The sequence below is a fragment of the Haliotis cracherodii genome, unplaced genomic scaffold, assembly GCF_022045235.1.
Source record: "Haliotis cracherodii isolate W230 unplaced genomic scaffold, xgHalCrac1.p SCAF_10, whole genome shotgun sequence".
Classification (NCBI taxonomy): Eukaryota; Metazoa; Mollusca; class Gastropoda; order Lepetellida; family Haliotidae; genus Haliotis; species Haliotis cracherodii.
This window is the reverse complement of record NW_027266265.1, coordinates 33825001-33884767: the sequence shown is the minus strand read 5'-3', so window position 1 is coordinate 33884767 and position 59767 is coordinate 33825001. Positions and strand designations below refer to the sequence as shown.

The 59767-nt window shown below is 40.9% G+C and overlaps 4 protein-coding genes and 1 long non-coding RNA gene across 6 annotated transcripts in view; 3 read left to right on the top strand and 2 right to left on the bottom strand.

Moving 5' to 3' along the window:
* Positions 1–3738, top strand: part of LOC139449561 (beta-1,3-glucan-binding protein-like) — an 8179-nt gene extending 4441 nt beyond the window's left edge. For both annotated transcript variants that reach the window (XM_071231024.1, XM_071231016.1), the window contains 4 exons: positions 96–207; positions 512–586; positions 1347–1473; positions 3390–3738. In XM_071231024.1, coding sequence (XP_071087125.1) covers positions 96–207; positions 512–586; positions 1347–1473; positions 3390–3596 — 521 coding nt within the window. In that variant the 3' untranslated portion in view covers positions 3597–3738. The remainder of the gene's footprint in view (positions 1–95; positions 208–511; positions 587–1346; positions 1474–3389) is intronic.
* A 2265-nt stretch (positions 3739–6003) lies between these two features.
* LOC139449551 (protein unc-93 homolog A-like) lies at positions 6004–11685 on the bottom strand. The gene is made up of 7 exons (XM_071231004.1): positions 11641–11685; positions 10228–10759; positions 9446–9618; positions 9089–9325; positions 8656–8791; positions 6979–7110; positions 6004–6257 (listed from the first exon to the last, which is right to left on the bottom strand). The coding sequence occupies exons 1-7, from the start codon at positions 11683–11685 to the stop codon at positions 6004–6006; spliced, it is 1509 nt and encodes a 502-aa protein (XP_071087105.1).
* Positions 11686–14942: 3257 nt separating this feature from the next.
* On the top strand, positions 14943–18231 carry LOC139453730 (uncharacterized). The gene is made up of 2 exons (XM_071235201.1): positions 14943–15234; positions 15640–18231. Exons 1-2 carry the CDS (start codon positions 14943–14945, stop codon positions 17028–17030), a joined length of 1683 nt encoding a protein of 560 aa, XP_071091302.1. The 3' UTR covers positions 17031–18231.
* Positions 18232–22925: 4694 nt separating this feature from the next.
* Positions 22926–34478, top strand: LOC139453729 (uncharacterized). The gene is made up of 4 exons (XM_071235200.1): positions 22926–23174; positions 23585–25188; positions 30958–31249; positions 31655–34478. Exons 1-4 carry the CDS (start codon positions 23027–23029, stop codon positions 33268–33270), a joined length of 3660 nt encoding a protein of 1219 aa, XP_071091301.1. The 5' UTR covers positions 22926–23026; the 3' UTR covers positions 33271–34478.
* A 14557-nt stretch (positions 34479–49035) lies between these two features.
* On the bottom strand, positions 49036–52363 carry LOC139449548 (uncharacterized). Its single transcript, XR_011652184.1, has 4 exons — positions 52127–52363; positions 51596–51654; positions 50376–50454; positions 49036–49637 (listed from the first exon to the last, which is right to left on the bottom strand). It is a non-coding gene; the product is annotated as an uncharacterized lncRNA (long non-coding RNA).
* Positions 52364–59767: the final 7404 nt, after the last annotated feature.

Genomic DNA, 59767 nt, shown 5'->3' with positions numbered 1-59767 from the left:
AGAAGATGCATCCAACAATATGACAATGTGCGTATTCCGACTTTTCATGTTGTGCCATTCGTGCACTGTAGCACTTTAATCGCATCTGTTGGCAGGTAACCTGAACATTAGAGATGACCACAATCAGGATAAGAGTGTAAACGTTGTCTCTTCAACACTGCACTGGGGAGCATCATCGTCGCAACATAAACACCATGGGGAATCAAGGTTGAGAATATGTTGAAACTTTCAGATTAAGCTGACCCATATATTCAGGAGGTTGTGAATACACCGACTGATGTAGGTAGCGCCCATTTCCTTACATGGTTCTTCATATAAAGTCTCTACTAACACAGAAATGCACCTGGCAGTGAAATGGGTATGATGTAACACTACAAGCATAATACATCCAGCCAAGCAGCTGTTCGAATTTGGCTCAGCTTGAGATATTTTTAAAAGTAAGGTTCCCTAAATTTATATACCCCGTTCAGGTTGTCTTTGATGAAATGATTTCTTTTAATGCTTGCTGAAGACCAAGCACGGTTGGGACAACATGGGCTGATGATTTTCATACCTACAAATTGGACTGGAACGCGGATCATATCAGGTAATGTCGCCGTTGAAGGTAACCATTTTGTTCACGTTCTTCGTTCAAACCTATATCAGACTACAGCTTGGTGGACAACAAAGTTTCTTTCTCGTGGTTGGATGGTTTTAGAATGATTTGAAGCCTTAATCTGTATATGTGCAGCATTTAAGAAAGTGTGTACCTTCTTTGTTTTTATTTGATTAGAGGTATTGTCGCACTCAATATTCCAGCTATATGACGGTGGCCTGTAAATAAGCGTGTGGACCAGACAATAGCGTGTTTGGTGTTATGAGCAACGATCCATGCCGCCTGGTTACGATGACACACAATCAACAAAGTCACCAAGCCGACCACTCAATCCTTACGACCGACATATGGTGGAATCTCCACGAGGCTATACCCACTTCTTTGAGGCATATAAAAGTTGGAGTATTTATATGGACGCACGATAACGGTGTTAGAACCTACAACGAAACGTCGCTCCTTATTGTTATAAAGAAGTTGTTCATCCATATATCTTATCCTCATTTAGGCTATACTACTTTATCAAATACATATTTTAGATGTCATCAATAGTTGCTCATTTGTGTTAAATTTGAGATACTTTCCATATAGATGATATTAATTGAAAGACGAATAAAATCATGATTTCAAAGAAAGTCTTCATGATGACACCAAAGAATGGTCAACCAGTATCTGATACACCTACGCACCTAACAACGAAGTAATAGCGGAGAAAGGTCTATGTCCGGACTTGACATAATATATTGTTTACCAGAATGGATGTCGACAACCAGCCTATCTTAGCGTGGGCAACACCGACTCAGGGCTACTGGGACTACAGCCATCTATCTGGCAACAATATCTGGGAACAAGGTGGCAAGGACGCACCTTTCGATAGCAAAGTGAGTTGGCCCCAAGGCAGCTTTAAGGACATCATTTCTCAATTATCCATGAAATACATACACCGCTATGCGTTGTATATGTACTGACATCTGTCTATTTTTAGACAAGTAATGAAATGAAAGGAGGGCGTATAAACACGGAAGACAAATGCAGGAATACCATTGCCTAATATTAAATAAAGACTCCATAGTCATAACTAATCTCTAACAAAAGCAGAGTCCGTTGTACCTTTCCAGATATACTGAACCAAATTAAAAACTTCACAATCCTAAACTTTTAAAATTTTGACCAGTTATCATTGTGGGCCCTTATTGTGTATTTAAACAGTAATGGCCACGTATTGTCTTCAAATAACACCCGTTTTTGTGCAGGTGAATCGATCAAAATCATGTGCACAGCACTATAATGGCAAAAGTCACGTGGCCATAACACCGCACGTGTTTTCGACCATACTTGTTATAAGTCATTAACAAAAAAAGAACAACACAAGAAAACAAAGGTCTTTACGGCCATTTGTCATGCCACGCCTTTCAAATGGCCAGGTCGACCATGTGTGACGTCACATGCAGAGGATCGTCAGATTGTCTTACGTCCCCTCCGTTACCGATTTTTGACGGCTGCATCAACCAGAAATGAACTGTTTAGGGGTAGACTGAGTGCGCAAACTGTTCGAAACCGTCTGAGAACTGCTCACCTTCAAGCACAACGGCCATACTGCGGGCCGATTCTGACTCAATTACACAGACGTCAACGTCAATTGTTGGCACAGCGACACTTACGATGGACTCAGAGGAATTGGAATCAAGTCGTCTTCAGTGATGAATCCCGATTTAATCCTCGATTTGCTGATGGTAGGGCGAGGGTGTGGAGGCGCCGTCATGAACGTTACGCCCAGTGTTGTGTACAGGAAGTTGACAGATTTCGAGGCGGAAGTGGCATGGTGTGGGGTGCTTTCTGTGGCAATGCACGTTCCAGGCTTCTTGTCATCCGTGACACCTCAACGCTGCTGCTTACTGCGACCAGGTACTGGCACCAGAACTTCTGCTCTTTCATGGAAGCACATGGACCCGGTTTGATCTTCCAACACGACAATGCCAGACCCCACACAGCAATTTTGACAAGGAATTTCCTTCAGATTGCGGGAGTCAACGTCATGGACTGGCCGTCAAGGTCTCCCGACCTCAATCCCATTGAACACGTCTGGGATGCTCTTTGGCAGAAGTCTGCGCACTCTCCAGAACCAACCACAGAATTTGCAAGATCTTGGCACCATGTTGCAGCAACAATGGCGTCGTCTTCCCAATCATGTGTTCACAAGCATCACAAGGTCCATGCGCAGGCGTTGTGTGGCAGTTGTCAAAGCACATGGTGGCCATACACGCTATTGAACTTGTGTGCCATCAGATTCTCGTGCTTTGGATTTAAACAGTTGATGTTATTACCGAATACCGTAGGTGCTTGGAACAAATTATGGTTACCATCGTTAATTGAAATCCTTCTTTGGACATTAGTGATTAAAAATTACCTTCTCTGATACATTTGTCCGATGTATATCATATATTGGATTACTTTTAAAAATATAAAGTTTTTAATTTGACTCAGTGTATATCATAATCATGTATTTAATGTGAACCACTATCAATAAGTGACGATGCCAGATGTACGCATAAAGATGGGCGAATCCTGCCCCTGTTGTCTGATTGTTTATTCTCATTACGGCCTACAGGAGAAATATATTTTTACGTTTCCTAACAGCACCATTTCAGTTCGTCGTCCATGGATACATAGATGCATTGTACTTGTCAGGCAAGTTTACTTTGAGAGAAAACTAGTTTTGAAACTGAGGTCATACATGGGAAAATCCGTAGATTGGTGCCACGTCATCAAGGTGATTACTGATTTGATTTCTATTAAGATGGGGCTTATCCTGAACATTGCTGTGGGTGCTACCAATGGCTACTTCCCTGATTCCTGGCACAACCTTCCCCATGGCAAGCCCTGGAAGAACACCTCACCTACAGCCATGATGGACTTCTGGAAGAACAGGCACCAGTGGCAGTCGACTTGGCATGGTGATGACGTCGCGATGAAGGTCAAGTCCGTCAAGATGATACAGTATTAGTAGCGGAAGATAACTAAAAAGCAAGTTGGCATACTGTGTACATCCGAGCAATTGATTTACGCATGTGTACACACTAGTTTGTAACTCCATAAACGCATATACAGAGTAAAGTCAATTCTTATAAATAAATTCATAACAAAAATAGGCTCATAGTCTTTAAGATGCATAAAAGCTTGAGACAACAATACGAAATCACACCGTCCATTCAGCCAATCCAGAAGAAGTAGTCTATTCGTGGGCGTAGCCTATTTATTCAGTTCATTGGAACATGCTTGGCTAGCCACGTAATCCATTTGCAATTTATTTATTAACAATTAAAACAAGTTAATGTGACAATATGTTCAACAAAGATATCTACACTGACAAGATGTTTTGTTTTATTACATATGGAATAAGGGGGCACGGGTGGCCCAGTTGTCTAAGCCGCCGCAATTCGGCATCCAGAGCTGCGTCACTTGGGCGACCTAAGATCGTGGGTTCGAATTCCGGCTCGTCCATAGTATTTTTCTAGGTTCGTCAGCACCATGCCCGTGCTCGTGGGTTTAGACAAAGTAGTAAACGTCAGAGACCTGCATCATTCCGGGCTTTCCTCCCACATGAAGCTGACACGCCTTGATATGACTTGAATACTGTTCAAAGCGGCGTTAAAACCAACTCACTCACTCATATAGAATAACAAACGCCAAGGGCAGTAAATCCTGCATAGTGAAGACGTCGGTACATAAAAGTCGGAAAAGATAGTACCGCAATGTAAGACTAAAAAACATACATCAATGTAATTTAGAAATAGAAATACATAATAAACTGAAGTACAAAAGAAAGTACACACCCCACTATTCTGACAGTAAAAGAAGACAGGGCAAACTTTATTGTGATTGTAATGTTTAATTGTTGAGTCATTTTCAAACATGTTTAGAATGGATTTAAAGATTTGTGGCCACATAATAAATTTCAGTTGACAATAACGTCCATAGGCGGTCACTCATCAAAAATCACACTTGTAGAAATGATGACAGTCCCAGGTATGAAGGCCATTTGAGTGGTCTCAGTACCTCGTATGACCCCCATTTGAGTTAATGCAAGCCTTCTCATGGAAAAGGTCAACCGTCGGATGACGTCATTAGGGATCCGCTGCCACTCTTCTCGCAGAGCCTGTTCCAGCTGTGGTATGGTGGTTGGTGGCTGTGCACGTCGTCGCAACTGTCTACCGAGATGGTCCCACAGGTGTTCAATGGGTGACAAGTCCGGAGAGCGTGACGGCGAAGGCAAAAGCTGAATGTTCTGACGGTTCAGGAAGTCCATAGTGAGTCTAGCGGTGTGTGGTCGGGCGCTATCTTGCTGAAAAAGAAACCCCTGCCTTTGCCTCTGCATGAAGGGGATCACCACCGGCTGTAACACTTGGTCCCTGTACCTCTGGGCTGTCAGGGTCTGGTGGAGAATGACCAAATCCGTCTTCTGTTCGCCGCAAATGCCTCCCCAAACCATAACGCTGCCTCCGCCAAAAGGATGAACTTGTTGGACACATGCTCCAGCCAGTCGCTCGCCTCTACGTCGGTAGACTCTCACTCTACCGTCAGCATGGTAGAGGTTGAATCGACTTTCATCGGTAAAGAGGACTCGTGACCAGTCACGACGTTGCCAGCGTCTGACTCTTCTTGCCCAGCGAAGACGGCTGATACGGTGTTGAGCGGTCAAGGTCATCCCACGGAATGGTCGATAAGCCCGGATACCGGCAGCTCGTAGTCGTCTCATGACTGTGTTCCTGCTGATGTGGTGACCTAACGCTGTCGATGCTGTTGATGCCATGGTGAGGAACCTGTTGCGCAGGTGTAATGTGCGTATGTACCGGTCTTCTGCAGGGGTCGTCACTCTCGGTCTTCCTCTTCTTGGGCGGTCGGATGTCTGGCCAGTCTGGTTGACACGACGAAGGAGTCTGATAATGGTTTGCCTGGTGCAGCCAAGGGTCCTTGCGATGTGACTGTTCGACGCCCCCACTTGGGACATTCCCACGGCTCTCTCTCGCTCCGCTGCTGTTAAACGTGGCATTTGTCTTGTGTTTTTTTCGTTCAATGTGTAATGAACGATAGAATCCACTGCCTTTTATACTGTTTCTACGCACATTGCACGTGCAAATGGAGAAAATTGCCATTTTCACAATGTGTGCTTTTGTTGCCTATCATAATGTCAAGGTTACGTTTCTGCGATATGCTCTCAATGGTTTTGTTCATTACATTACGATAGCGCCAAAAATGTAACAACTTTTTCAACCATATGCGTAATATATGATATTTTAGGGGTGTGTACTTTCTTTTGTACTTCAGTTTATATATTGCTATATGATATTGATTGAATACGATTATTGTTGGCAATATATTTTCCAGTTGACTTGAGTGTCTGAGGTATGGCTTCACGCCGTTGTTACAGTAATATCATTACGGGTATCACCAAGCATCTTGCTGTTGTTTTCACGACGATGCAATACTTCCACAGTGGCGTATCCAAACATGCCAGTGATTAGTATTGCAAGGGAGATGTGCAGCTTTGTGCTGGTACACAGATAATCATTGTATGCATATTGTATGATAAACCCAACAGATTCCCATAGTCGGTAGTTCGCAAACCCAGATTCCATGTTGTCTTTGAACAGGAGCCCATACAGAGCTGTAATAGAATAAAAAAAGGATTTGAATGATAAGACATGAACCTTCATCTACCCATGGAACGTATATGCAGACACCCGTACTGGTAATCATTAGAATGTTACTTCAAATAGCATTTCCCTGTTTTTCGGAAATGGAGGTATTAACTGCCGGACAAAAGAAAGTACATAAAACTTGAAAATTGGATTTGAACAAATTATTACAAATGGCTGGTATATATTGAACCGCCTCAAATTGACCATGCCAATAATTCCTTCACCCTGTTCGGTGTTTCGGACCAATTTGCTTGGTCAGCTTGGTGAGAGAGTGAGTTAGTATGGTTTTACTCCGCTTTTAGCAATATTCCAGCAATATCACGGCGGGGGATACCAGAAATGGGCTTCACACATTTTACCCATGTCGGGAATAGAACCCGGGTCTTCGGCGTGACGAGCGCACACTTACCAAATAGGCTACCCGACCGCCCCATTAACGATTAGGACATGATTCTTGTGACAACAATCACATATAGTCACAACACATCACCCTCGAATAAACATAACTTGTTTGTTTTATTGTTAGCCACCATCAGCAATGGATGTATTGTCTTTCTTTTGCACAGCAGTTAATAATTATTTTCACAGCATGTTGAATATTTACCTAAACGTCCGATCATTACACAATAATGCCCTCTATTACTTTTCAAAGAAAAAGGGAAGTTACTGGATTTTCGGTTTACCTACCATTGATCTGTGTCTGGACGACGGCGTCTCCCATCCCCCAGAAACCCGCGATGACGTAGAAGACATACAAGCTGTTACTGTCGGGGTCCCAAAGAAGGAATACGATTTGACACGATCCGTGAAGCACGAAAGCTGAAACATTTGTATGAGATTATAATTTGAAGTCCTTTCAGTGAGATGGTTATCATTTTCAATGATTAATGTCTATGTTTTTATGTAGATTATTGAAAACAAATGTGGATAGTGAATAATTGATGAACTTGTTTCGATTCAGTTATGAAAGGCCAAATGAACTGCATATAGAAATAAACAATACCTAATTTCATTTTTTACTTCAGTGTGAAAGAGTTTGAGGTAAGAAAAATTATTTTCATTGCAGTGAGCATAACACCTTACATTTCACACCAGTGAACATAACACCTTGACGGAACTATTACCTTACATGAGTTGCCTCCCCGAAAAGTAATTCCCTTTATCGTAATTGTCTCTCCTGTACACAAACTATTGACTTCATATTTACGTTAGTTCCACACTGACAAAATAATGACAGTATCGCTTCTTGTCGTTTGTAATTCTCATGAATAGGTTTTGTCTTATAAACTGGGAATTTCTCTTTTAACTCGTTAATCAAGAGTGTTCGTTTTTCAAAGCGCCATTGCTGTTACTTGACCAGCGTGTATTCTTTCGCTGACAACGATTTAATAGATTTCAAGAATATGTTTTGTTGAAGTTAATTGTGTATATAATCATATCCAAATGTATGGTAAAGAATTTTCTTGACATCAAAAGTTTGTGTTACTTTTATTTATTTTTGTTAAGAGTTTGCTAACCCGGAACTACTTTTAATTGTGCAAGGAGTGGTGAAGGTAGGGGGAATTTACGCTTCAAGGTTTTACGTTTTTATTGAAATAATTCCGTTTTCCTGTGGACAACTACACAAACAGTATACAGTATATAGGATGGAATAGGATATTCCATGTGTCACGTGAAATTTAATGTTTCCCGCGTCTCGTTGCTACGCAAATCGTGAAAATACGTCCTTTCCTCCGTCACTCTATGAGAGAGACATGCCATTTTACATTTCGACGCATTGAACATCCTCTATAATACAAATACAAAACTTCCACGTTGACACCATTTGTTCGCGATGTCCTACTCTACCCGTAGCACCCGCCACTCACATAATTTGCATAAAAAGAAGGATTATATGTGTTTTTCAGCTTCTTTACCAGCTGACCAAATTTATACAGTTTAGATATATTCGACGAATTTATGAAAGGCATTGTGAACTGCAAGTATTGTAATATGTATTATTATGTATTTCATAAAAAAAATAAAAGCGGAAAAAACATTTCCACATCCATAAGAAATCTCTACAAAAAGCAGAAAGCCCTGCAGGGTTCCGACCGTATCATGAGTCTCTATCAAATAGTAATGATACCAGGAGAAAAAGTTGCGCGTATCCTGCCCACCGGTGCCACACGACATTTAATGCCTCCTAAGAAGTGGGATATGTATAAATGGGCTTCTTGAGGAACTGACTAATTTGAAAAGACCACCAAGCGTGACTACGCAGAACATACATTTCGGCTAATTAATACAATTTGAAACCAAAGTGTACTGCTTAATATGTTAGAAATCTTATCTCAATATACATATACATGTAGATACATTTACCTAACACAAAGAAGGGTATGTGTCCAACACTCTTGACCAGCTGACCAAACAGAAACGAGCAGAAAGCATCAACAACTCCGTAACAGATCATGATGTAACCGACGTAGTGGATGCCGAGGGTACACGTGATGAAGGACTGAAATTATGGACAAAAGCGTCGTAATTGATTATGATTATGCATGCAATCAAGCCACGTGTAATGCCAAGTCCCCTGATAAGGTATACATGCATTGGAATTGGCTATGGAGTTGACCTCTACATGTATTATCTGTATGTTCCCCTTCATGACGTCTATTGTCAATAGTATAAGGTACTTCCGGTGGGCCATTTACGGACAGATCCTTTAACATGTTGTTAATTCTGTGTGAATAACGTTTCGCAGAAGAATACGTTACGTAGGATATTACTGGTAACATCTCTAATCTCCGCTCACTCTGGTGAAGTCTCCCCCGATCAAGGCTTGCTCTATTCCACTGTACACGGTGAGGGGTACAAGGAGTATCTGGTATCTGGAGGTGATGAGGTGTTTGATGCTGGCCATCAACACCCGGGGGGATACCCGCTTGGTCTGCTGGTCCTCCTTGACCAACTTCATACGATCGAGGAACAGGATGATGATGAACATCCCCGAGACAGCGCAGGTCACGAACACGCCACACAATATGTAGATCTGGAAGCACAAAGACAGTTATGTTTGTAATTGGGGATGAGCGCTGCATCATAGCTGTATTTGCTACCAGCTGCAGCTTTGAGATGGTATTGAGCGTCAGTTATTAATCAGTAATCAAACCTTAGTGTCTACAGGACGTTCGAGGTTTGTGTTGTTCGAGGCTGCAATCTGACTAGGACAGAACCGTGCTCCACATATGCGCTGTTCAGGAACAGAGGTGTCTGAAGTGTTACTCGCTGTACTACTTGATGACGAAAATATGCTGAAGATGATGATGTTTCCCCATATTTGATCTACAAAAGAAACAACAATCATCGGATTTTGTATTGATAAACATGAATAAATATAAAACGCCAACGTCAGAGAATAATCTGTCCCGATTCCATGGAACATAAAAGGCAAAATGGTGGTGAAAAGCATATTAATGGATCCCTGAAAATCAATGATAACACCAGATTTTCGTGAAAATGGTAACATGCCCCGCTCTGCTGGTGGCACAAAGGGTGGCATGGTCAACAGGCAACAGTGGCACCTTAGATGACTAGTTTACACGTGTTCCCTTTCTGTGGTAGATCATCGAATTTACAAATTATAACCTATACAAATGTCATCTTGTAAAATTAGCGAAAATTGAAGAAAATGTCTATTTACCTGCTTTACACAAATAGTCCAGTCAAAATAGCCAGGCAACCACCACAAATTGCAACAGAAATTATTTCAACTGATTTACACTCAGAATCTAACCCATTTATTTAAAAAAGTGTTCAGTACCAATGGTAAAGAAGGGTCGACTTCATCTCTTAAACATCTCATGAACAGCTCCTTTAACTCTCGTGACAAAATACTACTCTATACCATGTGAATTGACAATTTTAGATATTCAAATGTCAAATGTTACTTACACGATTGAAAGAACATGAAGAAGACTCCAAAGAACCGGTTAATGATGGCGTCCTCAGACTGTCCAGTCATTCTGGCATACCAGACCCCCAGGGTGGTCAAATAGGTACACTTGGCTGACCAAAGAGGGCCAGCACCTAGCCCAATCAGAATCGACGCAGGAACCATCGTGGCCCATACAGGATAGAAATTGGCTACCATGTACGCGATGTATCCCGTGATTGAAAGAACTATCGACCATTTACAACCAATGTGGGCAATAAGGAATGACGGTACAAATAAACACGAGATAATCATTGCTGCATATATAACAGCAAGGCTTCCACTTCCGACTCCACTTTCCATATTGAGACTGGACTGTAGATTGGCCATGCTTCCATAGGAGATGAATAGCACAACAAAGGCTATGCTGACCACCAGTACATTTTTGATGATTTGGCGTTTGGTAAACTGGGGTTCGCCATCCTTTTCCGGAATAGGAGGCCCTGGTTCATCAGTACGGTATTTGTGGATGTCAGATTCTTCTTGCTGAACCTGTGGAGATTATAGAGTCCGTTGTCAAAACGAATGAGCGATTGTAGGCAAATAAATTCGAATGTTTACTATGTGATACACACAGTGGATGCCATGTGATCCGGACGGTACTGTGTCCCAGTGAGGTAGAACATTTTCGTATTTACGAAGTACATGTATTGTGTAGGTTGAGATTGACTCAAACACCGCTTCTTCCTTTTTGTTAGGCTGTTTTTTATTAATATACACCTGATGAGGAGCAAGTTGTACCCCTGAAACGTCGTGACAAAGAATACAAGAAGTTGCCATCCATAAAAAGTGTCATGTATTCATGTTTTTCCATCAACTAAATGCCTTTCAAAGACTTGAAATGCATTAGCTATTGGCAAATCATATTACATTGATAGGTTACCCGACCGCCCCTCCCTTTGAAAGAGAGACGAAATGGGGTTTTAAATGCACTTTAATACAAAGCGAAGTGGAAGGGGGGCGTGTGTGTGTGTGTGTGTGTGTGTGTGTGTGTGTGTGTGTCTGTCTGTTTGTCTGTTTGTCTGTCTGTCTGTTTGTCTGTCTGTCTGTTTGTCTGTCTGTGTCTGAGATACCATGCCGCTGTTCCATCTTTTTTTATCGTTATTTGTATGACGCGTCCGAAGATCGAACCACCAACCTTCCGCTCTCGGGTAAGACACTCTATCCACTAGACAACTGAAGGGGTCTCGAGATCATAGATCACTAAGATACCAATTATTCCTTTGTAAACCTCAAATGAAACAATTCGACAAAACGAAGGCATGACATATTCACACATTCTTATTTTGCAAAGGGTATCTGGTGATTAAGCAGTACATTACTCACTAAACAGTTCTAACACCGCTCTCTTTCTAAGAATTATAACTACTTACAAGAGTGTACAATTCAATCTGCTTGACGTTATCTTCAGCGTTCATGATTACACTCGACTCAGTCTCAGTAGGGAGACTTGTGAAATACGGAAACCAAGATTCCTAACGTATATACCTGACCTATTAAAGCGTTCCTGAACCTTGCCCCCGTTAAAGCTTATGACCATGTGAGAAAGTAAATTGTGTTCAAGCCGTATCAGCAATATTACAGCAATTCGCGGCTACCCACATATGAAGGCATACTGCTCATCATCCGTAACACAGCGCTACATTATGAAGGTTGTTCAAATACATTTGTCAGGTCTAGTGTTTTAGGAAATGTCAAATGCTTTTCTGCATTATAATTAACCTGTGTTTATATGTCATATAAACTAATGAATGTGTCCACTGCGAAACTTCACCAGGCCATTCGGGGACCATATGCTTCCACACGCACAGACAGTGTATGCATATGGAGGAGCACATTCGTTCAAGCTCAATAAAAACGACAACCACAGTCAGGGGTAGGCAAATAAGTGGAGCAACGATCCGACATCTAATCATCCAGGCGTCACACTGGTACCCTCAAACCTCATTCTTGTAGCCTCTTACAGGCATGGATTGTTGGAGACATGTACGAACGCACCCACGTACATACACACAAGGTTCAGAGCGTATATACGAAGCATGTATAGTACACCCTTGACAGTGTGCATGTATTAATTACAATACGTCCCATGCTTACAGGGTGCATCTGAAACAAAAACATAACTTGGCAGCATATTTCAAAGTGACCAGGAGTTCTCTGTTGACGAAAACGAACAAAATTAGCCACCACGCTGTCATCAAGTATCTCCAACTGAAAGTGCTGACTGCGGGCATGTTGACAACAGTACTTTAGGGGATGTTTTCTGCTGTAGAGGACTAAAATATCAGGATCAGGAGGACACCTTCTGCACCGGTGGGATCCAGGCACTCCGGCATCTTTGGCAGAAGGCAGAAGGATTATGTTGAAACATTACTCGCACCCAAGTCTATCAACATTAAATGTCCTCTGTATATGTATCTTCTAAGTGTAACTATTACTAAGTAGCTGTATTTAACTGTACATTGTAACAGTTAACAGTGACAAGTGTCACTAGCTACAATAATGTAATTGTGATCCCTGGGTATTCCAGAACAGAACTGGTCCCCAGCAACCCATGCTTGTCGTAAGTGGCAACTAAATAGATGTGGTGGTCAGGCTCGGTGGTTTGGTTGATTGCGTGTAATTGTAGCCCGATGGCGTGGATCGTTGCTCATAATATCCATCACTGGTTTATCTGGAATAGACTGCATTTTTAAAGGCCACCGTAGTATTGTTTTTTTCGGCGTTCAGTAACAATGAGAATATTTAAAGACATCAAGTTATTGCTAGTGCTGACAACTACGTACGCTTCACTATATATAGCGCTACTTGCACATATGTGTCACCGTCTCTCATACCCTGTCAATCAATCTCACAAACAGCTGATAAGTGTTATATGATTTAATTTTAGCTTTCTTGGTCATGGGGCATTATTCCATGCTGCGACATAATTGGGCGTAATCATATTATTGATGTAGATAATGTCCGCACAATTTAATTTGCTCACCTAATATTACACTTATTTACTTTTTGTAAAATCAGTTGAAATTGCATTTGTAGAGTCAGTCTTTAAATGAAGCGTATGTAACTCCTATGTATTGTAGACAATACTTCATTTACACGCAGTGTTTGCGAAAGGACATATAAAGACAGTTACATGTTAATACTCTTTGTAAACAACGTGATAAGAAGCCTGCACGTCCAACCGACCTCAACTGATTACATGATCGTCTCATGATCATGTCACATGACACATGCAAGGACATTGGACAAGGTGTGAGACGCCCCAAGAGAGTTGGATTCACGCTGCAAATATCGGTTGTATCTATTCCAGGTGAGTGACAATGTATCTTTGCAGACAATTTCACAAATCGTACACCTTGCAAAGCCCGAATAATACAATGTTAAACTAACTATTTCGCAAAACGTACATATAATGTGCCGAGCTTTCACGCTGATATGGAGGAAATACAAACACAATGTACTTAATCTGTTATAATTACCCAACCAGCAGGATTTTCTGATCAAGCACAATAATACAACATTTATGAAATCATTCAGCATCTGGAACAGTCATAGACAAATTAACCTTCATTCTGGGTGTAAATGTTCTAAAAAATGGACTGTTTATTGATTGAAAGTGTAAGGCAAGGTTTATTCTCTATCTTTGTGTGTACTAATGTGTTGGCTTTCCGCATAAATGTCCACACAACAATATAGTCACTAACCTTTCCATATTCATTGCCTTTTTATCAACGGCAAACAAGGGCCTTTAAAGCAGTTAGTTCATGATTATACGTATTAGTAATAGTAGTAGTAGTAGTAGCAGTTGTAGTAGTAGTAGTAGTAGCAGTTGTAGTAGTAGTAGTAGTAGCAGTTGTAGTAGTAGCAGCAGTTGTAGTAGTAGTAGTAGTAGTAGCAGCAGTTATAGTAGTAGTAGAAGTAGTAGTAGTAGTAGTAGTAGTAGTAGTAGTAGTAGTAGTAGTAGTGGTAGTAGTAGTAGTAGTAGTAGTAGTAGTAGTAGTGGAAGTAGTAGTAGTAGTAACTGTGGTGCTGGGGTGGTACTTGTGGTAGTAGTGATATAAAGGTGAAATAATGCTGATACTAGCAATACTGATGCACTTTACGCATACGTTATATGGGATATATGATACTATGGTTCATATAAAAAGAACGGGGAAGAATGAAATAACATAACAAAGTGTTATAGAGGTAAACTTATTAGTGGCTTTGTGAAGTTATGATTGAGAGTTACCTCCCTTTCACCAACAAAGCTGAGTTGTTTTCGTATCAGTCGGGATGTTTGTACCCATCGGAAGAAAATGCGTGCAGCGTCCAATAACAAACAAGCGAGAATATAGCTACACATTGTAAAGACACATTACAGTTCTCTGAGACTGCAGGTTGCCGTCTGTGCAAACATAAAAAATTAAACAAATACAATGAATTGATAGATTGGGTAGCAGCGCATAATTATGAGCTGACCATAACATTGGGCGTTTCAACCATATAATATATTTTGATTCACAATCTTTTGAATATGAAACGTAAAGTGGTTACATGAATTTTAGTTTGAGTAAAACAATAGTGTATTAAAAAAACATGTGTTTGTGTTATAGATTTGATGAAGGGTCAATTTCCTTAATTCCACACTGGCTTTGTGTTTGGAGATGTGACATTTCCTCACTTGCTTCAGATGGCCGCAGCAAAGAAACTGACGGACAACCATCTAACCTGTGTCATCTGTACAGAGGTGTTCACAGACCCTGCCACACTTCAGTGCAGTCACACATTATGTAAGTCGTGTCTACTGAAATACACCAAAACACAGCCTAAAGCAATTCAAGCTAGGTCTATTCCATGTCCCTCCTGCCGACAACTGACGAAGGTGACCAACCCTGGCAGTCCAGTAGAGGAGTGGGTCAGTCAGCTGAAACCAAGTCACGTGATACAGGGGCTGATGGACGACTTTGGTCCAGAGACAGAAGGTGATCATGATTTGTTACATTGCATGTTACACGGTCGCATAACTCAAGATAAATGTAATGGGTTTATGCTACGTGTGCCCTTTCTTGGAACATACACATATTTAAGCTCGTCAATTGCCTTCAGTAACATTAAATAATCGAAAAGACATGAATGAAATCAGAACATAACCTTGTATTAGATGCACAAATACATGTAGCATAACATCTACCAGGCGTCTAACGCGCAGATAGATGATCATGTCAATCACTGGATTGTGTGGTCCAGACAGCCGTCATAAAGATGGAATATTGCTGAGTGTGGCTTTCAACAAACAGATAAGATCAATCTCATTCTTGCGCAAAATATAAAGCAAAGATATAACACTAATTTCATTACCGCCTAACAAATATATTGGTCCTTTTCAGCCGTCAAGACTAAAGAATACACTGTCTGCAAGAACCAACAAAGACAAACTCCGGCAACATCATGTCACGACGTTGACGCCATTGAGAACATGACCCCGCAAGTCAAGAAACAGCTAACCAAACAGAACCAGGAACTAAATGTCAGAATTGGAAATATTGAACATGGTTTATCTGTCAGGAGAAAGCATGTTGACGACTTCAGAAACACGGTAGAAGAAGTAAAAAATCAAATCAGAAGTACACGAGCGAAGGTGATGGAGATTATTGTGAAGAAAGAAAAACAACTTTTAGACGATGTTGATCAGTCTTCTACCACGCAATTACAACAAATTCAAGCAGATATAAAATCCCAGGAGATTGAGCTACAGAAGTACCAGCAGCAGTATGAGTTCACAGCCAATGCTGTGACGTCCAACTGTGAAATGGACATGTATGCCGTTTATGAGTCGGTGGATGAGGCGTCTCCAGACAACAGAGACACGAACAACACACCAGGAAGGGTTGTATTCACACACGACATGGACAAGCTAAGTAAAGCTGTTCATGAACTACAGCTGGGGGAGGTTAAACTCGTCCACGACGTGTGTGATCGTAAATCTACCCCTACTCTGCATCAAGTTATTGACTGTAAGACAGAGGATGACACGAGATATTCCTTTCTCCATGACGTGTCAGTGTTAACTGTTGATGGTGTGCACGTTGTTGTGGTTACAGATTTTGGAAACAAGAGACTTAACACATATTACACACACGCCATGCATAGTCCTAAACACATACAGTTTTCTAACGAGCCTTGGCAAATAACACAGTTAGCAAACTGTCGGGTAGCTGTTAGTGTTCCAGACAGTAATGAAATAGTTATTGTGAAGGTTTACCCAGAGCCTGAATTACTGTCAACTATCAGAACAAGCAACACATACTACGGTCAAGCCTATCTGAGTCCTTCACGTTTGGTGGTTGGTGGAATAAGGGGGACTGACATACTGGACATGACAGGGAAGGTGCTGAAATCTATCAAGACTGGTCTGGTATCTAGTCCCGACTTTATTCATGTCACCAGCAATCGAAACCTGATAGTCAGTGAAGGAACAGTACGATCCCTTGTATCTGTGACCAGTGAAGGAGAAGATGTTTTCACCTACACTCCCACAGCGGACAGAGCTCTGAAATATCCTCGGGGTATCACATCAACCAGCACAGGCGACATCCTGCTTGTAGACAGAAACTCCCACAAAGTGATTCAGCTGACAGGGTCGGGGCAGTTTGTTAGAGATGTTCTCACAGCACAGGATGGTATTGATACCCCTCGCGGAATATGTCTTGACAGAGACGGCCTGTTGTACGTAACCTGTGGCAGCTGTGTAAAAATATTCAAATTTCAAAGATATTGATTTTCAGTGAGTCACTTTATTCCAGTGATATCACGGCGGGGGGCACCAGAAAATAGCTCCACACTATTTACCCATGTGAGAATCGAACCCGGCTCTTCAGAGTGACAAGCTTACACTCTAACCACTGGGCTACCCCCTTGACTTCGAAGTGTTTTATTATTTTTGTGAGTTGTTTTCGGATAGTCCTTACCAGAAGTATACTGTGCTATACTGACGTTTGATATCTGTTGTTGTGTAGTGGTGGATGCTATGGTTTTAATATATTTGATATGCAAGATACTATTAATGTCAAACTGTGAGATATGTCCTGATGTCGCTTCTGGAGGGGTAATGTGTGCCCGTAGTTTGTGCCTATCTCAAAAAGAAATCAACCGCGTCTCTAGCGGTAGAGCGTCATCCCAGAGAGCGTAAGGTTAAGGATTCGATGCCCGGCCGCGCCATACCAAGAGACGCTAAAAGAAGGTACTTGTTGTTACCCTGCCTGACGCTCGGAATTAAGGGCTAAAACAAACACTGGTCGACTCGGAGTCAGTATATTGTGTCTGAGTAGGTTAATCCTGTTAAACTGTGATATATCAGATGGCTAGCACATTAAAATCGGCATTAGTCCGGACAAGTACAATCAACCATACACACACTCTAACACTAACACGCGTGCAAGCACGTCGCTATGTAGGTGCAATTACCTTGAACGCGACGTCAAACCCCTTTTCACCACACCTCACCTCACCTCATATGCATGTACTTACTTAATAAACTTATTTCTTAATATACAGACCAACGGGCATCCTTAAATCCGATGAGCACACAAAACATTCCATTTGTAATGTCATGTCTGGCATGTGTGTGTCTAAAGATACGCTCGTGTAATTAGGTGCAACTGTGTGTGCGTGAGGGTGTGGATGTAAGTGTGGCTTTGTGTTTGGATCCTAAATGTTTTAAGACAAAACCACGCAAAACCTTTCTCCGGTTTAAGATTTAAAAATGAAGGGTTAGACATGTTTAGTATGTGATTAATATCTGAGCACAGATACAGGGCCTTCATGGGGACAATCCCTCCGTGATCGAGTGCATCACGATTGTGACGAACCACCATTCGCAGCTCAGGTTTCAATCACAACAGTCACATTATATTTATGTACGACATGTAGATGCCTCTGGTTCATATAGTGTTATGTCTGAGACTGTCAGTCTACCTACACGTCCTGTCAAATAAAATAATACGGCATTAGAAATGGTTTTCGTGTTTATTGAACTGGGGTCTTAATTGCCACAGGTGAAGTGATTATCTGCCAACAAGATTCATGCAGTAACCGTACATGCCGCCTCCAGTGCTTCGGCAAACCATCGCGCCACAACAGTGTCTGCCATTGTTGCCTCCAGGGTATCCACCCCCGGGGTAACCAGGGTAACTGCCTCCTGGGTAACCAGGGTAACTGCCTCCGGGGTAACCGCCGTTCATTATTCTAGATATACATGAGCTTCCCAGTGGAGCGCACTTAAAAATAAAGATTTGTTTTCAGGTATTTTGCCATCATGAATATAAGACACAATTTATCGACATTTATAAATGTAAATATTATTTAAGTTGAAAAGCTTCCTATGTCCGTGAAAACATGAATTGTGCTTCCCAAAACTTCATTTATGTCATACAATGTGCTGGATGCAGAGACGAATGCATTGGACAGATAGAGTACAATGACGTCATGTTCTATTTAGAGTTCACTGCGAGGTCAAAATAGCGTAAAGGTATAAATGTACACTTGAAAATCACACACATAATATATATCTCATAGTGTCGTCAGGAATACGGGGAGCACGGGTAACCCAGTAGAATTAAGCGCCGTATTTCACTTTGCATATGATCGTGGTTCGAATCCTGTTCGTACCGATTATGTTTCAAGGTTTGTCAGCTCGTGGGTTTCACCAAATGTGTCAACATCTGAGACGTGCATAACTTCGGGTTGTTCCCCTACACTGAGCTGACACGTAGTGATATGACTGACTGCTCAAAGCGGCGTTTATCCCTACTCACTCAGTCACTCGCTCACGAAATACTACAGATATAATAGCATTATATTTATGCCGCCATGTCATTATCTCTTACCCCCATCTGAGCAGATGCCCCAGCCAGCAAAGCCACGAGGACAAGAACAGTCAGAGTCATCATGGCTGTGGAGAGAAAAACAATGATAAACGGAGGAATAAAATAACGTAATAAAAACCGTTTATATTATTGATTAATATAGAGTGATTCTTTAATGTTTACCGCACACTCAGAAGTAGTTCAGCAATATTCCAGCTACGGCGGCCTGTAAATATAAAAGTCTGGGCCATACAAACTGGTGGTTGATTTTGTGAGCAACGTTCCACGCCTTCAGGGTATGATGACACGCATTCAAGCCAGAGAGCCTGAGTAAGTAAGTGAGTTATGTTTTAACATGGTATTTTATGAATGAAGAGAGGGAAGAATACTTACCGTTACGATATTGTAGTTTACCGTTCTAGATAATGCCCAGGTACTCTTTTATACAAAGCGATATCTTGCCTCCATGTCAACCTATGAGATAATGTCAATGTTCCTGACATTAATATATCACTTGTTGACAGTAGGAAGATGCTATCTACTGCGATTCCTCTCAGATTCATGCCAGATGGTGTCGACCAATCATCGTATCTGACCTATGGTCACAAATGTATAACTCGAAACTGGCATGGAATGAAGCGAATGTTGTCAACGTGTAACAATAACAGTACGTGAAAATCGTGAAAACAAATGTAAAATTGACAGTGTGATAATTTGAAATTTGTAAATTACGTACATATATCATTTACACCATTTCCAGCAATCACACATGCCTATATTCACGGGGGAATTGTCCCGCTTACTCTCTCCCAGTGTGAGGACTCAAGGTAGTGAGTGGATGCTGTTCAATGCCGCAGTCACCAATATTCCAGCGCCATCACGACAGCCGGTAAATAACTGAGTCAGGGGTAGGTAAATAAGTGGAGCAACGATCCGACATCTAATCATCCAGGCGTCACACTGGTACCCTCAAACCTTATTCTTGTCGCCTCTTATAGGCATGGATTGATGGAGACATGTACGAACCCACCCACGTACATACACACAAGGTTCAGAGCATATAAACGAAGCATGTATAGTACACCCTTGACAGTGTGCATGTATTAATTACAATACGTCCCATGTTAACAAGGTGCATCTGAAACAAATACATAACTTGGCAGCATATTTCAAAGTGACCAGGAGTTCTCTGTTGACGAAAACGTACAAAATTAGCCACCACGCTGTCATCAAGTATCTCCAACTGAAAGTGCTGACTGCGGGCATGTTGACAACTTTAGGGGATGTTTTCGGCTGCAGAGGACAGGATCAGGAGGACACCTTCTGCATCGGTGGAATCCAGGAACTCCGGCATCTTTGGCAGAAGGCAGAAGGATTATGTTGAAACATTACTAGCAACCAAGCCCATCAACATTAAATGTCCTCTGTATATGTATCTTGTAAGTGTAACTATTACTAAGTAGCTGTATTTAACTGTACATTGTAACAGTTAACAATGACAAGTGTGACAATAATGTTATTGTGTCCCCTGGGTATTCCAGAAAAGAAATGGTCCCCAGCAACCCATGCTTGTCGTAAGTGCCAACTAAATAGATCTGGTGGTCAGGCTCGGTGGTTTGGTTGATTGCGTGTAATTGTAGCCCAATGGCGCGGATCGTTGCTCATAATATCCATCACTGGTTTATCTGGAATAGACTGCATTTTTAAAGGCCACCGTGTTATTGATTTTTTGCTGCGTTCAGAAACAATGAGAATACTTAAAGACATCAAGTTATTGCTAGTGCTGACACCTAGGTACGCTTCACTATATATAGCGCTACTTGCACATATGTATCACCGTCTCTCATACCCTGTCAATCAATCTCACAAACAGCTGATAAGTGTTATATGATTTAATTTTAGCTTTCTTGGTTATGTGGCATTATTGCATGCTGCGACATAATTGGGCGTAATATTATTGATGTAGATAACGTCCGCACAATTTAATCTGCTCACCTGATATTACACTTATTTACTTTTTGTAAAATCAGTTGAAATTGCAACTGTAGAGTCAGTCTTTAAATGAAGCGTATGTAACTCCTATGTATTGTAGACAATGCTTTATTTACACGCAGTATGCTTTATTTACACGCGAAAGGACATATAATGAGTGAGTGAGTGAGTATAGTTTTACGCCACTTTTAGCAATATTCCAGCAATATCACGGCGGGGGACACCAGAAATGGGCTTCACACATTGTACCCATGTCGGGAATCGAACCCGGGTCTTCGGCGTGACGAGCCAACGCTTTAATCACAAGACTACCCGACCGCCCCCCGAAAGGACATATAAAGACAGTTATATATTAATACACTTTGTAAACAACGTGATAAGAACCGACCGACCTCAACTGATTACGTGATCGTCTCATGATCACATCACATGACACACGCAAGGACATTGGACAGGGTGCGAGACGCCTCCAGAGAGTTTCATGCTGCAAATATCGGTTGTATCTATTCCAGGTGAGTGACAACGTATCTTTGGAAACAATTTCACAAATCGTACACCTTGCAAAGCCCGAATAATACAATGTTAAACTAACTATTTTGCAAAACGTACATATAATGTGCCGAGCTTTCACGCTGATATGGAGGAAACACTAACACAGTGCACTTAATCTGTGATAGCTACCATGACAGCAGGTTTTGCTGATCCAGCACAATAATACAACATTGATGAAATCATTCAGCATCTGGAGCAGTCATAGACACATTAACCTACAATCTGGGTGGATAAGGTATCTGTTTGGTTTGTTCGTGACTCCGAAGTCACACTGACCTGGCATAACGAAAGTATGGACCGTTTATTGATTGAACGTGTAAGGCCGGGATTGCTCTCTATCTTTATGTGTACTAAAGTGCTAGCTTGTCACATTTATGTTCGCATAATATTGTCACTAACCTTTCCCTTTTGTTGCCTTTTACTTAACTACCAACACGTGCTGCTTTTGCATGGTTATACGTAGTAGCTAGTAGTAGTGGTGGTGGTTGCAGTGGTGGTAGTGATATAAAGGTGAAATAATACTGATACCATCACTTCCTACATCGCATGAGATTGAATATACGCATACAGTATATGAGATATATGATGCTATGGTTCATAAGAATCGAACTAGGAAAATAAAAATAACATAACCTAATGCCATAGAAGTAAACCAGTTTGGGGCATTGTGCATGAGAGTTACCTCCCTTTCACCAACACAGCCAAGCGACTAACGGGTTCTGTGTCTATCGGGGATACTTGTTAATACCCATAGGAAGAAAGTGAGTGCGGCGTTCAATAACAAACAGGCGAGCATATAGCAACAAATTACAAAGAAATATTACAATACTCTGAGACTGCCAGTGCAGAAGTTCATACAGTCCCTATGTTCATCAAGAATATTGTGTCCTTTTGCTTCCATTTGCCTGTCAGATTAAGTTATTATGATCAGTAAAAGTTCTGCGGTAAAATAAAGACTTATAATTGAGTGATAGCTTTGGTGGTAGGGTAGCACATGGTGTTGATCATAACATTGGGCGTTTAAAATCAAAATCTATCAAAATCTATTTTGATTCAAAATCTTTTGACTCAAACGTAAAGTTGTCCCAAGAATTTTATTTTAAGTAAAACAAAAATTGTATTTAAAAAATGTGTTTGTGTAATAGATTAGATAAAGGGTAATTTTCATTAATTCCACACTGGCTTTGTGTTTGGAGATGTGACATTTTCTCACTTGCTTCAGATGGCTTCTGCAAAGAAATTGACGGACAACCATCTGACCTGTGTCATCTGTACAGAGGTGTTCACAGACCCTGCCACACTTCAGTGTTGTCACACATTCTGTAAGACCTGTCTTCTGAAATACACCAAAACACAGCCAGGAGCAATGCAAGACAAATGCATCCCGTGTCCCTCCTGCAGACAACTGACGAAGGTGACCAACCCTGCTAGACCAGTAGAGGAGTGGGTCAGTCAGCTGAAACCAAGTCACGTGATACAGGGGCTGATGGACGACTTTGGTCCAGAGACAGAAGGTGATTATGATTTGTTACATTGCATGTTACACGGTCGCATAACTCAAGATAAATGTAATGGGTTTATGCTACGTGTGCAATTTCTTGGAACATACACATATTTAAGCTCGTCAACTTTTTTCAGTAACATTAAATAATCGAAAAGAAATGAATGAAATCAGAACATAACCTTGTATTAGATGCACAAATACATGTAGCATAACATCTACCAGGCGTCTAACGCGTAGATCGATGCTCATGTCAATCACTGGATTGTCTGGTCCAGACCGCCGTCATAAAAATGGAATATTGCTGAGTGTGGCGTTCAACAAACTGATAAAATCAACCTCATTCTTGCGTAAAATATGTTATATATATATATATAACACTGATTTCCTTACCGCCTAACAAATATACTGATTCCTTTTCAGCCCCTGAGACTAAAGAATGCAGTGTCTGCAAGAACCAACAAAGACAGACTCCTGCAACATCATGGTGCTTCTCTTGTGTTTCAGCCTTCTGTAATGGGTGCCTGACTATGCATGGAGCGATGCCGTTTTCACGTGACCATGAAGTAGTCGTTTTATCTGAGTCCACCAAATGCAAAATGATACCAAAACGTCCATTCATGTGCAAACTACACGTCAGCAAACAGATCGAGCTCTTCTGTAAAGACTGCAAGGTTGCAATATGTACGATATGCTGTAGTATAAATCACAGGAAATGTCACGACGTTGACACCATTGAGAACATGACCCCGCAAGTCAAGAAACAGCTAACCAAACAGAATCAGGAACTAAAGGTCAGAATTGGAAATATTGAACATGATATATCTGTCAGGAGAAAGCATGTTGACGACCTCAAAAACACGGTAGAAGAAGTTAAAAGTCAAATCAGAAGTACACGAGCGAATGTAGTAGAGATTATTGTGAAGAAAGAAAAACATCTTTTAGACGATGTTGATCAGTCTTCTACCACGCAATTACAACAAATTCAAGCAGATATAAAATCCCAGGAGATTGAGCTACAGAGATACCTGCAGCAGTATGAGTTCACAGCCAATGCTGTGACGTCAAACTGTGAGATGGACATGTATGCTGTCTATGAGTTGGTGGATGAGGTGTCTCGAGACAACAGAGACAGAGACACACAAGGAAGGGTTGTATTAACACAAGACATGGACAAGCTAAGTAAAGCTGTTCATGAACTACTGCTGGGGGAGGTTAAACTCGTCCACGACGTGTGTGACCGTGAACCTACCCCTGCTCTGCATCAAGTTATTGACTGTAAGACAGAGGATGACCCGAGATATTCCGTTCTTTTTGACGTGTCAGTGTTAACTGTCGATGGTGTACACGTTGTTGTGGTTACAGATATTGGAGAGAAAAGACTTAACACATATTACACACACGCCATGCATAGTCCTAAATACATACAGTTTTCTAACGGACCTTGGCAAATAACACAGTTAGCAAACTGTCGGGTAGCTGTTAGTGTTCCAGACAGTAAGGAAATAGTTATTGTGAAGGTTTACCCAGAGCCTGAATTACTGTCAACTATCAAAACAAGCATCAAATACTACGGTCTAGCCTACCTGAGTCCTTCATTGTTAGTGGCTGGTTCAATATGGACGACTGACATACTGGACATGACAGGGAAGGTGCTGAAATCTATCAAGACTGGCCTGGTTTCTGGTCCCGACTTTATTCATGTCACCAGCAATCGAAACCTGATAGTCAGTGAAGGATCAGTACGATCCCTTGTATCTGTGACCAGTGAAGGAGAAGCTGTTTTCACCTACACCCCCACTGGGGACAGAGCTCTGAACTATCCTCAAGGTATCACCACAACCACCACAGGAGACATCCTGCTTGTAGACGGAGACTCCAACAAAGTGATTCAGCTGACAGAGTCGGGTCAGTTTGTCAGAGATGTTCTCACAGCACAGGATGGTGTTGATAACCCTCGCGGAATATGTCTGGACAGAGACGGCCTGTTGTACGTAATCTGTGGGAACTGTGTAAAAATATTCACATTTCAAATATATTGATTTTGACTGAATGAGTGAATATGGTTTTATGCCGCCTTGAGCAATATTCCAGCGATATCACAGCGGGGGACACCAGAAGATAGCTCCACACTATTAACCCATGTGAGAATCGAACCCAGGTCTTCGGAGTTACAAGCTTACACCCAAACAACTGGGCTACCCCCCAGACCTTGAAGTGTTTTATTATTTTTGTGAGTTGTTTTGGGATGATCCTTATCAGAAGAATACTGTGTTATAATGAATTTTGATATTTGTTTTTGTGTAGTGATGGATGTTATGGTGTTAATATGTTTGAAATTTAATATAGTATTAATGGAAAACTGTGAGATATGTCCTGATGTCGCTTCTGGAGGGGTAGTGTGTCCCAGTAGTTTGTGCCTATCTCAATAAGATGCACCACGACCCCTTCTCTAGCGATAGAGCGTCTTCCGGGGAGCGGAAGGTTCAGGATTCGATCCCCGGCCGCTCGATACCAAAAGACGTTAAAAGATGGTACTTGTTGTTACCCTGCCTGACGCTGGGAATCAAGGGCTAAAACAAACACTGGTCGACTCGGAGTCAGTATACTGTGTCTGAGTAGGTTAATCGTGTTTAACTCTGATATCTCAGTGGGACAGCACATTAAAATCGGCATGAGTCCGGACAAGTACAATCATCCACACACACACTCTAACACTAACACGCGTGCAAGCACGTCGCTATGTAGGTGCAATTACCTTGAACGCGACGTCAAACCCCTTTTCACCACACCTCACCTCACCTCATATGCATGTACTTACTTAATAAACTTATTTCTTAATATACAAACCAACGGGCATCCTTAAATCCGATGAGCACACAAAACATTCCATTTGTAATGTCATGTCTGGCATGTGTGTGTCTAAAGATACGCTCGTGTAATTAGGTGCAACTGTGTGTACGTGGAAGTGTGGCTTTGTGTTTGGATCCTTAATGTTTTAAGACAAAACCACGCAAAACCTTTCTCCGGTTTAAGATTTAAAAATGAAGGGTTAGACATGTTTAGTATGTGATTAATATCTGAGCACAGATACAGGGCCTTCATGGGGACAACCTTCCGTGATCGAGTGCATCACGATTGTGACGAACCACCATCCGCAGCTCAGGTTTCAATCAAAACAGTCACATTCTATTTATGTACGACATGTAGATGCCTCTGGTTCATATAGTGTTATGTCTGAAATTGTCAGTCTACCTACACGTCCTGTCTAATAAAATAATACGGCATTAGAAATGGTTTTCGTGTTTATTGAACTTAATTGCCACAGGTGAAGTGATTATCTGCCAACAAGATTCATGCAGTAACCGTACATGCCGCCTCCAGTGCTTCGGCAAACCATCGCGCCACAACAGTGTCTGCCATTGTTGCCTCCAGGGTATCCACCCCCGAGGTAACCAGGGTAACTGCCTCCTGGGTAACCAGGGTAACTGCCTCCGGGGTAACCGCCGTTCATTATTCTAGATATACATGAGCTTCCCAGTGGAGCGCACTTAAAAATAAAGATTTGTTTTCAGGTATTTTGCCATCATGAATATAAGACACAATTTATCGACATTTATAAATGTAAATGTTATTCACGTTGAAAAGCTTCCTATGTCCGTGAAAACATGAACTGTGCTTCCCAAAACTTCATTTATGGCATACAATGTGCTGGATGCAGAGACGAAGGCATTGGACAGATAGAGTACCATGCGATCGAGACGTCACAATGACGTCATGTTCTATTTAGAGTGCACTGCGAGGTCAAAATAGCGTAAAGGTATAAATGTACACTTGAAAATCACACACATAATATATATCTCATAGTGTTGTCAGGAATACGGGGAGCACGGGTGACCCAGTAGAATTAAGCGCCGTATTTCACTTTGCATATGATCGTGGTTCGAATCCTGTTCGTGCCGATTATGTTTCAAGGTTTGTCAGCTCGTGGGTTTCACCAAATTTGTCAACATCTGAGACGTGCATAACTTCGGGTTGTTCCCCTACACTGAGCTGACACGTAGTGATATGACTGACTGCTGACAGCGGCGTTTATCCCTACTCACTCAGTAACTCGCTCACGAAATACTACAGATATAATAGCATTATATTTATGCCGCCATGTCATTATCTCTTACCCCCATCTGAGCAGATGCCCCAGCCAGCAAAGCCACGAGGACAAGAACAGTCAGAGTCATCATGGCTGTGGAGAGAAAAACAATGATAAACGGAGGAATAAAATAACGTAATAAAAACCGTTTATATTATTGATTAATATAGAGTGATTCTTTAATGTTTACCGCACACTCAGAAGTAGTTCAGCAATATTCCAGCTACGGCGGCCTGTAAATATAAAAGTCTGGGCCATACAAATCGGTGGTTGATTTTGTGAGCAACGTTCCACGCCTTCAGGGTATGATGACACGCATTCAAGCCAGAGAGCCTGAGTAAGTAAGTGAGTTATGTTTTAACATGGTATTTTATGTATGAAGAGAGGGAAGAATACTTACCGTTACGATATTGTAGTTTACCGTTCTAGATAATGCCCATGTGCTGGCCCAGGTACTCTTTTATACAAAGCGATATCTGGCCTCCGTGTCAACCTATGAGATAATGTCAATGTTCCTGACATTAATATATCACTTGTTGACAGTAGGAAGATGCTATCTACTGCGATTCCTCTCAGATTCATGCCAGATGGTGTCGACCAATCATCGTATCTGACCTATGGTCACATATGTATAACTCGAAACTGGCATGGAATGAAGCGAATGTTGTCAACGTGTAACAATAACAATACGTGAAAATCGTGAAAACAAATGTAAAATTGACAGTGAGATAATTTGAAATTTGTAAATGTACATGACATTTACGTACATATATCATTTACACCATTTCCAGCAATCACACATGCCTATATTCACGGCGGAATTGTCCCGCTTACTCTCTCCCAGTGTGAGGACTCAAGGTAGTGAGTGGATGCTGTTCAATGCCGCAGTCACCAATATTCCAGCTCCATCACGACAGCCGGTAAATAACTGAGTCAGGGGAAGGCAAATAAGTAGAGCAACAATCCGACATCTAATCATCCAGGCGTCACACTGGTACCCTCAAACCTCATTCTTGTCGCCTCTTACAGGCATGGATTGATGGAGACATGTACGAACCCACCCACGTGCATACACACAAGGTTCAGAGCGTATATACGAAGCATGTATAGTGCACCCTTGACAGTGTGCATGTATTAATTACAATACGTCCCATGTTTACAGGGTGCATCTGAAACAAATACATAACTTGGCAGCATATCTCAAAGTGACCAGGAGTTCTCTGTTGACGAAAACGTACAAAATTAGCCACCACGCTGTCATCAAGTATCTCCAACTGAAAGCGCTGACTGCGGGCATGTTGACAACTTTAGGGGATGTCTTCTGCTGCAGAGGACAGGAACTCCGGCATCTTTGGCAGAAGGCAGAAGGATTATGTTGAAACATTACTAGCAACCAAGCCCATCAACATTAAATGTCCTCTGTATATGTATCTTGTAAGTGTAACTATTACTAAGTAGCTGTATTTAACTGTACATTGTAACAGTTAACAATGACAAGTGTCACTAGCTACAATAATGTTATTGTGATCCCTGGGTATTCCAGAACAGAACTGGTCCCCAGCAACCCATGCTTGTCGTAAGTGCCAACTAAATAGATCTGGTGGTCAGGCTCGGTGGTTTGGTTGATTGCGTGTAATTGTAGCCCGATGGCGTGGATCGTTGCTCATAATATCCATCACTGGTTTATCTGGAATAGACTGCATTTTTAAAGGCCACCGTATTATTGATTTTTTGCTGCGTTCAGAAACAATGAGAATACTAAGTCTTAAAGACATCAAGTTATTGCTAGTGCTGACAACTACGTACGCTTCACTATATATAGCGCTACTTGCACGTATGTGTCACCGTCTCTCATACCCTGTCAATCAATCTCACAAACAGCTGATAAGTGTTATACGTTTAAAGTTTAGCTTTCTTGGTTATGTGGCATCATTCCATGCTACGACATAATTGGGCGTGATATTATTGATGTAGATAATGTCCGCACAATTTAATCTGCTCACCTGATATTACACTTATTTACTTTTTGTAAAATCAGTTGAAATTGCAACTGTAGAGTCAGTCTTTAAATGAAGCGTATGTAACTCCTATGTATTGTAGACAATGCTTCATTAACAAGCAGTATTTGTGAAAGGACATATACAGACAGTTACATGTTAATACACTTTGTAAACAACATGATAAGGAGCCAGCAAGTTCAACCAACCTCAACTGATCACGTGATCGACTCACGTCACATGACACACGCAACGACATTCCATAGGGTGCGAGACGCCCTCAGGTAGTTAGATTCACGCTACAAATATCGGCTGTGTCCATTCCAGGTGAGTGACAATGTTTTTTTGCATACAGTTTCACAAAGAACAAAATCGTACACCTTGCAAAGTCGGAATAATACAAAGTTAAACTAACTATTTCGCAAAACGTACATATAATGTGCCGAGCTTTCGATTTGATATGGAGGAAACACTAACACAGTGTACTTAATCTGTGATAGTTACCACGCCAGCAGGTTTAGCTGATCCAGCACAATAATACAGCATTTTTGGAAATCATTCAGCATCTGGAGCAGTCATAGACACATTAACCTACAATCTGGGTGGATAAGGCATCTGTTTGGTTTGTTCGTGACTCCAAGGTCACACTGACCCGGCATAACGAAAGTAAGGACTGTTTATTGATTGAACGTGTAAGGCAGGGATTGTTCTCTATCTTTGTGTGTCCTAAAGTGCTAGCTTTTCACATTTATATCCACATTATATTGCCACTAACCTTTCCCTTTTTTTGCCTTTTAATTAACTGCAAACACATGCTACTTTTGCAGTTACGTCATGGTTATACGTAGTAGCTAGTAGTAGTGGTGGTGGTTGCAGTGGTGGTAGTGATATAAAGGTGAAATAATACTGATACTATCACTTTCTACATCGCATGAGATTGAATATACGCATACACTATATGAGATTCAGATGCTATGGTTCATAAGAATCGAACTAGGAAAATAAAAATAACATAACCCAGTGTCAGAAGTAAACCAATTTGGGACATTGTGCATGAGAGTTACCTCCCTTTCACCAACACAGCTAAGCGACTAGCGGGTTCTGTGTCAGTCGGGGATACTTGTCAATACCCATAGAAAGAAAGTGAGTGCGGTGTTCAATAACAAACAGGCGGGCATATAGCAACAAATTACAAAGAAATATTACAATACTCTGAGACTGCAAGTGCAGAAGCCTAGGTATCAGCCATACTTATATATCTTTCTCATGCAGGAATGTGCTAAACATTACATTCATACAGTCCCTATGTTCATCAAGAATATTGTGTCCCTTTGCTTCCATTTGCCTGTCATTTGCTTCCATGTTCTTCTGGAAAATAAAGAAATATAATGGAGTGATAGCTTTGGTGGTAGGGTAGCACATGGTGTTGATCATAAAATTGGGCGTTTAAAATCAAAATCTATCAAAATCTATTTTGATTCAAAATCTTTTGAATCAAACGTAAAGTTGTCACAAGAATTTTATTTTAAGTAATACAAAAAATTTATTTTAAAAAATGACTTTGTGTAATAGATTAGATAAAGGGTAATTTTCATTAATTCCACACTGGCTTTGTGTTTGGAGATGTGACATTTTCTCACTTGCTTCAGATGGCGACCGCAAAAAAATTGACGGACAACCATCTAACCTGTGTCATCTGTACAGAGGTGTTTACAGACCCTGCCACACTTCAGTGTAATCACACATTCTGTAAGACCTGTCTTCTGAAATACACCAAAACACAGCCTGAAGCAATACAAGACAAGACCATCCCATGTCCCTCCTGTAGACAGCTGACGAAGGTGACCACCCCTGACAGTCCAGTAGAGGAGTGGGTCAGTCAGCTGAAACTAAGTCACGTGATACAGGGGCTGATGGACGACTTTGGTCCAGAGACAGAAGGTGATTATGATTTGTTACATTGCATGTTACACGGTCGCATAACTCAAGATAAATGAAATGGGTTTATGCTACGTGTGCAATTTCTTGGAACATACACATATTTAAGCTCGTCAATTGTTTTCAGTAACATTAAATAATCGAAAAGACATGAATGAAATCAGAACATAACCTTGTATTAGATCCACAAACAATGTAGCATAATATCTACCAGGCGTCTAACGCACAGATCGATGCTCATGTCAATCACTGGATTGTCTGGTCCAGACAGCCGCCATAAAGATGGAATATTGCTGAGTGTGGCGTTCAACAAACATATAAGATCAATCTCATTCTTTCGCAAAACTTGAAGTAAAAATATAACACTGATTTAATTACCGCCTAAAACCCATACTGATTCCTTTTCAGCCCCCGAAACTAAAGAATGCAGTGTCTGCAAGAACCAACAAAGACAGACTCCAGCAACATCATGGTGCTTCTGTTGTGATTCAGCCTTCTGTGGTGGGTGCCTGAGTTTACATGGAGCGATGCCGTTATCACGTGACCATAAAGTAGTCGTTTTATCTGAGTCCACCAAATGCAAAATAATACCAAAACGGCCATTCATGTGTAAACTACACGTCAGCAAACAGATCGAGCTCTTCTGTAAAGACTGCAAGGTTGCAATATGTACGATATGCTGTAGTATAAATCACAGGAAATGTCACGACGTTGACACCATTGAGAACATGACCCCGCAAGTCAAGAAACAGCTAACCAAACAGAATCAGGAACTAAATGTCAGAATTGGAAATATTGAACATGGTATATCTGTCAGGAGAAAGCATGTTGACGACTTCAGAAACACGGTAGAAGAAGTTAAAAATCAAATCAGAAGTACACGAGCGAAGGTGATGGAGATTATTGTGAAGAAAGAAAAACAACTTTTAGACGATGTTGATCAGTCTTCTACCACGCAATTACAACAAATTCAAGCAGATATAAAATCCCAGGAGATTGAACTACAGAAGTACCAGCAGCAGTATGAGTTCACAGCCAATGCTGTGACGTCCAACTGTGTGATGGACATGTATGCTGTCTATGAGTCGGTGGATGAGGCGTCTCCAGACAACAGAGACACGGACAACACACCAGGAAGGATTGTATTAACACACGACATAGACAAGCTAAGTAAAGCTGTTCATGAACTACTGCTGGGGGAGGTTAAACTCGTCCACGACGTGTGTGATCGTGAATCCATCCCTGCTCTGCATCAAGTTATTGACTTTAAGACAGAGGATGAGACGAGAAGTCCCCTTCTCAATGACGTGTCAGTGTTGACTGTCGATGGTGTACACGTTGTTGTGGTTACAGATTTAGGAAAGAAGAGACTTAACACATATTACACACACGCCATGCATAGTCCTAAATACATACAGCTTTCTAACGAGCCTTGGCAAATAACACAGTTAACAAACTGTCGGGTAGCTGTCAGTGTTCCAGTCAGTAAGAAAATAGTTATTGTGAGGGTTTACCCAGAGCCTGTATTACTGTCAACTATCAAAACAAGCAACAAATACTACGGTCTAGCCTATCTGAGCCCTTCATTGTTGGTGGCTGGTGGAAAAAGGAGGACTGACATACTGGACATGGAAGAAAAGGTGCTCAAATCTATCAAGACTGGCCTGGTATCTAGTCCCGACTATATTCATGTCACCAGCAATCGAAACCTGTTAGTCAGTGTAGTACAATCCCTTGTATGTGTAACCAGTGATGGAGAAGCTGTTTTCACCTACTCCCCCACAGGGGACAGAGCTCTGAACTATCCTCAAGGTATCACAACAACCAGCACAGGAGACATCCTGCTTGCAGACGGATTGTCCAACAAGGTGATTCAGCTGACAGAGTCGGGTCAGTTTGTCAGAGATGTTCTCACAGCACAGGATGGTATTGATAACCCTCGAGGAATATGTCTGGACAGAGACGGCCTGTTGTACGTATCCTGTGGGAACTGTGTAAAAATATTCAAATTTTTAATATATTGATTTTGACTGAGTCACTTAATGAGTGAGTAAGGTTTTATGCCGCCTTGAGTAATATTCCAGCGATATCACGTCGGGGGACACCAGAAAATAGCTCCACACTATTAACCCATGTGAGAATCGAACCCAGGTCTTCGGAGTGACAAGCTTACACTCAAACCACTGGGCTACCCCCTTGACTTTGAAGTGTTTTATCATTTTTGGGATAGTCCTTATCAGAAGAATACTGTGTTATAATGAATTTTGATATTTGTTTTTGTGTAGTGATGGATGCTATGGTGTTAATATATTTGAAATGTAATATAGTATAAATGAAAAACTGTGAGATATGTCCTGATGTCGCTTCTGGAGGGTGTAATGTGTCCCAGTAGTTTGGGCCTATCTCAATAAGATGCACCACAACCCCTTCTTCCGGAGAGCGTAAGGTTCAGGATTCGATCCCCGGCCGCTCGATACCAAAAGACGTTAAAATATGGTACTTGTTGTTACCCTGCCTGATGCTGGGAATTAAGGGCTAAAGCAAAGACTGGTCGAATTGGAGTCAGTATACTGTGTCTGAGTGATTTAATCGAGATAAAATGTGGTATCTCACAGGGCTAGCACATTAAAATCGGCATTAGTCCGGACAAGTACAATCAACCACACACACACTAGCACTAACACTAATTCGCGTCTATGCACGTCGCTATGTAAGTGCAATTACCTTGAACGCGACGTCAAACCCCTTTTCACCACACCTCACCTCATCTCATGTAGACAGTTACTTATTTCTTAATACACAGACCAACGGACATCCTTAAATACGATGAGCACACAAAACATTCCATTTGTAATGTCATATCTGGCATGTGTGTGTCTAAAGATATGCGCGTGCGCTTAGGTGCAACTGTGTGTGCGCTGGGGTGTGGTTGTGGATGTGGCTCCGTGTTTGGATCCTAAATGTTTTAAGACAAAAACTCGCAAAGCCCTTTTTCGGTTTAAGATTTAAAAATGAAGGGTTAGACATGTTTAGTATGTGATTAATATCTGAGCACAGATACAGGGCCTTCATTGGGGCAATCCCTCCGTGATCGAGTGCATCACGGCAGTGACGAACCACCATTCGCAGCTCAGGTTTCAATCACAACAGTCACATTCTATTTATTCACAACATGTAGATGCCACTGGTTCATCATATAGTGTTATGTCTGAAATTGTCAGTCTACCTACACGTCCTGTCTAATAAAATAATACGACATTAGAAATGGTTTTCGTGTTTATTGAACTGGGGTCTTAATTGCCACAGGTGAAGTGATTATCTGCCAACAAGATTCATGCAGTAACCGTACATGCTGCCTCCAGTGCTTCGGCAAACCATCGCGCCACAACAGTGTCTGCCATTGTTTCCTCCAGGGTATCCACCCCCGGGGTAACCAGGGTAACTGCCTCCGGGGTAACCGCCGTTCATTACCCTAGATATACATGAGCTTCCAAGTGGAGCGCACTTAAAAAAAAAGATTTGTTTTCAGGTATTTTGCCATCATGAATATAAGACACAATTTGTCGACATTTACAAATGTAAATTAATATTATTCACGTTGGAAAGCTTCCTATGTCCGTGAAAACATGAATTGTGCTTCCCAAAACTTCATTAATGGCATACAATGTGCTGGACGCAGAGAAGAATGCATTGGACAGACAGGGTATCATAAGATCGAGAGGTGACCCAGTCGCATTAAGCACCGTATTTCACTGTGCATATGATCGTGGTTCGAATCCTGTTTGTCAGCTCGTGGGTTTCACCAAATGTGTCAACATCTGAGACGTGCATAACTTCGGGTTTTTCCCCCACACTGAGCTGACACGTAGTGATATGACTGACTGCTGACAGCGGCGTTTATCCCTACTCACTCAATCACTCAATCACGAAATACTCCAGATATAATAGTATTATATTTATGCCGCCATGTCATTATCTCTTACCCCCATCTGAGCAGATGCCCCAATCAGCAAAGCCACGAGGACAAGAACAGTCAGTGTCATCATGGCTGTGGAGAGAAAAACAATGATAAACGGAGGAATAAAATAACATAATGCAAACTGTTTATATTACTGACTAATATAGAGTGATGTCTGTTTCTTTAATATTTACTGCACACTCAGAAGTATTTCAGCAATATTCCAGCTACGGCGGCCTGTGAATATAAAAGTCTCGACCATACAAACCAATGGTTGATGGTATGAGCAACGTTCCACGCCTTCAGGGTATGATGACACGCATTCAAGCCAGAGAGCCTGAGTAAGTAAGTGAGTTATGTTTTAACATGGTATTTTATGTATGAAGAGAGGGAAGAATACTTACCGTTACGATATTGTAGTTTACCGTTCTAGATAATGCCGATATGCTGGCCCAGGAACTCTTTTATACGAAGCGCTGTCTGGCCTCCGTGTCAACCTATGAGATAATGTCAATGTTTCTGACATTATATATCACTTGTTGACAGTAGGAAGATGCTATCTACTGCGATTCTTCTCAGATTCATGCCAGATGGTGTCGACCAATCATCTTATCTGACCTATGGTCACATATGCATAACTTGAAACTGACATGGAATGAAACGAATGTCATCAACCTGTAACAATAACAATACGTGAAAAATCGTGAAAAGAATGTAAAATTGACAGTGTGATAATATGAAATTTGTACATGTTCATGACTTGTATGTATTTGAGGTTGTGACATATTTACGTAAATGTATCACTTAGCATTAATTCACAGCGGAAATGAAGGTAGTGAGTGAAGGTAGTGAGTGAATGTTATTCAACGCCGCAGTCACCAATATTCCAGATCGATGCTCATGATATCAATCACTGGATTGTCTGGTCCAGACTCGATTACTTACAGATCGCCGTCATATAGCTGGAATATTGGAGTGCGGCGTTAAACAACTAACCAACCAACTAGTTCTACCACGACAGCCGGTAAATAACTGAGTCAGGCGTAGGCAAACAAATGGATGATATCATGAGCAACGAACCGACATACAATCATCCAGGGGGCACACTGGTGCCCTCAAACCTGATTCTTGTCGCCTCTTACAGGCATGGACGCACGCACGTACATACATACACACAAGGTTCTGAGCGTATACACGAAGCATGTATAGCACACCTATAGCATAATCGGGGCGAACCGGGATTCGAATCCACAATCATAGGTTTCTGGCGTGCCCAAGGGACGCAACTCTGCACAGCGAATTGCGGCGCCTTTGACGACTAGGCCACCCGTGCGCCCCCCCCCCCCCCCCCCCCCCCCCCCCCATGCTTTCAGGCTACATCTGAAACAAATACATAACTAGACAGCATATCTCTGCGGGCATCAAAGTGACCAGGAATTCTCTGTTGATGAAAATGTACAAAACTAGCTACCACGCTGTCATCAAGTATCTCCAACTGAAAGTGCTGACTGCGGGCATGTTGACAACTTCAGGGGATGTTTTCTACTGCAGGGGACTAACAGTCAAGATGAGGAGGACACCTTCTGTACCAGTTGGATCCTCCGGCATCTTTGGCAGAAGGGTTATGTTGAAAAATATTGTAGCAAACAAGTCCATCAAAACACACTGTCATAAGTCCTGCTCAGAATTTTTTCAGCCACCCCCGTACTATCGTATCACACTCACACACAAACACTGACACAGAAAGTATATGAAGTACATGTACTCTTAAAATACTCGTTTGCTCTGATGGTTAGTGGTGAAGGATCGCTCGGTGCAGATTATTTGAAGCGACACGAGTACTGTGGCTGGAATAAATCATATCTCGCCACAGGGGGCATGCGACTTGTCAACACAATATACTGAAGGATCTCAACGTCAAACCTAACCACCAACAACTAGTCTCGTACCCAGACACAACACCGACCCATCCACCCCTGTCCGTACTCAAACTCAACCACCACCACTCTCACAAAATTGACCCCAGACCCAAACCCCAAACCCCAGACCCCAAACCCCAGACCCGTGACCCAACTGACGAAGACTCGTTCCAACACATAAAAACACCCCCGCTCCCACAACACAGCCCCATCCACACCAATACCCGTACCCAAACCCAACCACAACTACTCCCACAACACTAACCCCGCAGCCCGCACCCAGCAACCCGCAACCCGCACCCCACAACTCACAACACACAACACCAGACCCAAGACCCAAGACCCGAAAACCCCAAACCCCAGACGCCTGACCCCAGATCCCATCCCCAACCACACCAGAAACGTACCCACACACAACCACCAACACTCCAAGAACACCGACCCCACTTCCAACAACCCCAGAATCGAACCCACACACCATCACCACTCCCACAACACCGATCCCGCTTCCAACAACCCCAGAATCGAACCCACACGCCATCACCACTCCCACAACACCGACCCCGCTTCCAACAACCCCAGAATCGAACCCACACACCATCACCACTCCCACAACACCGACCCAGACCCAACAACCCCAGAATCGAACCCACACACCATCACCACTCCCACAACACCGACCCAGACCCAACAACCCCAGAATCGAACCCATACACCATCACCACTCCCACAACACCGACCCCGCTTCCAACAACCCCAGAATCGAACCCACACACCATCACCACTCCCACAACACCGACCCAGACCCAACAACCCCAGAATCGAACCCACACACCATCACCACTCCCACAACACCGACCCAGACCCAACAACCCCAGAATCGAACCCACACACCATCACCACTCCCACAACACCGACCCCGCTTCCAACAACCCCAGAATCGAACCCACACGCCATCACCACTCCCACAACACCGACTCTAGACCTCAAACCAAACAACCACCACTTCCACAACACCGATCCTGCCCCAACCACCGAAGATGCGTTTCTTGTTAGTTTCTTGTTCAAAGCCGCATTCAGCAATATTCCAGTAAAAGACCATGGTCAGTCACTCTGTAAATAATCTAACCTAGGCCATACAATCAAATGATTGACATCATGAGCATCGATCTATACGGAATTTTGATACGAGGACATGGATGAACCGAGTCACAGAGCCTAACCACCCGATCCCGTTATAGTCGACAAGCAAGGGTTGCTGAAGATCAATTCCCACCCGGATCTTCACGGGCCTCGTAGCCAGACCCAAACAACACCGCGCCCAACAACACATATGCAAAACGTTTTCGTTTATAAAAGGATATTTCACATATTTGCATACTGTCTTAAAATACTGTGTATATACAGAACGAGAACGAAATCAACAAAAGAAATACAACACATAAAGCGTTCGAATTATGTCTGCTGTGCTCTAAAAAATATTTCATCATTTCAGTACAATTGTTTATCACATAGGCTGCGGGGCACGACACGTTAGGATGCACATTTATATAAAATAAATCAAAGATATTTCAATATCCACGTTGTCAGGGGTTCTTAAACCAAAGTGGGTATAACAATAAACAGAGGAGGTTGTTTGCATTAACGCTGTGATGTTTGTACAGCATGCGATGGCGTCACGTCATTCTCGAAATCAAGTATTCATGGTTTTAGAAAATGCTTGGCTTTCATATATTTTATTCACATGTGATAGGAATATCACAGGTGATATGAGTACTGTTGTAAACGTACATAGAATTCTCTTCTCGTGTCTATCGCCTATTCACTCCGTACACTAACAGCTTTTGTGAATTAATTTGGTTCATGAATATGTATTATATTTTAAAGAACCTCTCGATATCCCCCACAGTACCCGCGCGTCAGAAATAATGGATATTTTGTTTGTTGTTATTTACACAGCCGTGTTTGTGTGTTTTTACCAAAGTGGTGTGCACGACTCGAATCACTTTAGTCACCTTAGTTTGTTAGTTTGTTATCCTGGTTTGTTAGCTATATGACGGCGGTTTGTAAATAATCGAGTCTGGACCAGACTATCCAGTGATTTATATCATAAGCATCGATCCACGCAATTGGGATCGATGACATGTATCAACAAGTCAGCGAGCCTGACCGCCTGGTCCCGTTAGTCGCCTCTTACGACAAGTATAGTTGCCTCTTACAATCATGGGTTGCTGAAAACCTATTCTTAGCCGGATCTTCCCGACTTTTAGACACATTAAGCTCACCTGCTACCACATGACTGAAATACTATTTTTTAAAAGCATAAAATCGCACTCCATCCCTGAAAAATATACGAATGTACCAGTGTATCTAGAAGTGTAATTTCATTCAGCCTAAATATCTTGCTAATTTACGTTCATGAAAATAAACACAAATACCCTGGCACATTGTAAACATATCTGGTCAGTGGCCTATCGTTGGTGTCTGTTATAAAAGCGATTTCACCACTATAGCAGCAGCATTTGTTTGTTGTTGTAGCTGTTGTTGTTGTTGTTGTTGTTTTACGCCGCACTCCTGCTACATGACGGCGGTCTGTAAGGAAATCGAGTCTGGACCAGACAATCCAGTGAAGGATATTAAGATCAACGTCCCATTTCATCGCTGGGATCGGTGACGACCTCTCAACAATTCCACAAGCCTGGCCTCAATGGGCGAGGATAGTTTGCTGGGGAAAACATATGAAAGAGGGATGCACATCAACGACGCCGCATTTCCCTATGCAGAGGTGCGTCCTTTAGGCGTGCCAGAAACCTGTGAACGTGCCACCATCGCCTTAACATTTTAAAATCCTTCACGTACTGCCATCGTCTTTACTGTTAACACTCCTCACGTACTACCATCGCCATCACATGTTAACATTCGTCACGTACTAACATCACCTTAACATGTTAACATTTGTCACGTACTAACATCACCTTAACATGTTAACATTTGTCACGTACTAACATCACCTTAACATGTTAACATTCGTCACGTACTAACATCACCTTAACATGTTAACATTTGTCACGTACTAACATCACCTTAACATGTTAACATTCGTCACGTACTAACATCACCTTAACATGTTAACATTTGTCACGTACTAACATCACCTTAACATGTTAACATTTGTCACGTACTAACATCACCTTAACATGTTACATTCGTCACGTACTACCATCGCCTTAACAGTCATGTTAGGGGCGGTCGGGAAGCCTGGTGGCTAAAGCATTTGCTCAGGTTCGATTCCCGACATGGGTACAATGTGTGAAGCCCATTTCTTGTGTCCCCCACCGTGATATTGCTGGAATATTGCCAAAAGCGATGCAAAACCAAACTCACTCACTCACTTAACATGTTAACATTAGTCATGATGATCACGTCTAACCATCGCCTAAACATGTTAACATTCGTCACGTACTACCATCGCCTTCACTGTTAACATTCGTCAGGCACTACCATCGTCTGAACATGTTAACATTCGTCACGTAGTAGCATCGCCTTAACATGTTAACATTCGTTACGTACTATCATCGCCTTCACATGTTAACATTCGTCACGTACTGATATCACCTTAACATGTTAACATTCGTTACGTACTATCATCGCCTTCACATGTTAACATTCGTCACGTACTAACACCACCTTAACGTGTTAACATTCGTCACGTACTACCATCGCCTTAACATGTTAGGGGCGGTCGGGAAGCCTGGTGGTTAAAGCACATGGGTACAATGTGTGAAGCCCATTTCTTGTGTCCCCCACCGCGATATTGCTGGAATATTGCCAAAAGCGATGTAAAACCAAACTCACTCACTCACTTAACATGTTAACATTCGTCATTATGATCACGTACTACCGTCGCCTTAACATGTTTACATTCGTCAATACTACCATCGCCTTAACTGTTAACATTCGTCAGGCACTACCATCGTCTGAACATGTTAACGTTCGTCACGTAGTAGCATCGCCTTAACATGTAAATATTCGTCACCTACTATCATCGCCTTCACATGTTAACATTCGTCACGTACTGATATCACCTTAACATGTTCACATTTGTCACGTACTAACATCACCCTAAAATGTTAACATTCGTCACGTACTACCGTCGCCTTAACATGTTTACATTCGTCAATACTACCATCGCCTTCACTGTTAACATTCGTCACGTACTACCATCGTCTGAACATGTTAACATTCGTCACGTACTTCCACAGCCTTAAAAGGTTAACATTCGTCACGTACTACCAAAGCCAGAACATGTTAACATCCGTCATGTACTTCCATGGCCTTAACATTCGTCACGTACTACCATCGTCTGCATATGTTAACATTCGTCACGTACAAGCATCGCCTTAAAATGTTAACATTCGTCACGTACTACCAAGGCCAGAACATGTTAACATTCGTCACGTACTTCCATCGCCTTAACATGTTAACATTCGTCACGTACTACCATCGCCTAATTATATACATGTTAACATTCGTCACGTACTACCATCGTTTGCACATGTTAACACTCGTCACGTACTTCCATCGCCTTAACATGTTAACATTCGTCACGTACCACCATCGCCTAAACGTGTTAACATTCGTCACGCCCTACCATCGTCTGCACATGTTAACACTCGTCATGATGATCATGTATTACCATCGCCTTAACGTGTTTACATCGTCAGTACTACCATCACGTTAGGATGTTAACATTCGTCACGTACTACCATCGTCTGAACATATTAACATTCGTCACGTAATACCACAGCCTTAAAAGGTTAACATTGGTCACGTACTTCCATCGCCTTAACGTGTTAATATTCGTCACGTACTAACATCACCTTAACATGTTAACATTTGTCACGTACTAACATCACCTTAACATGTTAACATTCGTCACGTACTAACATCACCTTAACATGTTAACATTTGTCACGTACTAACATCACCTTAACATGTTAACATTTGTCACGTACTAACATCACCTTAACATGTTACATTCGTCACGTACTACCATCGCCTTAACAGTCATGTTAGGGGCGGTCGGGAAGCCTGGTGGCTAAAGCATTTGCTCAGGTTCGATTCCCGACATGGGTACAATGTGTGAAGCCCATTTCTTGTGTCCCCCACCGTGATATTGCTGGAATATTGCCAAAAGCGATGCAAAACCAAACTCACTCACTCACTTAACATGTTAACATTAGTCATGATGATCACGTCTAACCATCGCCTAAACATGTTAACATTCGTCACGTACTACCATCGCCTTCACTGTTAACATTCGTCAGGCACTACCATCGTCTGAACATGTTAACATTCGTCACGTAGTAGCATCGCCTTAACATGTTAACATTCGTTACGTACTATCATCGCCTTCACATGTTAACATTCGTCACGTACTAACATCACCTTAACATGTTAACATTCGTTACGTACTATCATCGCCTTCACATGTTAACATTCGTCACGTACTAACACCACCTTAACGTGTTAACATTCGTCACGTACTACCATCGCCTTAACATGTTAGGGGCGGTCGGGAAGCCTGGTGGTTAAAGCACATGGGTACAATGTGTGAAGCCCATTTCTTGTGTCCCCCACCGCGATATTGCTGGAATATTGCCAAAAGCGATGTAAAACCAAACTCACTCACTCACTTAACATGTTAACGTTCGTCATTATGATCACGTACTACCGTCGCCTTAACATGTTTACATTCGTCAATACTACCATCGCCTTAACTGTTAACATTCGTCAGGCACTACCATCGTCTGAACATGTTAACATCCGTCATGTACTTCCATGGCCTTAACATTCGTCACGTACTACCATCGTCTGCATATGTTAACATTCGTCACGTACAAGCATCGCCTTAAAATGTTAACATTCGTCACGTACTACCAAGGCCAGAACATGTTAACATTCGTCACGTACTTCCATCGCCTTAACATGTTAACATTCGTCACGTACTACCATCGCCTAATTATATATATGTTAACATTCGTCACGCACTACCATCGTTTGCACATGTTAACACTCGTCACGTACTTCCATCGCCTTAACATGTTAACATTCGTCACGTACCACCATCGCCTAAACGTGTTAACATTCGTCACGCCCTACCATCGTCTGCACATGTTAACACTCGTCATGATGATCATGTATTACCATCGCCTTAACGTGTTTACATCGTCAGTACTACCATCACGTTAGGATGTTAACATTCGTCACGTACTACCATCGTCTGAACATATTAACATTCGTCACGTAATACCACAGCCTTAAAAGGTTAACATTGGTCACGTACTTCCATCGCCTTAACGTGTTAATATTCATCATCATGATGACGTACTACCATCGTCTTAACATGTTAACATTCGTCACGTACTACCACAGCATTAGCGTGTTATTCTTCAACACCTAGCGACATTTGTATGCATATGGTATTATCCGTCAACAAAACTATAATACGTTAATATTGATCAAAAAATATGATTTGCGTTAGCATGTGCCAGTTAGAATTCGACACCTTCCTCAATTACCTCAGTAACTTAGCATTCGTCACGTACAACCATCGCCTTAGCCTATCAGTGTTGGAAACCTACCGCCATTTGTCTCAGTATGTTAGTATCAGTAAGCCTCTATCCTTCACCTAAGCATGAGGGGCGGTCGGGTAGCCTAGTGGTTAAAGCGTTCGCTCGTCACGCCAAAGACCGGGTTCGATTCCCGACATGGGTACAATGTGTGAAGCCCATTTCTGGTGTCCCCCGCCGTGAAATTGCTGGAATATTGCTAAAAGCGGCGTAAAACCATACCCACCCACTCACCTAAGCATGATCATATTCGACAGCTTTCGCCACCTGTCGGTCATTCAATACTACATGTTCAGGTCCATACAGTCAACAATTATACAAGATCTCATTTTAAACGTATTTAGTGACTCTAACATATAATATCAAAAGATGGGATAAGTAAAATAAACTGTTATTGCCGTTTGTGTTAAAAAACTTTTTGTATTTGTAAATTTGTGAATGTCAATATCCCCCGATACCCCCTCGCGTTATGTGTAATATTTTTGCTGAACGTGACAGGGCATTTAATATTCAAATCACAAGGACCGTCACTTATGCTGTAAAAACACCAAAAAGGAAACGCAATTTGCAATGGAAATCCCGCACACATGTGTACTTTTTATAGATATTGACAAACCACATTGACGGGCGCAGTTTATGTAAGTACTGGCCCTTACTGTGGATAAGGAAGTGGTGTTATATGACGCATGCCGTTCACACCGTCTTGGCAGAATGCCAGCATTGTTGTAAACTCATCCCCATTCATTGAACAAGGGAATCCCGTCGGCAACACTCATGTTGTCCCCTATGACTGCACACATAGAGAAAATGGCTTTGTAAACGAGTTTAGGTTTATAGCGTAACACGTCGGCCGTACTGTGTATATATGTATGCTGAAAATAACAAACGTTTTTATCTTATTAATCAAGTGAGATGTTTTATCTGATAATGTGACCGACCATTTGACTTTCTGGGTGTCCATTTTTTTCAAAATTGTAACTTGATAAAAATAAATCTGGAAAATGATAAACAAAAAAATGTTTTGTCCGCATGCGCACAAACCACGCCCACACCACCACACCCACACCCACACCCACACCCACACCCACATCCACAACCACGACGGTTCCAAGTATATTACCTCTTAACGTTTTCTTTGAGGTTTTGAAGTGTGCTAGATTCGTCACTAGAATGTTCATGATCGTAGCGCCCTTTGTCTTCGATCTTTGTCCAGATCAAAGAGTATCAACAAACAAGGATAGTGCATACGCCATTGTGTTTTAAGGCCACTTCAAATTGATTAGGAGCACGAGTGATCCAGTCGTCGAAGGCGCCGCAATTCGCTGTGCAGAGTTGCGTCCCTTGGGTACGCCAGACACCTATGATCGTGGGTTCGAATCCCGGTTTGCCCCGATTATATTGCTAGGTTTATCGCACCATACCCGTGCTCGTGGGTGCACTTCGGGCCTTCCTCCCACATCAAGCTGACACGCCGTGACAAGTGGAATACTGTTCAAAGCGGCGTTGAACCCAATACAGTCACTCACTCACTCACTCAAATTGATTATTTGATTTATTTGCCTATTTCATTGTCTTAGGGAAAGTGATCTCTTGTTAGAAACTGATTAATTTGGTACCTAACTATCTGCATTAGTTAAGATTACTGACAGTAAACGTATCGGGCTACATGCTTCGACTCAACAGAAGGGGACATATTCATGGTGACGGAATCAAATTTTGCACTTAAAAATATATAAATCTTCAATCCTCAAAAATAAATGATGTCGTCATCTATTTTGTTTAAATCGTACTTCGTAAACCCATGTAAGGAAAGGATGCAAATATAAATTTAATAATTCATCATTTTTTTTATGAACGCAATGCCATGTCATATGCATTAATTCGTGATAAAATGTCTGTGACATGACGAGCCAACACTTAATCCACTTGGCTATCTTTGCGGGTTACTTATACAATGTTGTGCAAGCTTATGCATGGTTGTGAAATCTTATACATCGTTATGCAATCTTATGCAGTGTTGTGCAATAATGCTTTGATATCGAAACATGTTATTACCTATGGCATGTGATTGATAGTGCCATCCTAAATAATCAAAGTATTTAAAATACATTCACTTCGTACATGCATTCCAAAGGTGTTTTGTATGACGAGGTGTGACAAATGTCATGTACGGTATATGATTGAGAGTGTTATACCTACAGACAATTCAATCTTGTTATCATAAAATTCAGCTACAGTGGTCGGATGTGTAATATAAAGTGGGAACTTGTTCAAAAATATGTCCGCAAGTTTATTTCAAGTGTATGATGAAATTCATCAAAGTGAACGAGAATTTGATTTGTGGTTCCCGTAATTCTGCATAACTCCTCAGTTAATTGCAGAATTACTTGGACGTAAAACGCGAAGTTGAATTTAAATAACTATCCTTAACTAGTTTTCGTTTTTGACAAATACTCTTTATTCGTGTTATAGCCCTGTGGTTAAACATCCGGGTAGTAGGAAAGGGGGTAGAGATCGGATGTTTATAATTGTTACCTGATAGGACAAAGTAAACAAGGATCTCTTCGGGTTAAATCTGGATCTTTTGTCGTCATAACAATCTTTCTGGTCCGATGATATTAGTGGAACTAGTTCTTGTAAGACGTGCCGAAGTAATGTGTCAGAGCATCTATGTTTTGCGGCCAAACGTACGACGTATAAATCCGCCTTTCATCTCAACGTGAGTGAGTGAGTGAGTATGGTTTTACGCCGCTGTTAGCAATATTCCAGCAATATCACGGCGGGGGACACTAAGAAATGGGCTTCACACATTGTACCCATGTCGGGAATCGAACCCGGGTCTTCGGCGTGATGAGCGAACGCTTTAACCACTAGGCTACCAGACCGCCCCCATCTCAACGTCATCGCGAAGTGTCAAAACTTGCACGAGAGTGTCTACACATGCAGAGACGAGTTGGTGACTGTTCATTTAACCAGTAAACTATACCTAATGCATATTTGATCAAACACATGCTAGACAATAATGACTCATGGTAACGAGGTCATCACGCCAGTATCAAAGTATATCTGGTGAGTCAACCACGTTCTTTGAATTGCTCCCATTGTGACATTTCGTTACATAGATTTGATATTTTTAGACATTAGTTTGTATCTGATCCGGGGAAAACCCCACTTGCGCGAAAACTTTCCTTAACGCTGTTGAGGAAAATTCCACAGAAGATACAAGCAAGGAAAACACATATCCTTGACTCTATCTCTCCAAGTACCCCTATCTACACGATCTGACAGATTTACACATAGTCAAGCATCATCTTCATATTTAGAGATGCTTTGTTCTAATCTGAACAGAAACAAGTCTATTGGTGTGTGAATATATTGTGCTTGTCTGTCCGCTTAGCAACACGCTTCATAGGCCTTGTCAAGAGGTCAAAGAACCCTACAGCTTACGGCAATGAAAAAGTAACAGATGAGATTTTCATTTATCTTAAATGAGTTTTAAAAAGTGCAGAACTTAAGACTCATATTTAAAGTGCGGTGTGTTTAATGAGGCGCTGAGACTTATTCTGCTACAGGTTCCTGTACGGAAAGCCATTGAGCGTGGAGGAACTGACCATCAGATACGCTTCCATGAATCGAAAAGTACTTGCATTTAATATGCTGGTTGTCATTTTCAAAGACAGGATGCTTTAAGTTTATAACGAGGGGATGTGATAAATGAGACCGCTGGTTTGATTGGTTGGTTTGTTGTTTAACGCCGCACTCAGCAATATTCCAGTTATATGACGGCGGTCCGCTGGTTTGAAGCCAGGGATATAATTTATAAGGTCATTTAAATTGAGAAGAGTTTTCTGGCGAATTTGTGAATGGTTTTAAGAAACAAGGCTGAATGGGTCGGTAGTTTGGGATTTGGAAAGGGGTCAGATGCGTGAGTCTGATATGGGCTGAAAAGAATCTTGGTTTGATGACTTAGGGTTGAGGATGATGAGGTCCTCTCCGGTGTCAATGTGGAAGGGGAGAAGCATCTATTATACACAGCAAAAAAAGTGTAGGTTTCCGTCTTCCGGAAACCTTCCGGATACCTTCCCATTTTGGATCCGGCCCGGATACCTTCCGGAAACCTTCCAAAAAAAATGTCAAAATTTGGGGGGTGCATTTTGTTCACTTAAGTGTGAAACACATAAAAAAATTAACTTGAAAATACCAAGCAATTTGAAGGTTGTTGAAGGCATCTGGAAGGTTTCCGGAAGGTTTCCGGAAGGTTTCCGGAAGGTATCCGGATGCAAATTTTCTTCATGACTTGCTTCTGGTAAATAATGTTAGCCTGTGCATTACAGGTACCTGTTGTAATATTCTGTGTTATTTTAATGGTAAATATCCTCCTAAAACATTTTTGGAGAAGAAAATTGTTCAATTTCATATTTTGTCCTTTTCGGATGTTAATAAGACTATTTGTAACGGTACATGTACTTGTTATATCCAAAATACTAACTTCATTGACATTTGCCTCACCCTAGTTTTATGGTACTACAGTAAGCTCTTCCTCAGTTACTGTGAATTATTATATTAAAAGGGATTGACAGTTAATTTGACACTGGAGTTGTAACCACTGCACATATATGTGTATTCAAAAAAAATAACAACGATGTGCTTAATACTTCACAAATATCTCCAGAAATAGGCATTTTAGTTATAATTGCAGAAATACTTTATGAATGACCCCTTCACTGTTGCCTTGATCTTACACTTCGACCCCTCATGAGTTATCACTTTTGAGTGTGAATTTGACCTTAAATATCAGTGATAAATATTTCAAAAACATTTCAAAGAGCTAGCCAGCACATAAACCAAATATGCAGTCCTTTGGTAGAATTCAACATATCATTGACCAAAATATGGAAGTAATGTAACCAGTATATGTATAAGAGTTACTAAGACTTCTGTAGAAAAGGCAATTTAAGGGAAAATGTAGTATATATAGATCACACACGACCTTTTTCCAACTTCGACCCCTGCCCAAAGGAAGAGTTAGACCACAAACAAACTTTTTGTCTGGTTGTGACTTTAACCTTTGACATAACAGATCAGTGTGTCATCAGACGTTTTCAGAGCAAAGGAAACATGTGTTATTTATCTTGAGATGCCCAAGCAATGCATGGTTTCATAAGATAAGTGTGGCTATTAAACTGAGGCAAAATCATGAAACATCCCCATTTACACAGCTGGCAAATGAAACATAAGCAACAATCAAATTATCAATTTCTTTTATTCATATGCCTATAGTATATCGCACATTGAACAGTGTTCACATGATGGTTCCTGATGCAGTATGCAATTTCATCCTATTCTTCAATACTCATAACAGAGTGTGATAACTGTTCGCTTGACAGTACCTACGGATTATGTTCACCAGTTCAGAGAACTTACTTTCCCTCAATCCTCCTTTTCTTTCTATATTGCCATGGATGAAAAGGAACCAGGATGAGGGGATACCAGTTAGACTCTATCTCTGCTGCATTGTGTTAGTAGAATTGTGAACTTTCCATTTGGTGTTTGGGTCCACGTTTAAAGACAATAAGTCCCATTTATCATTCCTTTCAAGTGTTTACAAGAATTTCCTGAATGTCCTGGAAGAATTCCACTCCAGCTTGGCATTGGTTGGTCTTCTCACATTAGCCAGACCAGCCTTTGTGTGTCCCAGTACCATTTGGCATACAATTTCTCGGTCGGCCTCCATTGAAATAACAGGACCCTCATCATCGCTGTCTGCAAATCACCTCTGATATCTGAAGGGGTGCAGCCTCTGTTTAGGACTCCCTTGTCTGGTCCTTCCAGACTGTCAACCTGGAGTACTCATCCAGGGATCTCAAGCAGGACTTCAGTTTCTGCAGCATTATGTAAAAAGATTTTAGCAATCAAAAAGAATTGTTGCCACATGTACTTACAGATAGAAGGCAGCAAAATCACTTAAGTTGTCATATGTGAGTCTTGTTATATGCTAAACATTTAAGATAATCACATCTCAAATCTCAACCAGACAAACCAGTGACTAATGTTATGAACTCGGTCCAGACAAACCGATGATGACAATATCCCACATCACTGTGGTATGATTACATGTGATCAATGAGCCTACTCAATCACAACCTTATCTATTAATTAGGCTTGGAATGCTGGGAATCTTTTTAAGAGATGTCATTTAGTGATTGTTTCAACTCTTCAACATGGAAAAATATATATTCACAATCCTTGTCATAAAGCCAAACTATTGCTGGATGCAGTGTTAAATAAATGATTTGGCTTTAACACTGCTTTGAACAGTATTCCAGATATATCACCGCATGTTAGTTTGATGTGGGAAGAAAGTCCTAAGTGATGCAGGTCTTTGATGAATCCCACGAGTATGTGTATAATGCTGACAAACCTAGCAACATAATCGGGGAGAACCAGGATTTGAACCCATGACTATAGGTTTCTGCTAAGCCCAAGAGATGCAACTCTGCACAGAAAATTGTAGTGCCTTAGATAATAGGACATCCGTGCCTACAGCGATAAGGAACAAACTGAAGACATATTTGCAAAATAACCATATGAACCAAACAGAATAATTTCAAAATATTTACCACTCACTGTTGCTCTTCTATGGTCTTTCTTTGCATTGATGCTGCACGGATGACTGTCTCTTTTATTCATCCGGACATTCTACAAACATAAGTAGCATTCACATCACAGAAATGTCCAAACTGTACATGTTGTACATTTGATTCAAATGAAAAGACCCCGGTTGTGATTCCGACTTAGAACTACCCTAATCATAATAATTGATGTCAAACATTCAGAGATGACATTTATCCCCATATTTAACAAATGTTAAAACAATATTTTGACAACAAAGTCAGGGTCATTCAACACATACATTACATAGGAAATAACTTGTTCGACAATGCAGAGAGATCCTCACCGAGGTGAATATCATTCCATGAATTATTGCCACATTTTCTTGAAATGCAGATTAATGCAATGCAGTATTTACTTTTATTTCTAGGCTATTTGTTTGGCTTTTCCATGGCACTGTTTTGACAGAGATCTAACCTTGATATGACACTTTGTTCAGAAATGATATAAATAAGAGAATACTTTATTATTCCCGAGAAAATTTGGGTTACATTGTAAAAGCACAGAGAAACAAGTATAAGATTCATGATTTAAGTTAACTAAACTCGACCCGTGAAGATTCCGGGCTAGACTAGGTCTTCAGCAACCCATGCTTGCTGTAAAAGGCCATTATGCTTGTCGTAAAAGGTGACTAACGGGATCGGGTGGTCAGACTCTCTGACTTGGTTGATGCATGTCATTGATCTCAATTCCGTGGCTCGATGCTCATGATATGAATCACTGGGTTGTCTGGTCCAGACTCGATTATTTACAGACCGCCGTCATATAGCTGAGTGCTGCGTTAAACAACAAACCAACCTAAATACACTCATACATACAAACACAGCATCCAAACACCAGGGTTAGAAATTGGCACTAGTCATTTTGACATTTTAAAGGTTTTGCTATATGCTATCATTTTAGGACTAATGGACTGAAAGTGTTAGTTTCTACCGCTGCAAACACTAATCAACTAATGAATTGAGTGGTCAGACTAGGTTGTCATCATACTCTGAGGGCATGGATCTTTGCTGAAAATAACAATCACTAGATTGCCTGGTCCATGTTCAATTATTTACAGGCTGCCATCACAGAGCTGGACTATTGTGCGTGTGATGTTTCACATTACATTGAAATATACCATGATGAATACATGTAGTTTGTATTTATCACAAACAAAAATACTCACTCAATACTTGGTATCCTCCTTGAGGATGTCTGTTAACCTGCCCACAAACCCTGAACATGCTGAAACAGAAAACAACTAACTTGTCTTTATCCTTTCAATGTTTCAGTGTGAATTTGTTAAAGATTGATAAGCTGTCATTATTCATTGTAATCCATATCTCACTTTCAGGTGGTTCAGGTGGCAACACATGATTGGAATTGAATGCCACGTTTTGTTTGACATGCACTTTGCCAAATTTATACCCTTGGTAACTAACCCTCATCATCAAATCCCAGCGTTATGTTGAGAATAAGGACACGACCCTTAAAAGTCTGCACCTGTAGCTCTTATGCAAGCCCAAATAGAAATACCATGTCACAACAAACACTTGATCATAATAATAACAAAGGGTTTCCGAAAACAACAAAACTAAAAGGCCCTTGACGTTTACAGTAGTAACATGGAGATCAGGAAAATATCTAAATCAATCCATTCCATAAGATCTCTGTATAGAAATCATGGAACATTATGTCTCGAAGCCCTGCTACGTACCTGGCATCTGCAAGCTGCTCTTCCTTCCTTCGGCTGTCAATCGAGTTTTCGAAATACTTGACGTCCTCGTTGTGGATGGCTCAGGTGGATTTCGACGGGGATTTCCGAGTTAGAGGTGATTGAGAACAATGTATCGATACACGAGGTAAGCATATCGCAATCAAGCATCACGGTGTACATCGATTACACGAGGTTTGAGTGTTTGTTTACATTTGTGTTCCAAAATGGCGCCCTCGGCCATACAGGGAATTATGGGTAGACTTGCTTGTCCCGGAATAACACGAGTTGGTCACGAATGACAAGCGGTCATTTCTGCAGCAGTTACGGAAAGAGACGAGGTTGGCCGATTACAGTTCATACAGGCCATATTGGGAGCCGCGGGGATTTCGACAGTGTGTATTAGGAAGTATACCTATGTGGTGTATGGAATATGCGTTTGCCTACCATGCCAGGCAGTGTGACAAGGGATATCCCAGCGGATGTAATATTCCTACAGCAGAAATGTTTCACAACCTCGATTGCAGGGAGCTGAAGATGTGACATATTCAGACAGAGACCATAATACATAGACTGTTATATGGTCTCTGATTCAGGTAAGGAATATGTTAATAATATTGATCACGTATTAAAGTTATTTATCTTCTGTAAGCCACTTATTCTGTTTTATATATGTTAGTAAATGTGTGATTTATTTTTTGTAGGATAAGCAATCTTCCTAACTTATGTTAATCCTTGCTAATGTATATGATGTAGAAATATGTTTGCTTACTTATATTCCTTTATCTAGATACTCTATATAGTGACTCATTTTTTTAGTTCATACCGTACCGACAAAACTTATTTTTGCAGGTGTGAATAATCAAGAACAAATTAAATGACAGGAGTTTTGCAACAGTGAACATTGTGAAGTGGAAGATAAGACATTTGAAAGGTATGGATATTTTCACTTGAACCTGTTGAAGAATACCGTGATGACAACTTTATCATGTTGGGAATTTTGGCTGTGGGGTAGCCTAGTGGTTGAAGTGCTGAAGACCAAGGTTCGATTCTTGTCATGGGTACAATGTGTGAAGTCTATGTCAGGTGTCCCTTGCTGTGGTATTGCTAAAAACAGCGTATAACCATACCCACTCATTTGGGGATTCCGGGTTGGAATTGGTCCCCATCAACCTATGCTAGTTGTAAGAGACGGTTAATAAAGGGAAATAGTACCTCGCCTACTATTGCCTGGTGAAAACAGCACCTTGTTATTTTTTTTACCTTGGGTCTGAATATGCCCGAATACATGAAATTAAACTTGCATGGTCACTTGTAAACACAAATAACTGAGAAATGTTCAAAAAGGTTTACATTAAAAACTAGCATCTACTTGCCGACTCTGATTTGGAGATGCAACTAAACTTATTGTGAAAATATAATATGCTTTGATTTCTTTGAAGTAAAATAAATGCAATTAAACTTGCAAACACAAATAATTGTTAAATGTTAGTCACCTAAAAATAGTTTACATTAGAAATTAGCCTCTGCTCAAATTTACTCATGATTCTGATTGGGAGGTGCAACTAAACTTATCATTGAAAGATCACATGCTTTGAAGTTTTAAGTAGCTTTACTCAGATTAGCTCAATGTCAAGCTGAACCTGAGTCTGGCGAAAATGTCAAGAAACTGGACAACAGGTATACTATATATGTCATATTTATTTTAGTAAGAAGGAAATAAATAGTAATTTTATAGAAATTTCATTTATATATATTTCGGCCAGGAATCAACATGTCTCTCCAGATAACAGACAACAATTAGTAGCCCTTTTTGCCAAATCAAGGTGCTGTTTTCGTTGGAGAAATCAGTGACATTTTGCTGAGGTGCCGTTTTAGCCTCACCCATAAGAGATAACCTAATAGATCAGGTGATCAGGCTCAGTGACCTGGTTCATGGCATCTGACAGTGACCATCTAACAGTGTGGATTGATGTTCACAATATCAATCACTGGATTGTCTAGAATTTTGGGCCTACCTTTAGAATACAGTACCTAACTTTTCAAACAGGTCACAGTACCCTGTGATGTAATTCGTAGTATTCTGTTGCCTGGCACACTGGCAAAACAATGCATTGTGATGTCAGGGGTCATTGGATGTGCATATATATATGCTCTTTTCAGTGGTCTATCGTCTCCACACGCTATGTTGTTGCATGAGTTTAAATTATTTGTTTACTAAATATTGTTTTAAACATTTATATGTGAACTGGATGGGTAAACAAGCAAAAACTTATTTGAATACCGCTCCAGAATTAGAATACAATATGATCTGACAAAAGTACAGTCAAGGAATACAATTATATACATGTTCTTATTATAGAAACTACGTTGTCGGCGCTGTCAGGTCGCATTCTTAGTAGTAATAGTGTACTGCAATATACGGCAAGGAATAGAATTATAAATTTAAGATGCTATGTACAATCACAAAACCTATTGAATAGCTGAATGTAGTCTTCTACTGATTTAAGAATTTCTAACAATTAACAGACAATTGCAAGTACTAATACCCACCCGACACTAATTGCCCTGTTAATCCCTAGTCCACAATTAGCTGTTTTTAGAGTAGCAAGGTAATAAACATCAAAGGTGGGGCAGGCTTTGATCATGTGTTCTGTAGAAGAGATGATGTCACTTGTTTTATGTTTATTTAGGATTAGCTACATCCCTTGATGCTACCAAGGCAGCCCTTGAGATTATCAGACAGTTTGGCTAGACACAAACTGATGTCTCCCTTGTAGCACACTATGTGTCAGACACAGACTTTGACCACTCTGTGCAGATGCATATCAATGCATAAAGAACATTGGGTAGATGATTCAACAATGCCACACTTGTCAAAGTTGGGTTTCACTGTATTTAGAAACAGATGATGGATCCAAAACTTTATAACAGTAATTATGATTAATTTAAACTTTGCCAGGCCAATATTTTGGCAGATTTGCATGTTATTGTTAATCTTCATTTAGTTAATTTTCAAAAAAGATAGGATGAATGATAAAATATGATAATGAGTCATGAATATTTGAATTCAGATCAGAACAAACAGGGAGGGTCACCCCAAAATGTGAGAGTCTCTAGGGGAGACTTTTGACAAAATGGACAATAAAATATAAAGTGCTTTGCATTTACTTTCAGGGAGGGTTGTGTCAAAAATGAATGAGAACATACCGGTAATACATGACCGGCCCCTTTAATGTAATATACATAGTTTTTAGTTCATGGTTCAGGTTGTACTTTTCAGTTGAATTTCTTATCACTGTCTATAATGGACTACCAATTAACGGTAGATATTTAATATCCATAATAACTTAGATAAATGCTTCTACAGTCTCATCCTAATTTGTCAAAATTTGAATTTCAATATAGCTTCCATTAATGAATTAATGAATTTGGTGAGAATAACTATTGTCTGAATTCCTAATATACTTTCTTTTGTATTTGGTGTGCAAGGGTAGCCTAGTGGGTGAAACAGTCTCTGAAACCCGGGTTCAATTCACCACATGGGTACAATGTGTGAAGTCCATAGCTGGAATATTGCTAACAAGCTGCATGAAACTATACCAACTCACTCGCTCATTATGTTGTATTTTGAGATCACTTACATGACATGTGTTTTGATAATTATGAATAGTTGCATTTATGTATTTATGTATAAGAACCTATGTAACTTAGTTTTGCATAGTCTTGTTTACCCTTCCTTACATTTTGATGTAATGCAAACATTCAAGCAAAATTCAGGTGAACCTTGTGGTATTGTTTTAGAAGACCAGATACATTTTTGTATTTTCTGAACACTTTTCTGTTTGCAATGGCTTATTTACATGTTCAAAGATTGGTTAAATATCAGTTGCAAGATAAATTGTCAATACCTCACTGTTTGAGAAAACAACTTTAAACATTTGTAAATATGTGTGTGTTTCATAACTTTTGACTAACAAGTTTCTAAAGATGTTATGAAATGTTTCAGGTACCTGGATTTCACAATCTGACACCAGCTACATTTAAGAAGATCTTGCTCACACAATTCAGACAAGGGACTCGCCGGAAGATGAACAGTACTCCTGATAACAACCAACAGATTCACCTCAGAAAGTGATGATTCTGAATGAATAATGCCACATCAGTGTGACTGTAGGTGGTTTTATTATGACACTAATGAAGTCTGAATGAATTTATGCCAAAGCACTGTGACTAGGTCCAGGTTGTGTACACCGATGCTGACCGTACAAATCTGAATGACTTTTGTGGTTTACTGCAGAAACATAATTGACTTTAGATATTCTTCTTCAATAAAAGTCTTCTGAGATTTGACTAATTTGTTTATTTAGAAAATGGCATTGAAGCGTCTGTTCTGTAAGGCCTTGCAAACACCACTGGTTACTTTATGCTAGTTCCTCTTCTTGCTTGATCAAATTTCAATTTGTGATATGTACCAATGAAATGCCATATAATCAATAAATAATATTTTTTTCCAAAAACATGATTTGTTTTGCTTCATTAGCATAAAGATATATAATACTGATCAGCCATAACATAGGTGCTGAACAAATATGAAATGTACTAATGCCCTGAATGTGTTCCTACTATAAATACTTAACAAAAGTTGTAGTTCCACCTTAGTAGACAAATGACATTGATATTTTTTCTGTACTTTATTTAGGTGTTTTCTATGGATGCCATTAGTCTTATGCACCAATTTGGGACAATTGTATTCTGTTTTATATTCCCATGAAACTACACTGTCCCGATATAACAAGTACTGATACGGTTCCAAACTTATCTGTTAATCTCACCAGGGCCAAATGCCAAAGCACATAGCCAATGACTTTCCATTTTTTTCTGAGTGAGAATGCTGTTTTGCCACTTTTAGCAATATTGCAACAATATCATGGTGGCGGACACCAGCAATAAGCTTCACACATTGGACCCATGTCGCAAAACAACTTGTGAACAAGGCATGCCCACATATCTCAGTTTGAGGAGGATATTTACCATTAAAATAACACAGAATATTACAACAGGTACCTGTAACTTTTTCTTTTTCTTAGTACAAACTGGAAGTCTGGACATGAAATTTAAGGATATCATTATACAAGAACTGATGTTTGTTCATTAAATACCATTAACATCCGAAAAGGACAAAATATGAAATTGAACAATTTTCTTCTCCAAAAATGTTTTAGGAGGATATTTACCATTAAAATAACACAGAATATTACAACAGGTACCTGTAATGCACAGGCTAACATTATTTACCAGAAGCAAGTCATGAAGAAAATTTGCATCCGGATACCTTCCGGAAACCTTCCGGAAACCTTCCAGATGCCTTCAACAACCTTCAAATTGCTTGGTATTTTCAAGTTAATTTTTTTATGTGTTTCACACTTAAGTGAACAAAATGCACCCCCCAAATTTTGACATTTTTTTTGGAAGGTTTCCGGAAGGTATCCGGGCCGGATCCAAAATGGGAAGGTATCCGGAAGGTTTCCGGAAGACGGAAACCTACACTTTTTTTGCTGTGATATTCTGTACAGATTATGAAGGACCGACATGTTTGTGGTTGTCTTTAGACACCAGTTTGATATTCTATGAAGGGGTACAAAGTCTAATGTGGAAATGTACGTCGCGTTTGCACTAACGACAACATGTGACGTCAGTGTTAACTCTATAACATGTGACTTTAGTATTAGCACTATAACGTTTGACGTGAGTGGTATCTCTACAACATGTGACGTTAGTGTTAACTCATTAACATGTGACATTAGTGTTAACTCTATAACATGTGACGTTAATGTTAACTCAATAACATGTGACGTTGGTGTTAACTCTATAACATGTGACGTTAGTGTTACCTCTATAACATGTTACGTGAGTGTTACCTCTATAACATGTGACGTTAGTGTTAACTCTATAACATGTGACGGGAGTCTTACCTCTATAACATGTGACGTTAGTGTTAACACTATAACATGTGGCGTTAGTGTTAACTCTTTAAGATGTGACGTTAATGTTAACCCTATACGTTGTGACGTTAGAGTTAACTCTATGACATGTGACACTAATGTTACCGCAATAACATGTGTCTTGGAGTGAACTCAATAACATGTGACGTTGGTGTTAACTCTATAACTGTGACTTTAGTATTAGCACTATAACGTTTGACGTGAGTGTTTCCTCTATAACTTGTGACATTAGTGTTAACTCTATAACATGTGACGTTAGTGTTACCTCTATAACATGTGACGTTAGAGTCAACTCTATGACATGTGACATTAATGTTACCGCTATAACATGTGCCTTAGAGTTAACTCAATAACATGTGACGATAGTGTTAACCCCATGAGATTACTGTTAACCCGATAACATGTGGCATTATTGTTAACCAGATAACACGTTATTGTTAAGCCCATGAAGGCCATGTCTGATATAAACATCATTTCATCAAATATGGGGCGTCAAAATTCATCCAACAACTGAATTTTACTGGATAATAACATCACTATAAAACGAAATTAATACAAGAAATATCTTCGCAGTTAAGAAATCTTCAATGGTGTGTAAGTGTTGGTGGTACTCCATTAGGCTGTCGTGTTGTTTTTCTTCATAAATATATGCAGTTCGCTGTGCACAGTTGCGTTCCTTGGGCACGCCAGTACCCTGTTGTCGTGAGTTTGGATCCCAGTTTGCCCGGAGTATGTATCTAGGCGTGTCAGCACCATACCCGTGCTCGTTGGTTCCACCAAACTGATAAACGCCCAAGACCTGCATCACTTCAGGCTTTCCCCCATCGTTGAACCGTCACGTTTACTGTTAAACGGCGTTAAACCCCCAAATTCACTCACTTACTCACTCATTCACTCATAAAACTGATGCTATGGTACTATGATTTCTGTCTTTTTCCTCCTTGTGATCTATTTGGTGCAGGCCATCACTGGAAGTTTAAGGTGTGTACGTGTGCGTGCGTGCGTGCGTGCGTGCCTGACATAAAACCTTTGAACTGCTCCCTTAGATACATCCATTTCTCATGTACACGAATAATGCATTTTCCTCCATGTCAGCGGAACATCGCTTCACGGTGATGATGAGTGCGTGTTAAAGATGTGAATCTTGTATGTCCATGTCCGACAAATTGCTCCTTGTCACAGCTGATTGCGATTACGATAGTCACTGTGCAGTTCCACATGTTTGAAATTTTACAAACTTATTATATTCCATACGTGACTAAACGGTATCTGTGTACGGCATCTCATTACCTCGCCTAGCGTCCTCGTTGACCGACTCAGCCAGGGTCCGGTCAGAGCCGCCAGGAAGCATGCCAGTCAGCCATAAACACTCCCGTCTCTCCCCTCGCCTCTCACAATGTTACTGTGATGGTGTCGTCAAGTAGATAGGGATATAACACCATACACTGTAAACAGAAACTGGGCCTACAAGGAGACATCGGGAAATAAAACCGTCACAGTACTACCACATCGCCCACCAGTGAAGATCCGAGTTGGACTAGGTCTTCAGCAACCCATGTTTTGTCATAAAAAGCGGCTAACCTGATCGGGTGGTCAGGTTCGCTGACATGGTTGCTGCATGTCATCGTATCTCAACTGC

Excerpts from the sequence above, each read along its gene's own strand:
- LOC139453730 (XM_071235201.1), top strand. The coding sequence starts at position 14,943 with ATGGCCGCAGCAAAGAAACTGACGGACAACCATCTAACCTGTGTCATC. Across the intron at positions 15,235-15,639 it reads CTTTGGTCCAGAGACAGAAG|CCGTCAAGACTAAAGAATAC; the intron begins GTGATCATGATT and ends GGTCCTTTTCAG.
- LOC139453729 (XM_071235200.1), top strand. The coding sequence starts at position 23,027 with ATGCAAGACAAATGCATCCCGTGTCCCTCCTGCAGACAACTGACGAAG. Across the intron at positions 23,175-23,584 it reads CTTTGGTCCAGAGACAGAAG|CCCCTGAGACTAAAGAATGC; the intron begins GTGATTATGATT and ends ATTCCTTTTCAG. Across the intron at positions 31,250-31,654 it reads CTTTGGTCCAGAGACAGAAG|CCCCCGAAACTAAAGAATGC; the intron begins GTGATTATGATT and ends ATTCCTTTTCAG.
- LOC139449551 (XM_071231004.1), bottom strand. The coding sequence starts at position 11,685 with ATGAACGCTGAAGATAACGTCAAGCAGATTGAATTGTACACTCTT. Across the intron at positions 10,760-11,640 it reads AGATTGAATTGTACACTCTT|GTTCAGCAAGAAGAATCTGA; the intron begins GTAAGTAGTTAT and ends TAATCTCCACAG. Across the intron at positions 8,792-9,088 it reads TCGGGGGAGACTTCACCAGA|TCCTTCATCACGTGTACCCT; the intron begins GTGAGCGGAGAT and ends CCATAATTTCAG.